Source organism: Blennius ocellaris (genome assembly GCF_963422515.1).
Source record: "Blennius ocellaris genome assembly, chromosome: 17".
In the NCBI taxonomy this organism is placed as follows: Eukaryota; Metazoa; Chordata; class Actinopteri; order Blenniiformes; family Blenniidae; genus Blennius; species Blennius ocellaris.
The window spans coordinates 20,222,826-20,280,308 of record NC_137666.1 but is presented as its reverse complement, the minus strand read 5'-3'; the positions used below and the strand labels follow the sequence as shown (position 1 = coordinate 20,280,308).

Genomic DNA, 57,483 nt, shown 5'->3' with positions numbered 1-57,483 from the left:
AATTAGCTCCTGGTATGTTGTTTTTCCTGGACCGACCCCTCCATAACTCCCAGCCGGAGCCAGGGTCACAGAGAGACCTCAGACTGCAGCCAGGCACTAATTATGCACTGAGGCGGCTCAACGGTTCCATTTCCCATTTGATTCTAATTACATATAATTATAACCCCTCATCAGCCAACATTATGGTCATTATGGTTTTTAAACCACGTGTTCTAAGCTAATACACAGAAGATGTGGAAGAATTTTTGGCCCATTTAAGAGTTAATCTGGTCAAAAGCTGTGAAATATAATGTAACCTTGGTCAGTTTTAGGCAGCGTCTCAATTCTCCCCCTTAGCCCTTCATCTTACCCCTAACGGGTAACGACAATATGGACTGGGAGTTATGACACCACGGGGGAAACGTTGTTGTGATTGGCTCTACTGAGCATGTGCAGAAGTGTTCTTCCCTGCGGTCGGAGTGTTTGACCAGCAGCATCACCTCCACCGTCTGCAGGGACACAGAGGCCAGAGCGTTTTCAGAGTTTCCTCCGTTTCCATGGCGACAGATTCGAAGCATTTGCATGAAATTCCACCTCGAGAGCCGTTTCGAAAAAGTCTTGTTTTCGAGAAAGTTTTATGTTTTTCCCTTTCACTAAGTCAGGAAGATCTAAATATTAAGCGGCTTTAAACTCTTCATGACGGCTCCTGGAACAAAACCTAAAGTGGTTTGAGGAAAACAAAAGGGGAGTGGTGACGTCACATGATTCCACAGTGACAGGAAGTCAAACAGCAGAGCTGTTTCTCCACATGCAGATGATGCTGTAGTAAATCGTCACCCTAACCTGAACGCACTGCCAAAATTATAATACCATTTAGTTACATGTTTAGTCAATTCTATTTTACACAGAATTAAAAAAAACAACCCAATCAAATGTTTGAATAAAATATTTTAATTGATATTTTTACATATATATATATATATATATATATATATATATATAAAATGATCTCCACTAATAGTTTGCAGTTTTGCATCATTATCCAATATTTAAAATGAAATAACACTGAAATAAGTGGCCTTTTATTTTATTTTGTAGTAAGCTAGGTCAGACACTAAAGTGAGACGACAGCGTTGAAGTTGATTTTATATTTTTATTTATATGGCAATGTCTTGAAAACGATGTCCGTTTACATAGCAACAGCAGAAACGTTGACTCAAGATCATTCATCACTGCCTTGCTGAAGGGCACTGTGACAGGGAATCGAACCCCCGGCCGCTGCTCTACCAAACGAGCCACAACCACCCCGTATCAATGCCGTGGCTGACGGGTGTGCAGACGACATGTCGCTTCAGGTTTTAACGGGTTAAAATAGTTTTCTGTCAAGCAGAGGTTCGATTATGTGACGAAGCGACTTCAGCTTTTTAAATAATTAACGATCCTGTGGGGTGAAGGATTTCTATACGACGCAGCGAGACAAAGCCAGAAAAATCTGGTTCCATGGTTTTTCACATGATGATGAGGATGACGAGGAAGACGAAGATGATGGCGATGATGATGATGATGATGATGGCGGGAAGCAGCTGCCAGTGCGCTGCATGCCTGCACATGGACACAAGATTCAATCCAATTTTCCACCAATTAATGATGAATGGTGGTTAATTAAAGGCAGAGCAGAAGCTATTAGCCACGTTAGCGGCGTGGCGGCGTGGAGATGAGACACATGCGTGAAGCAGGCGTGTGTTCGGCTGTACGGGAAGGTTCGTCATGTGACGAGCACATGACGAGTGTCCACTGGGAGGCTGCAGGTACTTCACTGGACACGTGTCGCAAACGTCCAAAGGGAATCTTACGACACCAAAAATACAAAGTTGTTTTTTTTTTTTTTTTTTTTCTTTTCATTCATCGGATTGTTTTTTTTACATCGTCTTCAGCCTCAGTTTGTGTTTCTTAAGAATTTGACATGATTTTTACCATTTCAGTTTGCTTGATAATGTGGAAACTACCGGAGTTAGTGGAGGAAGATGCTCTATAATCTGGTGTTAGAGAAGGAAGATGCTCTATAATCTGGTGTTAGTGGAGAAAGATGCTCTATATTCTGGATGTTAGAGGAGGAAGAAACTCTATAATCTGAGGTTAGAGGAGGAAGATGCTCTATAATCTGATGTTAGAGGAGGAAGATGCTCTATATTCTGGATGTTAGAGGAGGAAGAAACTCTATAATCTGAGGTTAGAGGAGGAAGATGCTCTATAATCTATAAATTGCTGCTGTCTAACCCATTAGACAAGCAATGCTAATGGCGTTCACAGCTGTTAATGCTAATCCCAGCTGTTGTGGATACATCCTGATGCTTATGCTACTTTTCCACTCCTGTCAGGACGACTGAGTGACTTCAAGATGAATGAAGAGCTCCTCCTCTTGTAAACAGTTTTGTCAAATAATAACAAAGCTGATTTTCTTTGGATAATGTTAATGCTAATAGTTGATTCAATGAGAGAGAGAGAGAGAGAGAGAGAGAGAGAGAGAGAGAGAGAGAGAGAGAGAGAGAGAGAGAGAGAGAGAGAGAGAGAGAGATGATCCCTGTACATTCAAAGCTTCACAGTGAAACTATAGAGGGATAGTTTAGATACAAGTCATACTGATCAGATTTTATCTATGATTTAATCCCGCGTTCACAATAAATACCACCTCCATACATCATGTGAGAAAATGTTCTGTAGAAGAATTTATTCATTATTTTATAGAACGGAAAAGCTGTCTGATCACGTTGCCACTTTATTCTCACCATGTCTCCTGTCATGCCTGATGAGAATGAAACATGAAGTATGCATGAAGATGTAATTCATTTCCTCCACTGCCCGGTGGAAAGTACGACGACGATCTGTCCTGTACAGTCAGAACCGTCTGACATGCCTCCACAAGACGATCTGACCTCAGCAGGAACTTCAAATTGAGCTTCAATTTCGTTCAGTTCGTCCCCAGCAGTTAATCCACGATGAACTCTTACTGCACTGTCACTATTTTACTGAACTCCTATTTACTGTGGGACGAGCTTCATTGCTCATAAAGGGATTTAGTTTTCCCGTCAGCCACACTAAAGACTTTAAATAGCATTGTCATTAGTCTATTTAGTTTACTGTCATTAACATTTGCGTGCATGTTGGGAGAAATTTGGCGAAGATAATTAACTACCAATAAAATCCCCTAAAACTGTGAAATATTTTTCAATACAAAGCAGATGACAGAGGTTCTTCTTCTGCTTCTGCTTCTTCTTTTGGTTGAATGGCAGTTGGTATCTGTAAGGTTGCACTACTGTCCAGTGTTGCCAGATTGGGGCCAATTCTGCCCAATTGGGCTATTTTTATTTACGTCATGCTGGAAAAAAATTACATTGGGCTGGGTCACGGTACGTGGAACTTTGTGGTTTGGGCTGGTTTTTATTGGAATGGACGGGTTTTAAGATATGATTGGGGTGGAAACTGTAAAGCTGCTCTGGCAACACTGCTACTGCCTCCTGCTGGTTCCAGCTCATGCACACCATTCTCACTGCTCAAAGAAAGAAAGAAAGAAAGAAAGAAAGAAAGAAAGAAAGAAAGAAAGAAAGAGATCAGCATCTGTTGCCATGGAGACGCTCCCTGCTCAGCGTTTCACACAGTGGTGTAGCTACTGGACCTCGCCAGTGAGCATTGATATGAGCTAACGGCTAACGATGCTAACTCAGTTCCGCAAACAAATGTGTCTGCGCTCTACCGAGTGTAGCTCTAGTCTCCAATGTCTTGTCACTGTTTCTTCTCATGGTCATTAGTTCAAAAGTCAGTTAACATCCACATTATAGAGAATCTTCCTCCTACCAATATCAACACTTGTTTTAAAACGAAACTATTGTGAACCTTGCAGTTTGTTCTGTGGCACTGCTGTTGTCATACAGTCTCGATAACAATCCTGTTTGGACGTGACATCACTGATGTCTGGAAGCAGCTTGTCGAAGAAACATGAGGAGCTGAAGAGCTTCCTGACGGTCACCAGTTTGATTTAGCTGCTTGATTCACTTATGGAACTGATGAAGAAGAATGTGCAGTTTGGCCTGAAGTCAACCTCTGTGTGTGTGTGTGTGTGTATGTGTCTGTCTGTCAGTGTGTGTGTGTGTGTGTGATCTGCAGGACATGAAGACCTGAGTGTGTGTGATTCTTTAAAGCCGGTGTGACCCGGCGCAGCGTATCGATCACTTACAGTTCATCTGTGAACATTCCTGCAGCCCGAGAGCAAACATCAGCGTGAAAACACACAGTAAGAAGTCTGAGGAGTCATAAATGTTTCCTGTGTGTGTGTGTGTGTGTGTGTGTGTGTCATAAATATTTCCTATGTGTGTGTGTGTGTGTGTGTGCCATGTGATGCCGGCCGGTCTGTGGGATCATCAGGTTTGTGTTTCACACCCCGTTTGTGGAACTGAACGCTCATCAGGTTGCGTTTCTCTGGGAAATAAAATGCACTTCTACTTTTTGCAAAGTTGCATCAACTCCCAAACTTTTTCACGACGTCTTGACAGCGACGACCTGCTGCCACGGATCAAACAACGACCACGTTGGGCTGTTTCCTGCTTCGACGTCCACGTATATCTAAAGATCACTAAACTTCACCAATGTGTGAGTTAAAGTGTGAATGTACAGTAAAAACTTTGTTACCGAGCCGTTTGCATCATGTGGGGAAAAGGACATTTAATGAAATCTTAAGAAGCGACAATAACTGAGCGACAAACACTTTGCATGCATGTTAGATTTTTTATTTTCATTTGCAATATTAAATAGAGCTTGTTATTGCTTTGATGTTGATTTCTGCAACTTTTTTTCACGACACAATGTAACTTGAATGATTGGACGTCGTGTTACTTAACATGTCGACAGAAACAATACTCACATTCTTTACTTCAGTGAAAGTAAACGTACTCATTAATGTTCTGATCAGCCACTTTGATTTTTTTCACAGTGAGTCTGAGGTCGCGGAAATGGGGGAAAAACTGGGGAAACGCTACTGGTCACGCAAAAACAAACAACAGCCCCCACTAGAGGCCTGGCATGCTAATTACATTGTTTTCAGCTTTTCTGTTGTTTCCATGGCAACCTGCAAGAAATGATGGCTGCTGATGTTTTACCCACAGACACTGTGATCCCGCCTGGTCGGAGATGCTTCCACTTTGTCTGCGCTTGATGGAAAATTAATGGAAGACGTCGAGTTTGCTGAGCGTGCAAAAATTCTTACTGGGGTCTGATTATTTCCTTTTTGGGCCTCTATGGGATTTCACTTACCGAGCTTAGCTTTAGAGGCCCCCAAAGTGCTTCACACCATTAGTAACAAACACACCAGCTTCAGTTTTTAGCTTAAAGACACTTTCACATGGGGCATTGAACCTGCAACCTTGCAATTGAAAGAACTGTTTCTTCTTTGATGGGTTAAAATCGTCTCGCTCTTCTCTTCCTTGTCTCTCACGTCGTTCTGACTCCCGCCTCACTGTATTTAGAGATGATCTGATTAGATACATCAATGACTGGATAAACAAAATGATTAAAAAATGAATAGAGTTTAACCACGGCGTCTCTCTGATGAATTCAGCTGTGAAGAAAGTGAAATATGCTGCTGATCAGCTTGTGGCGAACATGTTTTTCTTCTTCCTCGCAGCCAGAAATTGATTTTTTTTGGGGGGGGTGGGGGGTTGAAAAATGCTTTTTGGAGTTGATCCAAAACTAAATGCTGTGTCATTTCAGCCGCTTGAAGCCAAGAAGGGGGGGAAAGAAGAGAAATGCAAAGAGATTATCTCATCCGTCTGGACTCGCCCCGACTTGAATGCAGATCGGTGAATAATCTCTCTTACATCATGAGACGCAGAGACGGTCTGAAGAAGCAACGAAGCTGAAACGTGAAACCTTCAGCGCAGAAACGATCCCCTTTTGAATGATTGTTCATTTTGCTGCATGTGACTGAAGAGCAGAGTAACAGGAGGGAGCAGTTTGGGACTAAAAATATCCGTACTGATGCCAGATGAGGGTATTTTTAGCCTGGTGGAGGACACACACACACACACACACACACACACACACACACACACACACACACACACACACACACACACACACACACACACACACACACACACACACACACACACACACACACACACACAGAGTATCTGCGACCTGACACCTGCACCGCCCGTCGCAGTAACGCTGCCTTGTGTTTCCGCTGCATCGATCCCAGTGCTTGTCGGCTAATGCGCCGTCCACTCGCTCCGGCTGACACTGAGTGCTGACGGTCAAACGCAGGAGCACCTGGGGAGGAGGGGAGGAGGGGAGGAGGGCGGCCATCAGCCCCTCAGACCTGCAGCTCACCGGCCAGCAGGTCGCCGTGCTCAGATAAGCTCAATAAAAGACAGAGACCGATCCTGATGAGTCTGGTTCAGGATTTCGAGACCAGCAGATAAGAAAGATGGAGGTTTTCACCGTGTGAGCAGAGGAACGACGGCACAAAACGAGTCTGGATCCAAATCTGAATTTGACTCGATGTAGCGACGATCAGTTCAAGATCAAAACGTTCTTCTACCACTCAGCTGTTCACCAGGACCGAGAGGGCGTCATGTTGATATGGTGACCGACTGACCCACCGACCGACCAACTGACCAACCGACCGACTGACCGATCGACTAACCGACCAACCAACCAACCGACCAACCAACTAACAGACTGACTGACCAACCGACCGACTGACCGATCGACTAACCGACCAACCAACTAACAGACCGACTGACCAACTAACAGACTGACCGACCAACTAACCAACCAACCACCTAACAGACCGACTGCCAACTAACTGACCGACCGACCCACCGACCAACTAACCGACTGACTGACCGACCTACCGACCAACCAACTGACCAACCAACCAACCAACCAACCAACCAACCTACCGACCAACCTACCGACCAACCAACCAAAACAATCCACAAACCAACTGACCGACTGATGGACCGAGTGACCAACCTCTATAGCAGGGACGTCCAAACTTGGTCCTGGAGGGACAGTGTCCTGCATATTGAGTTCTCTCCCTGCTTCAGCACACCTGACTGTAACGATGATGTCATCACCAAGATTGTGAAAAAGCCCAATAACGAGTCCTTCATTGCAGGTGTGCTGAACTGGGAGGAGCTAAACCACATGTGTTGAACTCCGGTCCTGGAGGGCTGCAGCCCTGCATGTTTTCCACGTCTCCCTGCTTCAACACAGCTGACTGCAACGAGCAGCTCGTCATCTGGCTTTGTGCAGAAGGTGGTGATGAACCATCAGGACCTTCAGTGGAGGGAATCATGGAAAACCTGCAGAGCTTTGGCCCTCGAGCATCTGAGTTTGACCCCCCTGAACAGTACTGAACAAAAACCAAGAAGTGTCCTGGAAATCAGTTGCATTCTTTAGGTTTAGATCTTTCTGTATCATTGTATCTTAATGTTTAAAAGTTTGCAATTTGATTTTTGCATTTGTTTTTTCCCCCTGCAGGACCCCGTCCCTCGAGTACCGAGGTGGGAGACCCCTGCTCTATAGTAGATTGCATATTTTTCAGGGTGTATTTCTTTCTGCTTTTTAAAATTCAATTTTAAAATCTGTTTTTCTGGGCTACATTCTCGACTTTCTTATGTTTATTCTACTTCGGGGGGGTCTATGTCAACACTAACGGAGGGCAAGCGATGGATTCCTGTGTGTGTCTTGTGTGGAACAGTTGAACTGGAAATAAAGTTCACTTTCACGTTAACCTTTCATTTTGTAAGGGAGAAATAAGTTCCATGTGTTTTTCTGCAGCCAGACTCACGCACCAAAAGACAACGGCTGCCGTGTGAGATGTTCGCCTCCCCCCCGACGGGGAGATGTTGGGTTTCAGGCTCTTGTTCACAGGTATCGGGATTTGAACCGTCAACCTCTTGATCAGCCTGAGGAGGACGTGAGACTGGGTTCCAGCCTCAGAGGAGATGATGAGTCTGGTGAAACCGGACTCCTCCGACTGCTTGTCTGCTTGTCGTGACCTGAGAGTTTGCGAGGCTGCCGCCACAGCGGCTCGTTACCGAGTCGTCTCACTTCCAACGCCGCCTCGACTTTGAAACTTTTAATCCGACTGAGTTACGGTCGGATGCGTCGGGCATCACCGCCAAGTGACGGGGCGATCGTCCCTGTCAGATTAGGATGAAACTGACCAGAGACGAGGAGGAGAAGCGAGGGATGAGGCTGTCTTTGTTGTGAGGGAGGAGGAGGAGGAGGAGGGGGGGGTGGGTGGGGGGGGGCAGCTCCTCCCATAATGAAGTTAGTGAGCGGTGCTGGAGGTCCGTGTTTACAGGGCAGGCGAGGGAGTTTCCTTCAGTCGGACAGTCGGACGGCTTGCGAGCACAGAGGACGGCTGCACACCTCTCTCTCTCTCTCTCTCTCTCTCTCTCTCTCTCTCTCTGACTGTTTCTGAGGCTCATCCAGCTGATCTGCACACGGGCTGAACCGGGACGAGGCGGCGTGGACCGGGGTACCCTCCACCACCTCCTCCTCCTCCACCACCTCCTCCTCCTCCTCCTCCATCCCCTCGGCCTGACGCTCCGGGACCTCCGCCACCGCTGCCATCATGTGTGACTGTTTCCACCTGGCGTTCCCCAACTGGCACGCAGCCTCGTCAGGGACGGGTGGGCATCGCTCTGTTTACTCTCCCCGCTCTGGCAGTGTGTGTGTGTGTGTGTGTGTGTGTGTGTGTGTGTGTGTGTGTGTGTGTGTGTGAGAGGTGTGTGTTTGGATGCGTGAGGCGGCCGGGTGCTGATGCTGAGTCCTGCAGTGAGCGCTGGGTGTGTCTGCAGAGGAGTGCTGTCATCATGGAGGATGTTGAACTGCTCTGCACTGCTCCTCTCTTCCTCACCTCCTCCTCCTCCTCCTCCTCCTCCTCCTCTCTCCTTCCTCCTGCTGTGTGTTTGAAGCCTAAAAGGGGAACTCAGTCTGTGTCGCGGCTCCTGGCTTTTCAAACAGGTGACGAATGAAAATCCCCCCGAAATAAAACCCAGAATGATGGAAAGTTTGACGCTTCAGGCTACAAAAAAGTAAACAACTACAACCTGCAACAGGCGTTTTCTTTACTGTAACATCGACAAGGCTAAAATAAACCTTCTTCTATTGATCACTTTTTAAATGATTGCAGTTCAAAGAGCTCCACTGTGATACTGAGATCGAAATAAGAATAAAATTAGTAAATTATAAAAGTAAAACTGTGAAAAAAAAAACTAAAACATGATGATTAAAATTCCTTGAAAATGATCAAATCATTAAACAAACAAATAAACAACTGAATAAATGAATAACTAAATGCAGTGAAATAATTTGATACCAAAGAAAACAAAGTTACAGAAAGACCAGAGTAAACTGAAGTTAAGTTACAAATATGAAACAAACTAGATGGAACATAATAACAATAAAGACAAGACAAAATAATTAATTCTCATGAGAAAAACATGAAACAAGAGTAAATCAATTTTAAATTAGTTTTTTAAAATAAATCTAATAAAAAAAATCTATGAAAAGATCATTAAATTTCATGAAAATGTCATTAAATTATCAATTTACAAAGACAAGATGAAATATTACAAACCTGAAAGAGAAAACTACTGAAAACTAAATTGAAACTTGATGAAACTGGACGAAAGGAATAAAGGAAATACAACAAGATAAAAAAAACCTAAATCTAATGAAGAGCACCAAGTCAATTTAAATGATAATTACATATTTTTTTTTTATTAAAAGTAAATCCTTTTGATATCATTTTGAAAAATAACTTTAGAAATACATGTTGGTAAAACATAATAGAAAATAAGATGAGAAGAAACTGGAGTATCAAAACACGACATAAAATTTAATAATAATAATAATTTATGATCAATGAAAAAGCCAAAATATATATTTTCTGCCATATTGACAGCCACAAACTCAGTTTTAACGTCAGCTATAACAAACTCCTCTGTGACATTGTCTATTATTCCCATTGCCTCATGAAGGAGATCTGATGGAAGAATTCTGACACTTTGACGTTTCTATTCTGATCGTTTTCACCTTTTTCTACGTTTTCTAAATGTGTCATAAGTCCATTTTATTTCATATTGAATAACATGAAGCGCTTCAAGGGGTCAGATATGATTCATATTAGCTGTTTAAACAACATTAGTGAAGCTTCGTGCAGCGGAAATGAACCGTATCTCATCACGTATGTCGGCCTGGACCATAAAACATGCTGAATCATGGGAAACGGATTTCAAACAAACTGCATCTGGAACAAGCTCGACTGTTCGGAAAACAAAAACAAGACATGCAAATATGTAAAGTATATACTGCAGGATTATAATTATATTTAGAATCTTCAGCTGAAAAGTGAATCTTTAAATAAGTATATACAGACAATATCAAGGGTTTGTTTGTTTTCTTAGTACAGATCTTTTTCTCTCTTGTCCCTTTGAGCCTGGAACACAAGCACATTTCAAGTTGTTCACTTTAATTGAATTCACGGTGTTTACCTCGTCCTTTTTGAAGTCGCACTGTTTAGCACTTTGGATTCACTCTGCTGTTCTTGTTCCTCTTGAGAATGAGACTATGTGTGTCACTGAGGCCAGCAGGGACGAGGGTTATTCAATAATACGGTCTGGACTTTTTATGTGAAGTTTCCACATTGAACCAGTTGGAGCAATGGCTGCAAGTAAACCTGAGACTGAGGAAACTTCATGACTCTAACGCCTCGTTTACAAGGGATCGTTTTCAAGCGATAACGCAAAACTGTTGTTGTGTTTTTGGGTGTCGGTTTAGACGACAACCGTGCTCGGAGTCACTGAAGTCTCGATGTCGACAGCGGAAACTCTGCGACTGCTCCTGGTCTCCGTAGTAACTAGTGGTTCTGCACATGCTCAGTAGAGACAATCAGAACAAGGTTTCCTCCGTGGTGTCAGGAGCCCCTAGTGCTTTTAATTTGACCGTCACCGTAATAACAATCCAACTTGGTGGTTTCATTTTGACAGTCACCGTAATAACAATCCAACTTGGTGGTTTCATTTTGACAGTCACCGTAATAACAATCCAGCTTGGTGGTTTTATTTTGACAGTCACCGTAAAAACAATCCAGCTTGGTGGTTTCATTTTGACAGTCGCCGTAATAACAATCCAGCTTGGTGGTTTTATTTTGACAGTCGCCGTAATAACAATCCAGCTTGGTGGTTTTATTTTGACAGTCACCATAATAACAATCCAGCTTGGTAGTTTTATTTTGACAGTCACCGTAATAACAATCCAGCTTGGTAGTTTTATTTTGACAGTCACCGTAATAACAATCCAGCTTGGTGGTCTGTCCACTAGAATGTTCTCCCAATGTTAATCTTTAGAGCTCATTATTCTCTGCTGTGTGTGTGTGTGTGTGTGTGTGTGTGCGTGCGTGTGTGTGGTTTCAGTACAAAAACAAACAACAGCACACACTAGTGGCCCAACATGCTTACTACATCGTTCTCAGTGTTTCTGCCATTACCAAACAAACGGACGTCATTGTCAGAACGCTGCTGAGCAAAACGTTAAACCTTTCTGAGCTGAAAATACAAAAAAACGACGTTTTCACTTGAAAACGTTGTGTAAAGTGAAGGTGTGTTTGACTTTGTGTGTAATTAACTTGTGATCCGTCCAAGTGTAACCTGCCTTCATCCAGTTGGCTCAGATCGGCTAAAACACATATCATATTTTAATTGTAATTTTAATTGAAAACTTTCAAAAATAACAAAATACAAATTTAATTAAAATGCATGAAAATTAAAAAAATATATATTTTTTTTCATTTGTTTGTTTCCCAAAAAAATCTCCAGAAGTTCAATATTAAAGTTAATATAACCTTTTTTAAACCTTTTATTTATTTTATATTCTTTGTTTATACAGACTGATGTAGTTTTTTGTTTTTTTTTGCTTGAGTTTGTTGTTAAAAAGCTGCAATTTCATTATTAATAATTTTCATTTTTCTATTAAAGATGAACAAAAATAGAATTCACTGAAAGAGATGAAACGAGGGTTTTGTTTTCCGCTGGTTATGTAGATTTCTGTGGATTAGAGGAACGTCAGGTCGAGTCTGGACGTTCGGTGTGAAGAGACTCTGGTTGTAATGAGTTACTGTGGTGAGTAAGTGAATTATTGCTCGGTGGTTCCGAGACATAAGCGTCGTCACCGGCGGTGAAACTGATATCAGGATGAACTGAAGTGAACTGAGGAATCTGCTGCGTCACTCGCACCGGAGACAGGCCTTTTTTTTTGTGTGTGTTTTTAATACGCTGGATGTTCTTAAGGAAATGACAGCGCTTTATGAGGACATGTCATTGACGGTAATGAAATGGCTCTGGTTTACCGTTTGAGGAAAAATAAAAGCTTTTTATTGTAATCTTAATAAGTGTGTCATAAAGCTGAATCAAACAAACCGCTGCATCACTGATAAGACCACGCAGGATGAAAGAGAAGAGTTCGTGTTTTAAGTCGTACTTTTAGTTGATGTGAGGCAGACTTTAAAATGTTTTACCAGTAAATTCACCTTTTTCGTGATGAGGAACAAGCTTTCTGGTGGGAGGTGACAGATGATGCAACAGGAAGAGAGAAGTGGTCATATTGAGGGTCAAACAACGTCTCCTTTACCATAAGTTTGTAAAAGTGGCTCTAGAAAGCTGCTATAAATGGGCTTAAAATGACGTTTATCATATTTCTGGACAATGCGATGATGGACCACAGCATGTGAGGGCAGACCTGATGGGGCCACAGGCCTCGTTCATGTTAATGAAATTATAAAAGAGTCGCATTTTTTGGAAGTGACTGCTGCAAAATGACTGTTTTTAATGGATCCAGGTTAGATAGATATGGTAGATAGATAAAGCTTCATTATCATTCATACAAACAAACCATACAAGAACTATTTTACTGCAAAAGCCTCAAGTTAGGCTTTTAAAAGTGTCTAAAAAACCCCCCCAAGAGTAATAAAAGTATGAAACCGCACAGTAAAAGATATAAAAACGCACTTAAAACAGTGATGATGAGCAACAATGCGTCACAAAACCCATTCAGTTGCACTGAGTAATGATTGCACTTGATCTGTTGTTAGTTATCGCACTGGCTTCATGATGCATTTCATAGATCACTTCACTGAGTTACTGCATCAGGCTCCAGACCTGACAGCAGACTTATGTGAGCTTCTACAGTCTGGTGGCCTGAGGACTGGAGCTGCTGCAGAACCTGGTTGCTTGAGGCCGGCGGAGGCAGAGTGTCAGCGCTCGCGGGCGGTTGCTGCAAAACAAAGGAAGAAGCCCCATCGTCAGGACGCGGCGGAGGCAGATTCCAGAGCTGTGATGAAACTGGCAGTGAGGTTGCAGATTGATAAGATTGAAAACATGCGGCTCTGCAGTCTCGTGTCCATATGATCGGTGGAGAAAATCTAATTCGGCCTTTTTTTTTTTTTTCCCTCCCCTTCTTTTTTCACTCAAATCTTATTATAATTTGGATCCCAGCGAACCGCCTCAGTGAAAGAAGCTTGTGTCTGAGCAGAATCCAGATCCCACATCAGCTGTAATGATCTGTGGTGGTGGAGGAGTGGAGGAGGGGGTGGGGGGGTGGGGGGCAGTGGAGTGGAGCAGGAGGAGTTAGTGTCAGAGAGGAGCCGAGGACAAGCAGCTCACACCGTCCAGCTTGATTTATTCTGCCAGGATCCTGGTTTTATGATGAGAAGATATGAACGGAGGAGCCACACCCAGATCTAGAGCGACACGCACACTAACACACACACACACACACACACACACACACACACACACACACACACACACACACACACACACACACACACACACACACGAATCCTGCACCACCTCAGCATCCTCCAACCTGCCACAGAACATTTAACCTTCTTGCCACACGGGAAAGTTGCTATTGAGGTGTTCTGCAGCGCCCACATGACAAATATTTGGAAAAGGAGTGTGTGTGTGTGCGTGTGTGTGTGTGTGTGTGTGTGTGTGGTTCCAGACATCCGCCTGCATGTAGAAGTGAACAAAATGAGAGAATTCATCATCCCGTCAGTCCGGGCCGAGCCTGAATCCCTCGTCAAGCTGGCAGCACACACCGCCGCCATCGTTCATCGCCGCTCACAGAGACACGTCACATGACACTTCTCAGCCTACGGCTTAATTCCATGACTATGGCTAATTTTGTGCAGGTTAACTTTACTATCTTTTTTTTTTTACGTCGTTCATCCGGAAGTTGATGAGCTTTTATTAATGGCATTTACGTTAATGATACTTGCGGGGCAGATTATTATTAGGGACCTCGGGAAAGCCCGGCCAATGGCAGGTCCCTTTTGTAATTCGTACGCCACCGACAGTCAGTGATCCGGTCACTCTCATGTCCGCACTGACCACTCAGAGTGGCCGCGCCCTCGCAAAAATGGCATATTGTTTTTGTAATGTTTTTTTATTATTATTTTTTGGTACGTTTTTTGCACTTTAAAATTCGTCTACTGGCTCAAATTTGACCCCCTAAACATGCTCAAGAACTCACCAAATTTGGCACGATCGTAGAGACTGGCGAAAAATTTATTAAAATGTAAAAACCTACCCCCACTATACAAAATTGGCTCTCTAGCGCCACCTAGAAAAACTAAATCGCCCACCACGGTCCGTAGGAATGTCGTACACATATGCAATGAACACGAAATTTGTTCGTCTCGTCGAGACCTACAACTCACACACTCTAACTTTTGACCTAACTCCAATAGGAAGTCTGCTATTTGCCTTTCAAAGTAAGATTTTTGCCCAAACGGAAAATCTAACTAGTTATTACTATTATTATTATTGATGCTTTACTGCCGCCTGGCACACAAAAGACATTACAGACACTACAAAAATGATACATTAACCCTTTATTATGAACCCTCATTAACCCTTTAAACTCATTTGACTTTTACTGTGTAATTTGATCTCGAGCGAGCCAGACCGCTAAACACTAGCTCTGTGATCTATAAATAACTCCACCTCTAAATCTCTGTCTTGTTTTAGTTCAACAAACAATGTTATTAAGAAGTTCACATCTAAATAAATCTCGTTTTAGAACACATTTCACACCTATAATTTGAATAGAACCACAGACATTTCAACATTATCATGCCTCAGTTCACCAGTTACACACGCGCTTTACAACATACAGGTCAGAAGAGACTTTTATTGAACTATTTCCATCTTCACAGGCAGAAAACATTGAGTCACACACAGCTGGAACTCAAAGGAACTCCTCAAAATCTAGAAAGGATCACTGATGTAGACACATTCCTACATAATCCTGATCATCCGAACTGATTTACCATATAATATAGACTAAAGTCTGGTGGTCAGATTCATCGATTGCAGCAACCGTTGGTTTGACACCTCTGCCCTAAACTACCTCTGGTAAATTGATGAGAGCGCGTAATTCAAGAAAGCGGTCAATTGCTGCTAATTGTATAGGAGAATATATTTTAAGACGATATAGTATAAGAGAGTAGCGGAAGAGAACAAATTTACTACAATAACTTAATAAAAAGTTACAGCAACATTTAGTTTGAGATTGTTTTTCTTTACTTTACACTTACTTTTAGGAAAATTATTCAGAATTATATACCACAGACTTGAAGATAAAATATTTTGCTATTAGACGAACGACAACGAGACACAAAAACATGTGAAGCTCCAAGAACGAACATTTTATTAATACGTAGGAAAACATTCATTGCGTGTCTCAACTGTAATTTGAATATCACAGTTTTGCATTGTGTCAATAAAGATTATATAAAGAGATTTGACACAGCTTTTCCCTTCAGCGGGTGTTAAAGGGTTAAACCAGATTGCAGTTATTTTAAAGAAGCATGTGAGGCGCTAAATGTTCCATGGGAGTCACACCAGCATCTCTTTAAAAACACTTAACTGTGTTAGGGAGACAGTTTGAGCTCTCAGGTTGGTCGGAGGCTTGACGACACGTCCCGCCTCTTCTCTTCTCTTCGGTCCAACCGAAGCTGAAAACAAACGTCTGCAGACGCTCGAGGAGTCGCAGACAAAAGGCACTTTGGATGTCTGAGTAACACCCGGGTTTGGTTCCAGGAGTTGAACAAGCAGCAGCAGGTAGGTGAAGGCCGAGACTCCCGGAGTCCACCGCCGCTAAGACCTGCTGGCCGTCTGAGAGACCAGCTGAGAATCATGAAATAGGAACTTTGATTTTTGAAGGTAATTTTGAAGGTAAATAAGTAAAAAAAACAAACAAAAACCCAAAACAAAGCAAAGAGAACAAGTCAAAGTGTTTGAAGAGGTTTGATAAGAGGTAAGAGTCACTTTAATGATTAAAAACTGGTGTGTTCACTGACGGTGGTGTGTTCACTGATGGTGGTTTGTTCACTGACGGTGGTGTGTTCACTGATGGTGGTTTGTTCACTGACGGTGGTGTGTTCACTGATGGTGGTTTGTTCACTGACGGTGGTGTGTTCACTGACGGTGGTTTGTTCACTGACGGTGGTGTGTTCACTGACGGTGGTTTGTTCACTGATGGTGGTGTGTTCAATGACGGTGGTTTGTTCACTGATGGTGGTTTGTTCACTGACAGTGGTGTGTTCACTGATGGTGGTTTGTTCACTGACGGTGGTGTGTTCACTGACGGTGGTTTGTTCACTGATGGTGGTGTGTTCACTGACGGTGGTTTGTTCACTGATGGTGGTGTGTTCAATGACGGTGGTTTGTTCACTGATGGTGGTGTGTTCACTGATGGTGGTTTGTTCACTGATGGTGGTGTGTTCACTGACGGTGGTGTGTTCACTGACCGCAGTGTGTTCACTGATGGTGGTTTGTTCACTGACGGTGGTGTGTTCACTGATGGTGGTGTGTTCACTGATGGTGGTTTGTTCACTGACTGCAGTTTGTTCACTGATGGTGGTTTGTTCACTGACGGTGGTGTGTTCACTGACGGTGGTGTGTTCACTGATGGTGGTGTGTTCGCTGACTGCAGTTTGTTCACTGATGGTGGTGTGTTCACTGATGGTGGTTTGTTCACTGACTGCAGTTTGTTCACTGATGGTGGTGTGTTCACTGATGGTGGTTTGTTCACTGATGGTGGTGTGTTCACTGACGGTGGTTTGTTCACTGATGGTGGTGTGTTCACTGACGGTGGTTTGTTCACTGATGGTGGTGTGTTCACTGATGGTGGTTTGTTCACTGATGGTGGTGTGTTCACTGACGGTGGTGTGTTCACTGACCGCAGTGTGTTCACTGATGGTGGTTTGTTCACTGACGGTGGTGTGTTCACTGATGGTGGTGTGTTCACTGATGGTGGTGTGTTCACTGATGGTGGTTTGTTCACTGACTGCAGTTTGTTCACTGATGGTGGTTTGTTCACTGACGGTGGTGTGTTCACTGACGGTGGTGTGTTCACTGATGGTGGTGTGTTCACTGACGGTGGTTTGTTCACTGATGGTGGTGTGTTCACTGACGGTGGTGTGTTCACTGACGGTGGTGTGTTCACTGATGGTGGTTTGTTCACTGACTGCAGTGTGTTCACTGATGGTGGTGTGTTCACTGATGGTGGTGTGTTCACTGACGGTGGTGTGTTCACTGATGGTGGTGTGTTCACTGACTGCAGTTTGTTCACTGATGGTGGTTTGTTCACTGACGGTGGTGTGTTCACTGACGGTGGTGTGTTCACTGACGGTGGTGTGTTCACTGATGGTGGTGTGTTCACTGACGGTGGTGTGTTCACTGATGGTGGTGTGTTTACTGATGGTGGTTTGTTCACTGGTGGTGGTGTGTTCACTGACGGTGGTGTGTTCACTGACAGTGAGGTGTTCACTGACGGTGGTTTGTTCACTGACGGTGGTTTGTTCGCTGGCGGTGGTGAGTTGTTCTTAGTGAACTAAGACTCTGGTTCGATGTCGATGACGCAGGTTTTCCTTCACTGTGATTCTTAAACGGTTTTGATGTCTGTATTTGGAGGCGTCGGCTCTGCAGGAGTTTTCTAATGTACTTCACCTCCAGCTCTTATGGCTCCCGCATGACTTCTATTACTGTAAAGAAGAGTGTGTGTGTGTGTGTGTGTGTGCGTGTGTGTGTGTGTGGCAGAAGTGCTCCTGGTCCTGGTCTCCGCGGCTGCAGTAACTTGGAGTTCTGCACATGCTCAGTAGAGACAATCAGAACAAAGTTTCCTCCAGTGACTCTCAGTCCATTTTCTCCTGGACTTGGTACTTTTATAGTTGACAGTTACTGTAATCATATATATATATATATATATATATATATATATATATATATATATATATATATATATATATATATATATATATATATATATATATATATATATATATATATATATATATATATATATATATATATATATATGTCCACTGGAAGGTCCGTGTTCTCCCATTGTTAATGTTTAGAGCACATTGTTTTTTCATAATGAAAACAAACAACAGCACACACTAGTGACCAAACATTTCATTATTTTGCCACATAAATGTGATACTTTTCTGAAAGAAACACGGAAAAACAAAGCTTTTTCACTTAAAACGATGTGGAAATGGGGCTAAAGATGGAATTAAATTGAAGAAATGTTAGGTGAATGAATGAATGAATAATAATAATAATAATAATAACCAGGACATATTTTCAGAGCTTTCGGGTCGCGGTGAAGCTTTGAGAGGCTCTGAGAAGCTGCAGAGGAGAATCTGTGGATCGATGTGGTGGATCACTTAACAGACGAAGAGGCAGCGAGTCTCCGGAGGAATCACTGCCAGGAAGAACTCTAAATAGTCTCCTCAGTGGCTCCACCGGCTCCAGCAGCAAGGCCAACGCAGACAAACAGCAGGATTAACGTCTCAGTGTGTTGGAGCTCAAACGGACTCACGTGTCTGATAACGGCACGACAACTGTGGGTCGTTGTGAGGCGTGAAGGGATTTAAAATACAAACAAGAGCAGATAACCCAGTCATTTGCATCAGAGCAATTCTGCTTCTAATTGAAAAGAGCAAGTTCCAGATTCTCCTCCGAGGGGAAATCCTTACTATCTAGTAAACTTTATCCTTATTTCCTACTGTAAACATTCATATTGAACTTTTTCTAACAGAATCCTAAACAGCTTCTTTGATCTGCAACAACAGTGGAACTATTTGATCCTGGTTCGTTGTCATATTATAAAGTCAACAATGTTAAGCAATGACTTACAAATCACAAAACTCTTCTGGTAAAAATCTCAAACCTCGACATCCTTTATTCCATAAACTCAATCATTTTACATGAATTATGAGCTTAATCATGCATAATGATGAGGAAAAATGTAAATTAGAACAGATTGCTCTGATAGTGCCGACCAGCTTGAGCGTCCATGAGCTTGTAGGTTGAACGTTTATATATCTTGAGCTTAAAAACCAGAAAAATACTGAAGAAACACCAGATATTGGAAGTTTAAGTCACATTTAGGAAAAAAGGGGTAGAAACACCTGCACATTTGTGAGAATTGTAGAGCCATAAAATCAAGATAAATGTGATCTGAAAGCAGATGATATGAAAGATGAAGCTCAGACTTTGATGTCAATTCTTCGCTTGCCACGGCGTCAATGCGAGGTAATCTCAATCATTTATTTCATGCATACAGTTCACATCAGAGGTTGAAAAATGCTTTAAGATAAAACATGAAAAAAGAAAACCTGATGTCCCCTCACACAGTATAGTTTTAATGCAATTTGCTGCAATTCGATCAAGTCATTCTAAAACTAATGCTGCAGAATGCATCTTGTTTACAGTGTTTGTGAATGTGTGTAAGAGCGATTATCTGTCAGGTGCCTTTCTCATCAGTTACATGTTACGTTACACAAACTGCAGCTTTACAGTCACAGTGAGGCGTCTTTGTCCGGCTCCCTGAAACTTCACAACTTAACGCAATTTTCCACTTAAGTATCGACATGCAAAAATATTCCAGAGATAATCTGATTTCCTCGGCCGTGCAGAGTGGAGGAATGAAGCTGGGGAATTTACTAAAGCGCACGCGCACACGCACGCGCACACGCACACGCACTGCATCTCATGTTCAGGTGGGTTTGATGGATCTTTCTTCTCCTGCTCTGAACAGGAGGACGGCGGCTGCGAGGACCAGAGGCCGCCACAGAGGACGACTCCGTCAGCGACTCAGTGAGTGATGTGAGCACCAAATCAATGTTTCATTTGGAAACTTTCCACTTCACGAGTCCCTGGAGATTTTTGACTTTAAGTTTAACATCAATTCAGAAATGATTTCGCTTCTCTTTTGAAGAGAAGTGACGCAAACATCGTGAAGATCATCACAGGATTTCACTTTTCCATTATTTCTTGATTCCTACATGTCTTATTTATCTATTATTAGTATTATTACTAACTGCTGCTCTCTAAAAATAAAAAAATACAAACAAACAAAGTAAATCCCCACCACTGATGGAATAACCATTAAAATCCAAACATCTAATCCGAGCTGCTTTTGGCTCCTTCAGGACTTTTCAATCTTTTTAATCTGATTTTATTTGAACCTTTTCACTGGAGCTGAATTCCAGAAGAATTAAGATCAGAGTGAAATGTTGATGGATACTTTTAATGATGCTTCAGAGACAAAATAAAGTCTTTGATTGATTGATTCAAAAATGTAGAAGTGCCACAGTAAAGAAATATAGTTCTTCACTGTAGTGGTTCTACAGTTGTGTGACAGCAGTGTGTTGTTTGTGATGCTTGTTAAGTTGGTTCTGTTGCTTGATGTGTGTGTGTGTGTGTGTATGTGTGTGTGTGTGTGTGTGTGTGTGTGTGTGTGTGTGTGTGTGTGTGTGTGTGTGTGAGTGATGTGTGTGATGTGTGTGTGACATGTGTGATGTGTGTGTGACAGGTGTGTGATGTGTGTGTGTGATGTGTGTGACGTGTGTGTGATGTGTGTGTGTGTGTTGTGTGTGTGATGTGTGTGATAAGTGACGTGTGACGTATGTGTGATGTGTGTGTGTGACGTGTGTGTGACGTATGTGTGATGTGTGTGTGATGCGTGTGTGATGTGTGACGTGTGTGTGACGTGTGTGATGTGTGACATGTGTGTGATGTGGGTGTGATGTGTGTGTGATCTGTGTGAAGCGTGTGTGATGTGTGACGTGTGTGTGATGTGTGTGATGTGTGTGATGTGTATGATGCATGTGTGATGTGTGACGTGTGTGTGATGTGTGTGTGATGTGTGTTTTGTGTGTGATAACGTCTATGATGTTGATGAAGTGTGTGTGACGTGCGTGTGATGTGTGTGTGACGTGTGCGATGTGTGTGACGTGTGTGTGATGTATGTGTGACGTGTGTGTGATGTGCGTGATGTGTGTGATGTGTATGATGCATGTGTGATGTGTGACGTGTGTGATGTGTGTGTGATGTGTGTTTTGTGTGTGATAACGTCTATGATGTTGATGAAGTGTGTGTGACGTGCGTGTGATGTGTGTGTGATGTGTGCGATGTGTGTGACGTGTGTGTGATGTATGTGTGATGTGTGTGTGATGTGTTTGATAGTGTTTATGATGTTGATGAAGTGTGTGTGACTTGTGTGTGATGTGTGTGATGTGTGTGACATGTGTGTGATGTGTGTGTGACATATGTGTGTGACATGTGTGTGACGTGCGTATGGTGTGCGTGTGACAGGTGTGTGATGTGTGTGACGTGTGTGTGTGACGTATGTGATGTGTGTGACGTGTGTGTGATGTGTGTGTGTGATGTGTGTGACATGTGTGTGATGTGTGTGACATGTGTGTGATGTGTGTGTGACGTGTGTGTGATGTGTGTGTGTGATGTGTGTGACGTGTGTGTGATGTGTGTGACATGTGTGTGATGTGTGTGTGACGTGTGTGTGATGTGTGTGTGTGATGTGTGTGACGTGTGTGTGATGTGTGTGACGTGTGTGTGATGTGTGTGTGTGTGATATGTGTGTGATGTGTGTGACGTGTGTGACTTGTGTGTGATGTGTGATAACATTCATGATGTTGATGAAGTGTGTGTGGACTGACCTGACGTCCTCTCAGACATGTGACGAGCCGGCTCGGTTCACGGAGGGCGAGAGACCGCGGCCGCAGGGATCGTCTCCCGTCGAGGAGTTCCCCGAAACTGAAAAATACACCGACAGCGACAAAGAGGTAAAGACCAGTGACGCTCACTCCCTAATGTCTTCTTGAATAACCCCCCCCCCCCCCCCCACACACACACACACACACACACACCCTCCCCCCCAATCATATCAGCAGTTCTCACCTGCAGTTTCTGGGTTTCTATTAATGTCTCAATAACTTTTAAACTGCATGTAAACACAGTTATTCAATCTTCGCTCCATAAAACAAACAAAAAAACCCCAACAAGATTTCTTTTTCTCATTTGATGTAACCAGAAGATTGACACACGTAGTAAATCACTTGTAGTGCTTGTCAGTACTTTTGGAAATCTTAAAACAAAGTGCAAATATTTGCATTTTAAGTGCAGAATCAAGCAACCACGGCTTATCAGGATTTATGGTTCTTTGTATCATAAAAAAGGGATTTGTTTGTACTTTCAATGCTGTTATTTCTCTCCTGATTTGATTAAGTTGTCACATTTCAACTTTGTTTTCCTTCTATGTTATGTCAGTGTGAAGGAGAGCATGACCCACGCAACAAAACTGGGAGTGGAAAGAAAACCAAAAAGTCTGGCCTCGGGTCCATGTTTGAGAAGCGTTCGACTCCAAAGATGAGCAAACTGAAGGTGAGACATTCTCACCGTCTGTCTCGTGTCCTCTGAGAGGACTGAGTCCCAACTGAAGAGAGGATAACTGCTGTCTGCCCTATGAACCGTCTGCTCTCTGAACCGTCTGCTCTCTGAACCGTCTGCTCTATGAACCATCTGCTCTCTGAACCGTCTGCTCTCTGAACCGTCTGCCCTATGAACCGTCTGCTCTCTGAACGTCTGCTCTCTGAACCGTCTGCTCTATGAACTGTCTGCCCTATGAACCGTCTGCTCTCTGAACTGTCTGCTCTCTGAACGTCTGCTCTCTGAACCGTCTGCTCTCTGAACGTCTGCTCTCTGAACCGTCTGCCCTATGAACCGTCTGCTCTCTGAACGTCTGCTCTCTGAACCGTCTGCTCTATGAACCGTCTGCTCTCTGAACAGTCTGCTCTCTGAACCGTCTGCTCTCTGAACGTCTGCTCTCTGAACGTCTGCTCTATGAACCGTCTGCTCTATGAACCGTCTGCTCTCTGAACCGTCTGCTCTCTGAACCGTCTGCTCTCTGAACCGTCTGCAGGAACTTCCCAGCCCCGAGTCCGGGGTGATCGTGAAAACAGCCAAAGACGGATGTGCAGAGGGGCTGGTTTATGGAGGAGGAGGAAGAGACGGCATCTTCATTAAGGGAGTGGTGCCAGAATCACCCGCCTCCAAAAGTCTGAAGCTGAAGGAAGGTATGGAACCTTGCAGGTGGAAAGAAAGCAAGCGGACGTTTGTTTTGATTTAATCTTACAAAGAAAAAGCCTAATTGATCTGAAGAAAGACTTTGGGATGACACTCAATGTAAATGGAAACAGAATATCAATGATGTATGAAACAACAAATCTCATTAAGTACAATTATTATGCTGACCTGATAGTCAAATCGTTTTTGTATCAAATTGCAATTTGGTTAATTAATGCAGTTTGTGGCCAATGTTTCCCCGGTCCTTGATGAAAACACAAAAAGGAGGGATGGTTTAACATCCCATTTCTCAAGAATGCTGTTGTATTTTTCATTCCACTTTCAGAAAGGACCTTTTACCACCTGTCAGTGCAACACACAGATGTTTTGAACTCCAAAATATACTGTTGTATATAAATATACTATACTATTTCTACAAATATACAATATCGTCCAGGACTGACAATCCCAGATACACTGGAGGAAGCAAGTGAAGGCTCATAAAATTCTGTGAAAAACACTGAACCTACATTAATAAAAAAAAAAAAAAAACAACTACACGGTAATGGTAAATTTGCACATGATGAATATAAAAGCGGTCTCCATGGGAAGAGACTGGACCAGCCACACAGTGAGCAGTCAGACCCAGCTCTTTCCCCCTGAACCTAAAAAAAGGACAAAAGAAGAAACTCAGGCTGTCACCTGTATGATGACAATAAAACCGATTTGATGGTTTTCTTTTCTATTATCTTGTCTTGTCCGTGCAGGCGATCAGGTCCTGAGTGCCACGGTCTACTTTGACAACGTGTCGTACGAGGACGCCATCCAGATACTGGAGCACGCTCAGGCGTACAAAATGAAGCTCTGCTTGAAACGCAAACCAGACATCTCGCAGACCGACGCACCCGACCAATCGGACGTGATCCCTGTAACCATATTCAAGCTGACTCCTTCAAGTCTTTGTGTCTGTGAGTTTTGAGCATAAAACTGAACTTTATTTCTGTCGCTTCTCAGGAGGACGACGTCTACGCTCCGGAGATGAGGGAACAAGGAAAGACCAAAAGGCGTGGGGATGCCCGCATCTCCTGGCCAAAGTTTCCCTCCTTTGGGAAAGGACGTAAAGCCCATTTCAAGAGGTCCCACAGCTCCTCGGAGGCTGACGAGCAGAGGAAACTTGAGCTGAGCCCAACAACCAGTGACACAGAGTCGCCAATCAAATCTCAGGATGCTCTCAAAGGCAGGAAAAAGAATAAAATGAAGCTCTCTGCCCTGACAAAACGGGGTCGCATCAGTTCATCTGAAGACCAGGACACGATCACCACCGGCCAGATCAGCAGCGACGTCCAGCAAACACAAGAATCGGACATGCTTTCACCTGAGTGCCTTGAAAGCCCCTCCGGAGACGCCCCACAGGTCTACGTGAGCAAGGATGAGAAGTCAGGACGAGACTTCAGACTGGAACAAGACAATCAAACACTGACTGAAGGTGGAAGTCCTCAACACAAGGCTGAACTCATCAGTGTCGACAGCACTTTGAAAACAACCGATCTCACTGTGGCTTTGGCCAATCAAGACAGCCAGACTGCCGTCAAGTCCCCGGAGGGGAAGAAGAAGAAGAAGAAAGAAAAGTCAGAGTTAAAACTGAAAATTTTGGGGAAAGACAAATCGCACAAGAAAGCAAAGTCTTCACCAAAAAGGTTAAAAACAATGGGCGCAAGTCTTGAAGTATCAGACCAGATTGACGAAAGAAGATCCGATGTCGCTCAGATTGAATCCACACAAACTGATCCGAGCAAACCAAAGGTGGAGCTTGATTCATCTGATGTTGAGTCTAAACAGAAAGGTAAAGAAAAAACACAGAAGAGCAAGCAAAAGCAAGAAGCGAAGCCAGGAGCGACAATCAAATGTGTGAATGTTGAAGAATACAAACCTAAAACTGAGCTGCTCACAGCTGCAGGTGCAGAAGTCAAAGGTCATTCTTACGATCAATTGTTAAAAGACAGAATTTCAAGTACACAACTTCCAAAACGTGAAGACATTGACATTCCAGGGATGGAGGACAAATCTGCAAAGACCAAAGTCAAAGGAGTGAAGGACTCTAAAAGACATCATGAAGAAACTGTGCAAATGTCAATTGATGTTGACAGTGTGAAAGAGGCCATTTCAAAACTGCCCGGATACAAGCTGCCGAAGGTCGATACATCCGGTATGCTGATTCCTGAGGAAATCACTGTGATCGATGCAAATGCACAAAGAATATCAGTAAAAACACCCACTAAAGTCGTGGATACCAAAACCAGACATGAGATGCATTTCACAAAGTTTGATGCAACAGCCAGACAAGATTCCTCAAAGACCACAATCAAACTACCAAAGATGAGAGCCGCTGATTTGACAACACAGGAACTTTTATTTGAGACCAGACTGGATGCTAAAAAACCTCAAAAACAACACAAAGAGATTAAAACCGGAGCCTATGAAAGAGAAGACATTATAATACCAGGAAGAGAAAGTACATATTCCTTTGACCGAACATCTGATGGGATAAAAGGAGAAAAGACGATTTATCTACAAGACATAAAGAGCTCAGAAACTGAAACAATGACAGACAAGAGATGGATTGGAGGATTTGTAAGTGATGTTAAAATACCAGACATCGATGGCATTGAATTCATTGACTCAACAGAAGGTTCACCAGCCAAAGTGGATGCGAGCGTCGGGCTCTCGAGTTTTGATGTTAATCTGGATGCAAATCTAAAATCTGACGTCAGCGTTAACGTGCCTGGTGGAGACATAAACATTGATAGATCTGAAATCAAAAGACTTGATAGCGAGGGAAAGGGAGGCAAGTTTAAAATGCCAAGCTTTGGCATCTCCTTCTCCAAAGTGAAAGAACCCAAAAGTGACTTGAGCCCATCAAAGAAAGATGCGACTGTCATATTACCAGAGGCTCAAGCTGAGGTCAACTGTCCCCGGGAGATTAATGCTGCTCTTGGAAGTGTTACGGTTTCTCTTCCAGAGCAAAAGAGCGACGCAGAAAAACCTGAACTGGATATGAAACAACCACATATTGAAGGTGAACTTGATGCACAAGGCAACAAGTTCAAAATGCCAAAGTTTGGAATCAAAATGCCAAAACTTGAAAGCCCTACTCTTGACATAAACGTGTCAAAGACAGATGGTCATGTAAAAGTGGAAGATACTGAAGCCAAGGTCAAACTCCCAAAAGCCCCTGAAGTTGACCTCAAAGTAGAAAAAACTGTAATGGAAACTAAACCTTTGAAAATTGAAGGTGAACTCGATCCTGAAGGAACCAAATTCAAATTACCAAAACTTGGGATCGTAATGTCAAAAGCCAAAGGACCTGAAGTTAATTCAAGTGCATCAAAGAAAGGGGTGGATGTGACGCTGCCAGTCACCGAGGGTAAGATCCGTGCGCCTGAGGCAGAACTGAAGGCTAAAGTGGAAATCACAGCTCCTGAAATTAAAGTTGCAAAAAAGGATGCAAAAGGGTCCCCATTAAAATTTAAGATGCCTTCATTTAAACTTTCAAAATCGGAAGTTGGTGCTCCAAGTATCTCTGCAGAAAAGCCTGACGTCAACATTGAAGGAGCTGACAGTAAAATCCCAAAAGAGGGGTCAGAGGTCAACATCGCAGCTCCCAGCATTGATGCTGTTGGTCCTTCAATCGATATAAAAGGAAATGAACTCGAGGGAAAAGGCAGCAAATTTAAAATACCAAGTCTTGGTTTCGCTAAGCCAAAGGTAAAAGGACCTAAAGTTGACTTTAGTCTATCAAAGAAAGAGGTCGACGTTGCACTGCCTAAGACGGATCAGGGTGAAAGAGACGTTTCACTTCCAGACGTGAAAATGAAAATACCAGACGCTGAAGTCAAACTTCCCGAAATGAATTTGGAGGTGAAAGCATCAGAGTTTGCAGCAGAAAGTGACGGGCATGAGGGGAAGTTTAAAAAACCAAAGTTTGGTATTAAACTACCCGAGGTAAAAGGTCCTGAATTTGACTTCAGTTTGTCCAAAGGCGAGGTAGACGTCAAAATACCCGAAACCCAAGTCAAACTTCCCGAGGTTGATCCTGGAACAATTAATGTTTCGCTACTAGACTCTACGATAGAGGTGAAAAAACCTGAACTGGAAATGCAGCCACTGGAGATAGAAGGTCAACAAGGAGACAAGTTTAAAATTCCAAACTTCGGCATAAAAATGCCAAAAATCGACTTGAGTTTATCAAAGAAAGATGCAGGAGTCAAAACTCCACAAATTGATGTCACTGTGGGAAAAGTTGAGCTTGAGGAAGAAGAAAGCAAGTTGAAAATGCCCAAATTTGGAGTTTCAACGCCAAAGGTAAAAGGACCTGAAATCCATCTGGGACTCTCTCGGAAAGATGGAGAAGTCACAGCACCAGAAGTCAAAGCAGATGTTAAACTTGAAGCACCGTCTGCAAAATTAGAAATGAAAGCTCCTCAGATCGAAGTCGCAGCTCATGACACTGTCGCATCATCTTCACAGTTTACAATGCCCGATATGAGTTTCTCAATGCCGAAAATCAAAGGGCCGGATGTACATTTCACGTTACCGAAGACAAATGCTGAGGTCAAATTACCAGAAGTGAAAGCTGAGGTCAAACTTCCAGAGGCGCCTGATATTGATGGGAAAGTCAGAGGTATTGATGTCTCTCTCCCAGATGCAGAGATGAAATTAGAAAAACCTGAGCTGGATTTTAAAATGACGGGAGTTGAAGGTGAGGGAAAGGAAAGCAAGTTCAAAGTTCCAAAATTTGGAATATCATTGCCAAAAGTTCAAGGACCCGAGATTGACTTCAACTTATCAAAAAGAGATGTGAAGTTACCAGAAGCTAAAGTTGATGTTAAACTTCCAAAAGCCCCCGGAGTTGAGATTGATCTTGGAAATGTGGATGTTTCAATTCCAGAAACAAAGTTAGAGGTCAAACAACCTGAGCTGGAAATCAAACCTCTGGAAGTCGAAGGTGAACTTGATGGAAGCAAGTTCAAGGTGCCGAAGTTTGGAATCAAAATGCCAGAAATCAAAGGCCCTAAATTTGATGTCAGCATGTCAAAGAAAGAAGTGAAATTACCCGAAGCTGAGGTCAAACTCCCAGAAGCACCTGAGATCGATGTGAGACTTGGAAGCGTTGACGTTTCTCTCCCGGGAGCAAAGCTGAAATTAGAAAAACCTGAACTGGAAATCAAATCTCTGAAGACTGAAGCTGAACTTGATGGACAAGGAACCAAGTTCAAAATGCCGAAGTTCGGTGTCACAATGCCAAAAGAAAAAGGGCCTGATGTTGATGTGACACTGCCAGAGGTCAAAGGTGAGTTCAAACTCCCCGATGTTGAAGTGAAGAAACCTTCTGCTGAGGTGGAAATCAAAGCTCCGGAAATCAAAGTTGGTTCGAAGGACAGAAAAGCATCCCCACTAAAACTTAAGATGCCTTCTTTTAAATTACCAAAGTTTGGAGTTGTTGTCCCAGCTGTTTCTGCAGAAGGACCTGATGTGAACAAAGATATCGAGATAAAAGGACCCGACATCAAGACTCCTGAGAAAGTTCTCACAGTTAACATTGAAGCACCAAAAATTGATGTAAAAGCTCCATCAATCGATATAAAAACTACAGAAACGAAACATGAAGGTAAAAGTGGCATGTTTAAAGTGCCAAGTCTAGGATTCAAAGGACCTGAAGTTGATATAAATTTACAAAAGACAGATGTAGCATTGCCAGAAGTCAAAGCTGAGGTCACACTCCCTGATGTTGAAGTGAAAAAACCATCATGTGAAGTCGAAGTCAAATCTCCTGAGCTCAAAATGACCACAAAGGATAAAAAAGGATCTCCATCCAAATTTAAGATGCCATCTTTCAAAATGCCAAAACTTGGATTTGGCACATCGAGTGTTTTTGTAGAAGCGCCTGATGTGGATGTTAACATTCCTGAGGAGATCCTGACCGTCAACATCGAAGCACCAAGCATTGAGGCAGAAGCTCCAACAATTGATATAAAAAGTAAAGAAATAGAACTTGAAGGAAAAGGAGGCAAGTTTAAAGCACCAAGTCTTTCATTCAAAGGTCCTGATATTGAGATTTCAAAGAAAGACGTGAAAATTCCAGATGTCAAAGCTGAAGTTGAGCTCCCAGGTGTTGCTGTGGATGTGAAAGCACCAAACGCTGAAGAGACGGGAGGCAAATTCAAAATGACAGAGTTTGGAATCACAGCGCCAAAAATCAAAGGACCTGATTTTAACTTTGGAAAGAAAGATGTGACTCTTCAAGGAGCCAAAGCTGAAGTCGACCTTCCTCATGTGGAACTCAAAGGCCCATCTGCTGAAGTGGAAGGATCAAAGTTCAACCTGCCCACAATTACATTACCTAAACTGGGAGCTGCTGCAAAGGTTGAGGGAGGCACCCTGACAATGCCTACTGGAAAAGCTACAGTAAATGTTGAAGCACCAAATATTGATCTGGAGGCTCAGTCTCTTGATGTTAAGATAACAGGGATTGAAGGTGAGGGAAAGGAAAGCAAGTTCAAAGTGCCAAAATTTGGAATATCATTGCCAAAAGTTCAAGGACCCGAGATTGACTTCAACTTATCAAAAAGAGATGTGAAGTTACCAGAAGCTAAAGGTGACGTTAAACTTCCAAAAGCCCCCGGAGTTGAGATTGATCTTGGAAATGTGGATGTTTCAATTCCAGAAACAAAGTTAGAGGTCAAACAACCTGAGCTGGAAATCAAACCTCTGGAAGTCGAAGGTGAACTTGATGGAAGCAAGTTCAAGGTGCCGAAGTTTGGAATCAAAATGCCAGAAATCAAAGGCCCTAAATTTGATGTCAGCATGTCAAAGAAAGAAGTGAAATTACCCGAAGCTGAGGTCAAACTCCCAGAAGCACCTGAGATCGATGTGAGACTTGGAAGCATTGACGTTTCTCTCCCGGAAGCAAAGCTGAAATTAGAAAAACCTGAACTGGAAATCAAATCTCTGAAGACTGAAGCTGAACTTGATGGACAAGGAACCAAGTTCAAAATGCCGAAGTTCGGTGTCACAATGCCAAAAGTAAAAGGGCCTGATGTTGATTTTAAACTTCCAAAGAAGGATACAGAGGTGACCTTACCAGAAGCAGAAGTCAGTCTCCCAGCTGTCGGCGTGGCTTCAGCTAAAGTTGAAATCAAAGGTGCCAACATTGAAGCTCAGTCCGGCACTCTGAAAGGCTCGCCATCGAAATTTAAACTGCCAACCTTCAAATTCCCGAAGATCGGTGTCACCACACCCAACGTTAGTGCTGAAAAACCTGATGTCGACAAAGAAATCAAAATGGATGCTGCTGACATGCATGTCACTGTGCCTCAAACAGACATCCACATACCAGAAGTGAAAGGAGAGATTCGTTTACCTGATGTTGAAGTAAAACCGACTGGGACTGTGACTGGGCCTGGTGTTGAAGTTGATGCAAAACAGAAAAAAACAAGGTTCTCACTTCCCAGGCTTTCTTTTTCCAAACCAAGTATCAAGGTCCCAGAAGTTGATGTCAACTTACAGGATGTCAACGTTGCAATTCCAGAAGGAAAAGTGGAAGTAAAAGGAGGAAAAATAGAAGCAAAAGCACCAGAGAGTGAAGCTGAACTCGATGGGCAGGGAAGTAAATTTAAAATGCCCAAGCTAGGGATCACAGTACCAAAGGTGTCCGGGCCTGATATTGATGTTAGTTTAAAAAAGAAAGACCTGGATGTGACACTACCAGAGGTGAAAGCTGAGGCTGAGTTGAAAATGCCTTCAGCTGAAGTTGATATCAAAGCTCAGAGGATCAAAATGGACACAGATGGATCTCCATCCAAATTCAAGATGCCAACATTGAAAATGCCCAAGTTTGGAGGTGGTGCCCCGACTGTGTCTGCAGAAGTACCAGATATGGATGTGAAGATAGACGGGGCCAACGTCGAGATTCCTGAGGAAATTCTGACAGTTCACATTGAAGCACCAAGCATTGAGACAAAAGCTCCAACAATAGACATTAAAACTAAAGGAACAGAAGATGACGGAAAAATAATAAAGCTTAAAATGCCAAGTTTTGGATTCCAAGCACCTGAGATCGATTTAGATGCATCAAAAGATATTAATGTGACACTACCAGAGGTCAAAGCTGAGGTCAAACTCCCTACTGTTGAAGTGAAAAAACCTTCAGCTGAGGTACAAATTAAAGGCCCTGGGGCTGATATAAAAACCAGTGATATTGAGGGATCACCATCAAAATTCAAAATGCCAACGTTCAAATTCCCCAAATTCGGAATTGCTACTCCAGCTGTTAGTGTGGAAGGACCGGACATGGACAAAGACATGAAGCTTGAAGGAGCAGACCTGAAGATAAAAGGACCTAAAGTTGAGGTCAAGTTACCTGATGTTGAAGTTAAAGAGCCTGCAGGCTCCATTTCAATCCCACAGGCTCCGGAGGTAGACGCTGATCCTAAATCAAGAAAGACGAGCTGGACAATGCCAAGATTTTCATTCTCAAAGCCGAGTGTGAAGGTACCTGAAGCTGATGTCAATCTCCCAAAAGTTGAAGTTTCTCTTCAAGAAGGGACTGTGGAGGTCAAACAACCCGACATTGAGTTCAAACAACCAGAAGGTGACGTGCAGTTAGATGGTCAGAAAGGCAAGTTTAAGTTTCCAAGTCTTGGATTCAAAGGACCTGAAATTGATTTAAGTGTTTCAAAGAAAGATGTTGAAGTGAATCTACCAGAAGTGAAGGCTGAGGTCAAACTACCAGATGTTGAAGTGAAGAAACCTTCTGCTGAGGTGGAAATTAAATCTCCTGAGTTCAAACTTGAAACAAAGGATACAGATGGCTCTCCATCCAAATTCAAGATGCCAACTTTCAGGATGCCAAAGTTTGGAGGTGGCAGCCCAAGTGTCTCAGTGGACGTTCCTGATGTAGACAAAGGCATTAAGCTGGAGGGAGCTGACATTAAGATTCCTGAAGAGGTTCTGACAGTTAATATTGAAGCACCGAACATTAAAACACAAGGTCCAACCTTTGACATAAAAATGACAGAAAGTGAACCTGAAAAAAGAGGAAGCAAGTTTAAGTTTCCAAGTCTTGGATTCAAAGGACCTGAAATCGATTTAAGTGTTTCAAAGAAAGATGTTGAAGTGAAACTACCAGAAGTGAAGGCTGAGGTCAAACTACCAGATGTTGAAGTGAAGAAACCTTCTGCTGAGGTGGAAATTAAATCTCCTGAGTTCAAACTTGAAACAAAGGATACAGATGGCTCTCCATCCAAATTCAAGATGCCAACTTTCAGGATGCCAAAGTTTGGAGGTGGCAGCCAAAGTGTCTCGGTGGACGTTCCTGATGTAGACAAAGACATTAAGCTGGAGGGAGCTGACATTAAGATTCCTGAAGAGGTTCTCACACTGGAAGTTGTAGCACCAAGCATTGAAACAAAAGGTCTCTCAATAGATATTAAGACAAAAGAACCTGAACAAGAGCGAAAAGGAAGCAAGTTTAAGTTTCCAAGTCTTGGATTTAAGGGGCCGGAGGTTGACATATCAAAGAAGGACATTGAGGTCACGCATCCAGAGGTGAAAGCTGAGGTTCAACTACCAGATTTTAAAGTGAAGAAACCGTCTGCTGAGGTGGAAATTAAATCTCCTGGAATTGATTTAAAAACAAGTGATGTTGAAGGATCACCATCCAAAATAAAACTGCCAACATTCAAATTCCCCAAATTTGGAGTTGGAAGTCAACAGGTTAGTGTGGAAGGACCCGACATGGACAAAGACATGACGCTTCAGGGAGCAGACCTGAAGATAAAAGGACCTAAAGTTGAGGTCAAGCTACCTGATGTTGAAGTTAAAGAGCCTGCAGGCTCCATTTCAATCCCACAGGGCCCAGAGGTAGACGCTGATGCAAAATCAAGAAAGACGAGCTGGACAATGCCAAGATTTTCATTCTCAAAGCCGAGTGTGAAGGTACCTGAAGCTGAAATCAACCTTGAGGCCCCAAAACTTGATGTTTCTATTCCTGAAGGAACCGTGGAAGTCAAACAACCAGAAGGTGACGTGCAGTTAGATGGTCAGAAAGGAAAGTTTAAGTTTCCAAGTCTTGGATTCAAAGGACCTGAAATTGATTTAAGTGTTTCAAAGAAAGATGTTGAAGTGAAACTACCAGAAGTGAAGGCTGAGGTCAAACTACCAGATGTTGAAGTGAAGAAACCTTCTGCTGAGGTGGAAATTAAATCTCCTGAGTTCAAACTTGAAACAAAGGATAAAGATGGATCTCCATCCAAATTCAAGATGCCAACATTCAAGATGCCAAAGTTTGGAGGTGGCAGCCCAAGTGTCTCGGTGGACGTTCCTGATGTAGACAAAGACGTCAAGCTGGAGGGAGCTGACATTAAGATTCCTGAAGAGGTTCTGACAGTTAATATTGAAGCACCGAACATTAAAACACAAGGTCCAACCTTTGACATAAAAATGACAGAAAGTGAACCTGAAAAAAGAGGAAGCAAGTTTAAGTTTCCAAGTCTTGGATTCAAAGGACCTGAAATTGATTTAAGTGTATCAAAGAAAGATGTTGATGTGAAACTACCAGAGGTGAAGGCTGAGGTCAAACTACCAGATGTTGAAGTGAAGAAACCTTCTGCTGAGGTGGAAATTAAATCTCCTGGAATTGATTTAAAAACAAGTGATGTTGAAGGATCACCATCTAAAATAAAACTGCCAACATTCAAATTCCCCAAATTTGGAGCTGGAGGTCCACAGGTTAGTGTGGAAGGACCCGACATGGACAAAGACATGAAGCTTGAAGGAGCAGACCTGAAGATAAAAGGACCTAAAGTTGAGGTCAAGTTACCTGATGTTGAAGTTAAAGAGCCTGCAGGCTCCATTTCAATCCCACAGGCTCCGGAGGTAGACGCTGATCCTAAATCAAGAAAGACGAGCTGGACAATGCCAAGATTTTCATTCTCAAAGCCGAGTGTGAAGGCACCTGAAGCTGATGTCAATCTCCCAAAAGTTGAAGTTTCTCTTCAAGAAGGGACTGTGGAGGTCAAACAACCCGACATTGAGTTCAAACAACCAGAAGGTGACGTGCAGTTAGATGGTCAGAAAGGAAAGTTTAAGTTTCCAAGTCTTGGATTCAAAGGACCTGAAATTGATTTAAGTGTTTCAAAGAAAGATGTTGAAGTGAAACTACCAGAAGTGAAGGCTGAGGTCAAATTACCAGATGTTGAAGTGAAGAAACCTTCTGCTGAGGTGGAAATTAAATCTCCTGAGTTCAAACTTGAAACAAAGGATACAGATGGCTCTCCATCCAAATTCAAGATGCCAACTTTCAGGATGCCAAAGTTTGGAGGTGGTAGCCCAAGTGTCTCAGTGGACGTTCCTGATGTAGACAAAGACATTAAGCTGGAGGGAGCTGACATTAAGATTCCTGAAGAGGTTCTCACACTGGAAGTTGTAGCACCGAGCATTGAAACAAAGGGTCTCTCAATAGATATTAAGACAAAAGAACCTGAACAAGAGAGAAAAGGAAGCAAGTTTAAGTTTCCAAGTCTTGGATTTAAAGGGCCTGAGGTTGACACATCAAAGAAGGACATTGAGGTCACGCATCCAGAGGTGAAAGCTGAGGTTCAACTACCAGATGTTAAAGTGAAGAAACCTTCTGCTGAGGTGGAAATTAAATCTCCTGGAATTGATTTAAAAACAAGTGATGTTGAAGGATCACCATCCAAAATAAAACTGCCAACATTCAAATTCCCCAAATTTGGAGTTGGAAGTCAACAGGTTAGTGTGGAAGGACCCGACATGGACAAAGACATGACACTTCAGGGAGCAGACCTGAAGATAAAAGGACCTAAAGTTGAGGTCAAGCTACCTGATGTTGAAGTTAAAGAGCCTGCAGGCTCCATTTCAATCCCACAGGGCCCAGAGGTAGACGCTGATGCAAAATCAAGAAAGACGAGCTGGACAATGCCAAGATTTTCATTCTCAAAGCCGAGTGTGAAGGTACCTGAAGCTGAAATCAACCTTGAGGCCCCAAAACTTGATGTTTCTATTCCTGAAGGAACCGTGGAAGTCAAACAACCAGAAGGTGACGTGCAGTTAGATGGTCAGAAAGGAAAGTTTAAGTTTCCAAGTCTTGGATTCAAAGGACCTGAAATTGATTTGAGTGTTTCAAAGAAAGATGTTGAAGTGAAACTACCAGAAGTGAAGGCTGAGGTCAAACTACCAGATGTTGAAGTGAAGAAACCTTCTGCTGAGGTGGAAATTAAATCTCCTGAGTTCAAACTTGAAACAAAGGATAAAGATGGATCTCCATCCAAATTCAAGATGCCAACATTCAAGATGCCAAAGTTTGGAGGTGGCAGCCCAAGTGTCTTGGTGGAGATTCCTGATGTAGACAAAGACGTTAAGCTGGAGGGAGCTGACATTAAGATTCCTGAAGAGGTTCTGACAGTTAATATTGAAGCACCGAACATTAAAACACAAGGTCCAACCTTTGACATAAAAATGACAGAAAGTGAACCTGAAAAAAGAGGAAGCAAGTTTAAGTTTCCAAGTCTTGGATTCAAAGGACCTGAAATTGATTTAAGTGTATCAAAGAAAGATGTTGAAGTGAAACTACCAGAGGTGAAGGCTGAGGTCAAACTACCAGATGTTGAAGTGAAGAAACCTTCTGCTGAGGTGGAAATTAAATCTCCTGGAATTGATTTAAAAACAAGTGATGTTGAAGGATCACCATCTAAAATAAAACTGCCAACGTTCAAATTCCCCAAATTTGGAGCTGGAGGTCCACAGGTTAGTGTGGAAGGACCCGACATGGACAAAGACATGAAGCTTGAAGGAGCAGACCTGAAGATAAAAGGACCTAAAGTTGAGGTCAAGTTACCTGATGTTGAAGTTAAAGAGCCTGCAGGCTCCATTTCAATCCCACAGGCTCCGGAGGTAGACGCTGATCCTAAATCAAGAAAGACGAGCTGGACAATGCCAAGATTTTCATTCTCAAAGCCGAGTGTGAAGGCACCTGAAGCTGATGTCAATCTCCCAAAAGTTGAAGTTTCTCTTCAAGAAGGGACTGTGGAGGTCAAACAACCCGACATTGAGTTCAAACAACCAGAAGGTGACGTGCAGTTAGATGGTCAGAAAGGAAAGTTTAAGTTTCCAAGTCTTGGATTCAAAGGACCTGAAATTGATTTAAGTGTTTCAAAGAAAGATGTTGAAGTGAAACTACCAGAAGTGAAGGCTGAGGTCAAACTACCAGATGTTGAAGTGAAGAAACCTTCTGCTGAGGTGGAAATTAAATCTCCTGAGTTCAAACTTGAAACAAAGGATAAAGATGGATCTCCATCCAAATTCAAGATGCCAACTTTCAAGATGCCAAAGTTTGGAGGTGGTAGCCCAAGTGTCTCGGTGGAAGTTCCTGATGTAGACAAAGATATGAAGATAGAAGTTCCCGAGGAGGTTCTAACAGTTAGCATGAAAGCTCCAAGCATAAAGACAAACGATCCATCAATAGATATAAAAGCCAAAGGAACTGAACATGAAGGAAAAGAAAGCAAGTTTAAACTTCCAAGTCTTGGATTTAAAGGGCCTGAGGTTGACATATCAAAGAAAAAAGTGGATGTGACACTACCAGAGGTCAAAGCTGAGGCTCAATTACCAGACGTGAAAATTCAGGAACCATTGGCCAAAGTCAAAGTTAAAGCTCCCGGGTTCAAAGCTGAAGCACATGAAGACATATCTGTAGATGTGAAAGGTCAAGGGGGCGAAACTGTGAGTTCTGGAGGCAAGTTCAAACTACCAAGCTTTGGTATTTCAGCGCCCAAAGTGAAAGGACCCGAAATTGATTTGAGTTTATCCAAGAAAGACGTCACATTGCCAGAAGTTAGTGTTGAAGTCCAATTGCCTGATGTTGAGGTCAAAGACATTGAGGCTGCTGATTCAGAGGCCAAAGCTGGACGGCCGAGCTGGACATTTCCAAAACGTTCATTTTCAAAATCAAGTGGAAAAGTTCCTGATGCAGATTTCAACCTTGAAACTCCCAAAGTTAATATTGCAGAATCAGAGGCCAAAGCAGAAGTCTTTCTACCAGATGTTGAAGTCAAACAATCGGCAATGAAAGTAGAAGTAAAACCCCCCGAAATTAAAAACAAATCTGCCGAGATTGGCATTGAAAAACCCAAAATATCACAGAAAGACATGAACATCACTCTGCCAGAACTCAAACTCTCTGAAGGCGAGGTCAAAGACCTTGAAGCCAAGTCAAAAGATGTTGGAGGATCGCCGTTGAAATTTAAAATGCCAACAATGAAAATGCTGAAGCTTGGAGGTGCAACTCAAGACAGTACCACAGAAACACCCGGTGCAGAACAAGTGGCTCACATCGAGGACATCAAACTTCAGCAAGACATAACGGTAACCCTCAAAGGTCCAAGCGTTGACATTAAAACAGATGCTTCCAAAGCAGCAACTTCAGGTTCAGAAACACCAAAGGACGAGCCGGACAGCATTGGGCCGGGATCTCCAAGTAAATTCAAATTACCATCCTTCAAAATGCCGAGGCTAAGCTTCTCAAGAACGAAATCTGAGGAGGAGAATATTCCTGCCGACACCGAACACAGAGAACATGAACAGGAAGTGAAAGCTGAGACAGCAGAAGTGATCAAATCACCAAAACTGTCATCATTTGGTAAAATCCTCAAAACTTTTGATGTTGAATTTGATGTTCCAAATGCAGAAAAACTCGAGGATAAAGTTGAAACTTCAAAAGAAGCTAAAAAACAGGATGAAGCACCTGGACAACAGGTGGATCAAGAAGTGACCAAAAGTCCAGAGAGGACGGGATGGTTCAGTTTCAGGTTCGGTCTGTCTTCGCCTTCAGAAGCACCGAAGGCCTCGCAGAAAGATTCGCAGAAAATTGAGAGGAGCCCAGCGGGGGACACAGGGGATGAAGACGTGAGCCCGTCCTGCTCTGTCCAATCATCAGACGCTTTCGCTGACGTCAGCTCTGCAGTCACAAGTGAGCTCGCCGGCCCGTCCATATCTTCCCCAACCAAGGTAACGGTCAAATACTCCGGTCCCGACTCGGCCGTCGGACCTGGAGAGATTCAGAGCAACATCATCACCTCCATGGCGAGGACCGAGCTGATCTCAGACGTACCCGACTTACCCGAGAAAATCACAATCCTGTCATCAGGCGTCTCATCGTCATCGGAGGACACGCTCCGGCTTGAATCAGGAAAAATACACGTCTTTTCATCTAATATACAAGCAACGCCAGAATCTCAGCACGCCAGGCTCCTGACGGCGGTCCAGGTCCAGCCGTCTGCCAGCGTTTCTCTGACATCCGAGGCTAGAGAAGCTTCATCCTGGACCATGCAGGACACTCAGGACGGCGTGAAGACTGTGTTCGAGAGGCGCCTGGTGAAGGAGACGTCAAGTGAAAGGAGCGAGAGCACGGAGACAATCGTTATAACTAAACAGATCAGTCATGTGTTTGAATCTTCTGAGCCGATCTCAGGGGAGACGGCGTCATCCATCCAGCGGCTCAGAGACACCGTGCACTCCGAGAAAATGAGGTTCTTCGACGAGGCTGAAAAGTGAAAACACATCCCCCCCTCGTCAGCCACAGTTAGCGGATGTCCGGCTCACGATGTCCGTCTTCACAAGGACTTGACAGGAAAGTGAGAATGATGAGATATTAGCAGTTGGAAAATGTCGAGGCAAATTCAATTTATTAATCTAATGAGTGAATTTGTCAGAGTTGATGATGGGAGAGATCTTGGACTGCATGTTGTTGACTGATGGGGGTAAAAAAAAAAAAACCACACTGACGATGTGATGAAGATGTTAAGCTGTTTAAACGAGTGTCTTTACTGCAATTTAAAGCTCCTGTCTCACTGGGCTATGACAACATGCAGATAGACTTGTTATTGGAGGATCCATCCATCCATCCATCCATCCTGGTCAGGGTTGAAGGGTGTTAGAGTGTCCAATATCTCAAGACATTTGACGGGGTTTGTAAGTGTTGCGTTGCACGCCCTCTCTGGCGTTGGTTCAGGTCAAGTCTTCACGGGTGAACGCAGGTTTCAATCCTGAATGAGGCAATAACATTAAAAAAACTGGTGAAATCCACGACGCAAGCTGCAGTGACTCCTGTGAAAAGGATGGGCTGAAGGGACACAGACTCGACCATCGACTCGACTGAAGGACAATTCACACAAAAACCATTTCAAGTTAAGACGCAACACTTTTGTTGCAATTTGTGAGTCTGTTTACACGACAACGGTGCTCCTGAAAACACAACTTGTTGTGTTGACGGGGGAAAACGCAGGTTTTGTAAAACACTCGGGCTCCAACTCCTTGTAAATGCGGCACCGCAGCAGTTGTATCTAATAGTTCTGCACATGCTCACTAGAGACAATCAGAACAAAGTTTCCTCCAGTGTCACGACTATTCTCCTGGGATTTGGTACTTTTATTTTGACAGTCACCATAATAACAATCCAACCTGGTTGTCTGTCTGTTTTAGAGCCGATTGTTCTCTGCTGCATGTGTGTGTGTGTTTTCACTACAGAAACAAACCACAGCACCCACTAGTGGCCCAACATCAATACTACATCATCTTCAGCGTTTCTGTCGTTTCCGTGGAAACGGACATTGTTTTCAAAACGTTGCCATGAAAACGTGGTATTTTTCAGAAATCAAAATGCAAAAATTATGTGTTTTCACTTGAAACGCTGTCGTGTAAATGGAGCCCAAATTTAGTTCTCGCTGATTAGAACGTCAAGAATAAAGCGGGGGGTAATTATTGTGGAGCTTCACGCAGTATCTTTGCTTCCAGTGCAACACTTCCTGTTCCTGCTTACCAAATTGCTCATTTTGTAGTTTTTAATAGTAAAGATACTGATCCAGTAACTTGTGCTCGTCCTGTCTGAGCTCGTAATCATGTTAAGAAAATAAATAAATAAATCAATAAAAAAAAAACAACTGCTGCATAAAGATTGAAAAATGTTACTGACATTCCAAAATATGTTTACAGTATAAAGCTGGAAGTAGAGTGCACCGATAATACAGTAACAGCATATGACTGATAGACATGTATATTTCCATGTATCACAGATATTCTTACTGCTGTAGTTAAAATGTAAAGAGATACTAGCAATGCAAAGCTGAAATGCAAGTGTACTGCTGCAACTCTATTTTTTAATAATACTTTGCTACTTAGAACCTAATTTGCTACGATAGTAACCTGTGGAGAGCGAGCACTCTTTAAATATCTCTGTAAAATGGGAATATTGAAGTTGCCGTGTAAATAGCTTTTAACGACCTTTGGAGTTTTATTTGGTTACCGCTCCTGTTTGTATTCTGATCGGCTTCAACTCAACATGTTTGCAAAGGTATACATAATAAATAAAGACTATAATACATAGTTGTGTGTGTGTGACTGATCATTTCAGGTCATTAAAGTTCAATAAACACATTTTCTTTTCACTCTTCTGTCTTTCAGTTCAGCGGCTGCTCAGTCTGAGCTTAATGGGGGGAAAGACGGAAAACTACAGCATAATTACCATTAAAAATAACCTTTATCTGTATAAATCCTTAAAAATAATGACAAATCCAATGGTCTCAAATCTTTTAGTGCAAAGAAATAAAGACAGATGGTATAAAATGTTCACATTGATGAAATGAAGTACAAAAATCTCTAAATGTATTGCTAAAACTAAATGCAATGGGAAGCTAACATCCAGTTTATAGAGCATCTTCCTCCAATAACCGATGCAACCTATTGAGTGAATCAGTCATCAACGACTTCTAAAACTTACACACAAAGTCACATGTAGTTGGACACATTATTTGTTTACCAGCCTGAACAATATTACATTAGTCATTTTCAGAAACAACATTAATTTAAAGCTCATTGTAAAGCTTACATACACTCTGATATTTGTCTTTCAAACACATTAGGAGAAATTACTGAATTTCCTGGTGTATCCAATAAATTAAAATTGATTTAAAAAACAAACAAACAACTAATCTTGTTTCCAGAGAAAATAGTAGCATAGCGGTATTTGCACACTAGAGGGAGACACAGCTCATAGTAATAACTGCCCCATCCCTTCTGTCTTGAGATTTAAGAAACACAAATCTATAATTGAAAAAGGTAAAATAAAAAAGAGAGAGAGACAAGTCTAAATACCATGCATGGAGATATTTCTGTGTTTTTTTAATTTAGCATTTTCCAGTTTTCTGTTTTTGTGTTTCTTTCACTTGGAGTCATGGATATTGTTCAAAATCGCTGATAAAACAATACATTCTCAAAGAGACAACATTTGCTCGTCTTTGAGCCAAAGTTTAGCTGTATTTATCAGAAAAACTTACCGGAAAAACAGAAAAACAACTGAAAAGTTTCCCAATTAAAAAAGAAGCAGCCGCTCCAAACGTGGTCTTGTGCTGCGTTCAAGTGCACCTCGAAACTTTCCCTTTTATGCTAGATTTAAGGCACAAACTGAAGCTTTTGATTTAGTTTCTGTGTTCAATAGAGGGAATAATGTGTTCATGGCATAACAGTTATGATCAACCAAAATTATTTCACTTGGAATGTTCTACTAAACTGTAACTTAAGTATCATTTAGGTCAAACGTTTAGACAAACTCAGTTGCTGCAGAGCATCATCTAATCATTCCAATCTCACTTTTCTCACAGGCTAACAAAGTAAAACCTCTAAATTCAAAACCGGTAATTCTCCAAGTTCCCCGGCGGTTGTTCGATAACTCCGCTGATGTGAATAATAAACGTGTTGCTTCCATCCCTGGCCCAAGTGACTATCAAAACATCGGCCGTGCCTGTTGGGTTGGGATTTTGTGATTTCCCACGGTCCTTGGAGGCAGCACTCGTCTGGTCGTACTGCGCAGACTCAGAACACTTTTCACGGCAACTTCACCGGAGAGCCGCGCGCGCCCCTCCGCCTGTCGCCCACAACAGCCCGCATCATCATCATCATCATCATCATCATCATCATCATCATCATCATCATCATCATCATCATCATCATCATCAGCAGCCTCTTCATCCTCACCCTCCTCATCCTCAGCAGCAGCAGCAGCAGCATCAGTGTGATGAGGAGGAGGACGGAGACCTGAGACACTGGATCAGCCCGCAGACAGGTACGGAGCTTTGCGCGCTTCTTCTTTTTCTTTTTCTTAAACTAAAACACTCTAACATTCTTCATTTAGCACACTGCAACCTATTTTCTTTTTATATTTCCCCCTTTTTTTTGCAATAGACTAATTGAATTATAGATCCTAGTAGATGATGTTATGAGATGTTAGATAGTTTTTTATTTGTATTTTTATATGTAGTTTTTTTTTTTTTTTGCCACACCGGACGGACCGTGGGCAGAAACGCGCAGATGAGTCTGTACAGATGCACATTGAGTGTAGGTGTAGCAGAGAAACCGGGCTTTATTATACCGGCGTTTAAATCTATTAATAGTCTCTCCACTTCCTACCTGTTGAGAGCTGCGCAGGTAAAGCCTTCAAACCCCGCACGGCGCGCACTTCTCCGGAATTATGCGCATATTTGCAGTGCGTAAAAATAAGTTTGCACGTCGATAAAGCAGCAGTGAAGTGAGAAAATAGAACACGAAATATGAATGTGGGGCAACAAACACAAAAGGAACCACAGTGAACTTGAGCAATGGAGCCGCATAAAAATTCAAAATAAGAACATCACTATTTCTGGCTGGATTGGAGTTTTGTTTTTTCTTTACTTCGTGTCCCTGGGCTGCGAACAACTCGCTGGTTTTAACAGAGGAACCTGTATTTGTGGAGGCGGTGCTGTTTCTGGCTCTGATTTAGAAGCACAAATGGAGAAGGAAAAAAAAAAAGTGTTTGAAGTGGAAGCAATGAGAGCAGAGCGGTCACTCCTGTTACATCCTCTCTGAATTCTCTGTTTCTGCAAGAAGAAAGAAGTGGATTTAAACGGTGAGGGCTGAGCAGACCTACAGGAGGCCGGTTTGGACTTCCTCCACCGTGACGAATCTCCTGACGATGGTCAGAAAGAGAGAGGAGGAATTTTAATCTATGTGAGGTCACAACAGATGTACAGATTTCATCCAACTGCAAGAACGAGAGAGGAGGCGGAGGATGCTGGATGGACCATTTCTCTATATTTGGGAGAACACCCACATTTAAATTTTTAATTTTTACAAATATCTGGATTAACACATCAAGAGTGTGTCCTCTTTTGGGATTTTGGCCTTTTACAGCTGATTCCCAGGCTGCAACAAACAAACATTTAAAGTTTTAGTTGATCTGAAAATAGACGAAGTTGTTCAAACTTTCAATATATTATATGTGTGTTATTGCATGTAAAACAAAGACAGAGTGTAAAACTGGGTCATTTGTGTAATTCCCAGGCTTTAATCATGTCTGTTGGTACTGAAAGATTTTTGCAACAAAAGAAAAAAAAAGCCCAAGACACGAGATTTTTGTTTTGTAAAATCAAAGGATTAAAAAAAAAAAAAATGTCATCGATTTCAAGTTTTTGACTCTCAAAGTGTGGAGGAGGCTTCCTGTAGGGGGCGCCAGAGAGCTTTAGGGATAAGAGGAGTTGTCAGAATGGGAACTCGAGGGTTCAGGGTGATGCTGTGTCCCAGCAAGGTTGTTTTTTTCCCTTTTGTTTTTGAATACAACTCATGATGAAGAAAGACTTATTTTCAGGGTAAAACTAACCTGCCTCAGCTCACCTGCTCTATTAGTGGGTGATCAATCCAACGCCTGGTGAATTCTGCTTCACAACGGCAGTAAGGAGTAAAACTCTCCTTATATGTAAACGTTTTTGTTTCAGAAAAGTTTTGTGCAACACTGTCCGTTTCCATGAAAACGGCATTAACCCTGAAAAACGATGTAAATTTCATGCTGGGCCACTCGTGGGTGCTGTTGTTTGTTTTTCTAATGAAACCACACAACGGGAGAACACGGACATTCTAGTGGACAGACCACCAAGGTGGATTGTGGACAAACAGGCTCCCTGAGCATGACCCTTGACCCCCACCAGCTCCCCAGAGCGCCATAACGACAATAACCCATGGGTCAATATGGAAAAAAAAAAGGAATTTCACCCAGAGGGATTAATAACGTATGATTGGTTTATCTTTACTCCCGATCAGCGGCGGTCAGGATCGATGGAAGGCGACTTGCTGTCAGCAAACATTGATGACTCGCGCTCATTGATGGAGGTCAGACGTGAAGAACGACACGTTTGCTTCGATTCAATCCGCGAGCAGAAGTCGGTGCTGGTTCTGTCAGAAAACACATTGCGGGGCAGTTTGTTGCTCACGGTGCTGCAGGAAGTCCCTGCTGACCTCTGACCCCTGTCCACCACCAGAGCTTTGTTCTGACAAAGGCTTTTCCACCAGAAAGAACCAGGTTCTAGTTCTGGTCCAGGACCAGATTTAGCACCAGTTCTTTGTCTTTCCACCACCAAAGCCCCGGCCAATCAGGAGCTAAACTGGTGCTAAGCCGGCCCTACATCTTTGTTGGGCCAGAGCGAGGGTCTGATGTGTCATCAGCTGGGGGCGGAGTTATCGCTGGAGTTATTGTTTACCTACGAGGTGGGAGAGATGCGAACCGGTTTTCTGAAAACTACAGCGAACGCGACCCCCCGGAGTGGTTATAGAGAAAATAATAAAAACAACGCGTGGGAACGATATAATAAGTCGTTCCCTCAAGTGGATAATATGACGGAATGAGATCATTTAATCCGTGATCGCGGCACCATGGCTCTGGAGATGCTGCAGCACTCCGGCGCTAACTTCACTTCCACGTCGTTTGGCGTTGTGACCGCAGGCTGAGGTCTGCATGAGGCTGCGTTGCTCTGCTTATTATTCTCTAACCCACGGAACTTCTTTATAATGATGCAATACTTTAAACCGGCGATCCGTTCGGCTGGGAAACTTTGGCTCCTCCCCTCCACGTGGGTGTTAAGGTTCCCACAAAGTGGCCGCCGGGGTGGTGAAAGCCTTCACACTGTTCACAACCGTGCGAGACGATCTTAAATAATCGCTTTTGCAGACTGTATGAGCAGAATCTGCGATGTCGGTCGACGTGGCCACGCAAGAATGAAACGTCACAAGCGTGTTTCCATCCATTCAGGAAAAATAAAGGCACTAAACCTGGACAGAAAGCCGGCCCTGGTGGTGTTTTCATTATTGGAGACAAATTCCAACAAGTCAATAAGCAATTCTTCTTTGGTGTCCCACACTGTTCTAATTCTGTTCGCCGGTCAGCGTGGGTCTGAGCGTGTACCCAGTGCTTTTCCAGGGCTGCGTGGATAACTGCATCATGTCATACCGCATTTCTATTCGTTTGTTGTAAGATGACGTATTCGGATTTGCCACTACGACTCCTCAAATGTCAAAACTCAATGTGTTAATGGTCGTGGGCTCCTGACCGATCTCCGGCGTGGCTGCGGATATTTTCACGATTCTCGCACTATCCGATCTTTCATCTCAGACTGTCTCAGACGGCAGAGAATCGCGCAGTTTGTCGGAGACTTTAGACTGACAGCACTTATCTGAGCTCAGTCGCAGATTATTTACACCATTTATGGAAGTGGTGTGGTCTGACGACATCCTTCAGTGGTGAAATGCCTCCTGATACAAACTGGTTGACGAGAAAACCACAGGTTTAAGCATTTAGCTGATCTTCAAACTCTCCATGTCTCACTGAAGTCAAGCATCTGTGGGATGTGCTGGACACACGAGGGGACTCTATAGAGGAAACCTCCAGGACTGAAAGGAGACGTGACGCCACGTCGGTGCAGATCAAACAGCACTGATTCAGAGGTCTGCTGGAGTCGATACTCCGTCCAGCCGGGAGACGTGGGAGCTCCACAACACCAGGCATGTGGTCATAATGTTATGGCGGCGACAGTGAATAGCGACTTCATTGAAATTCAGTCACGACTCCAAACTCCGACCGCCTCGTCTTGACCCAGCTCCAGATGTAAATAGAAAAGTCTCATCTCATTTGGAGCCTCGGCTGAGGCAGAAGTGACGAGTCTTCCTGTAAGCAGACAGACTTGAACACATGGATAACCCCCGTCCACACCTCACGCCTCAAACAAGAAACCATTACTGGACTGCTGAGGGAGAAGAAGAAGAAGACTGAAGAAGAAGAAGACCATGTTTAAGAAGACTATGTTTAAATTCCTGCGTCTGTGCTGCTTCGCGTCTTCGGAGAACCCGGATCAGACTGAAGTCATGTGCAGACCTCCAAACGCAAAACCTCTGAACCAGTGAACGGAGTGAAGCGACGCTGGCCTCTGAAGAGGAATAGAGGCCGCATTGTCTGATCTGCTGCGGCCGGCCTCCCAAGTTTCACAAACAAAGTCTTGCGGCAGCTCGTTCAAATGTCCAGCGCCGACGAAACCCCCCCGAATCAGCCGCAGGCCTCGTGCGCTTGGCAAAGTGCAACTCTCAGACAATCAGGGGCATGAAATCTCAATCTCTCATCTCCATGGAAACAGCAACGGCTGGTCTGATTGTATTGAAAGTGGTGGTTTTTTCTTTTTGATAACTCAGTTTAACTAAAGTTTCTTAGCTCATTTAAAAAAAAATTTTTTTGTGCTGAATAAGTTTCTTAACTAATTGATTGTAACTGGCATTTGTGGGATTACGTTTGTGGTTCCACACATGAACCTGGTTTGTCTGGATTGGTTCAGGATCAGATAGCGCCACACAAACCTAATATCATAACCGTCTTCGTAACATCGTAACTGTAAACCCTGAAACACACTGGGAAAAGCACAAACAATGTCAAACTATGGAAAACTCCTTCTGCTTGAATACTTGACGTCAGTGGTTCTCGGCTGGTTTGGTTTTTGGAGCCTCTATTACCCTCAACAACTATTTAACTTTTAAAATTTACTGAATTAAAACAGGATGAAGTTTAAAAATACAATATTTGTTTGAAACATTACAGTATGTCAACCAAAAATACAAGTTTATGACTCCTTTACACTGAAAGGTTTCAAGTGAAAAGGCATCATTTTAAGTGCTTAGTTTCAGAAAAGTTTCCCATTTCTACGGCAACATTTTTAAAATGATATCCATTTCCATGGCAACGCAGGAAAACTGAAAACAATGCAGTGAGCATGCCAGGCCAGGGGGTGGTGCTGCTGGTTGTTCTTGTAACAAGTTCTGCATAATTCTGCTGCGTTTTAACCAAACTATTCAATGTTAATTGATGAATTATGTGATTTTATTGGTTCATGTGTATCTTCACTCCAGTCCCAGTCAAACAGCTCTACTCTAGTAATAAATGTTCCCATAATCTTTTGCCGTTTGTAACACATTTTATACACCGGCGGTTCTCAGCCTGGGCTCTGGAGGATCGGCTCCATTCGAAGTTGTGAGAATTCAATTTGCAGACATCAGTGAAAAGCAGAAATGGGACTTTCTGGTGAAAACCACCAGCGTTTTGGTGAATCAGAGATTCTGGGGGGCTGCAGACGTTTTTAGGTGCAAAATGTCTGTGTGAGTTTGAGAGCGACAAAAATCACTCAACATTATTGGAGTCTATATTTTGAAGCTGATGACAAAGAACTAAGAATTCCTCGGTGAGATTTTGGTGTCAGTATAAATACTGACACGTCACAGAATCTGACAGGTGAATTTTTAAGAGACGTCTGAGTACTTGTTAAAAAATCCACTGTGACAAACTCCTCACAGACGACGGTGCTCATCACTACTCCACAGTGAAGCTCAGATCCAAACTATTTTCATCTCTTTTTTGGAGTTTGAAGCATTATTATTATTATTATTATTATTATTATTATTATTATTATTATTATTATTATTATTATTATTATTATTATTATTATTATTATTATTATTGTCATTATTATCATTATTGCCACAGCACATCATTACATGACTCATTTTCAGGGAGCAGGAGTTAAAAAAAAAAAAAATCATAATGTCTTTTCAGTGACAATTCCTGCCTAAAATATCCGATAAATCTCATTGTGGTTCAAGAGAAAAGCTTTTTTGTGGACAATCAAAATTGAAAACCCGCACGTATAAGTCGATACACGCTAATTATTAAACATTAGAAGTGCTGGCAGGAGCCACGATCAGGAGCTCACGTTACCTGTTAGTGGGTTGATTATTTTTTAGCAAGTGAACATTTTGTCCTCAAATTTGATGTGACAAGCAGAGAAACTGCCAAGTTTGAGGATTTGAGGGAGTTTGACAACGACTGAGTCACAGTGTCTCCAGACCGGCAGCTCCTGTGGGACGTGATGGGATGTTCCTGGTCTGCTGCAGGCTATCGGAAAATATGTGAACCGGTCATTTAGGTCTTGAGGTCATGGACTCATTGATGCATTTGGACCAGGAGGAAAGAATCACAAGATCAAAACTCAAAAAAAGGCAACCTAACAATGCAAATGGCCCGACCGACTGGCAGGGAGCTTAAATACACACTTAGAGGAAGGGACTGACAGGACACAGGTGGAAAAACATAGGCCCTGTTTATTCAGCAATATTTTTAGGTGTCTTATGGGGGTCTGTTTACAACACAACTGAAAACCAACATTTTCTAATCTCATCTCTATGGAAACTGGGGGAAAAGCATATTTTTAAAACGCGTGTAGATGAATGAAACGGAAACGCTGCCACTGTGCTTGCCGACCACATTGGTAGTGACTAGTAGTTGTGCACATGCTCAGTCGCTGCACAATCACAACAATGTTTCCCTCCGTCATGTCATGACTCCAGGTTCTCCTGGAACTCGTTAGTTTTATCATTGACAGTCGTCGTAAAAACAATCCAACTTGGCCGTCTATCCAGTAGAAGGTCCATATCCATGCAAGTGTGAACCATTTCGGAAACAAAAGCTCAAAAACGATGTTTTTTCACTTGAATCATTGTCGTGTAAACCGATCATACTCTGAAAGAAAGTCACATTTCAGTTTAGACATTGTTACTAAACTCGTTTTCTACATTTGTGGCTCTCGAGAAGAAACCACATCTGTAGAGGTTATCGGGCTCCTGATGTGGCTGATTGCAGTTGTTGCTGCGTGAACTGATTGACCTCCGCCTGCTGTTCTTTAGCCGTGTGATTTGGCTCGTCGACTGTAATTGTCCATTGTTGTTGGCAAATACGGAGTCGGCCATGATGAGAAACAAGACTGACTGGTCCAGTAAATACTGGCTCCAGGGTGAGTGACAAACAGTGTGAATGATAACCAGCTCTGCAGGCGACCAGGGAAATCAGCCTGTGCACTTTTTGTTATCCGGCGTTTCACATCACACCGGAGTGTTGACGGCTTATTGATCGGTGGCCATTTCTCCCGCAGGATGACCGAGGTGATGAACTCTCTGGAGCCGGGGACGGAGGACTTCAGCGGGGCCGGAGCCGGGGGAGACCAGGACGCAGTATCCTTCCCCAATGCTCGCGTGCGCGTTTCCCCCGATTTCAATGCGGCTTTTGTTTTATTGGAGCAGAAAGCTCACGACGGTGAGTCAGACCAGCGATGAGCAAGAGATGTGGGCTGACGCGACTCAGGTCATTAGCTGGACTCGGTCCTGCTGTGAGTAAATGGTAAACGTCTCATCCAGCTGAGCCGAAGGGACAAGCGAGTTATCTTCTACTACCCTGCAATTTGCTTCGCCGACACAGCGTATCATCGTCGGCTGCAAAGAGGCCACTTATGCTCCCTCTAATAGCCGCTGTGGGCTCCACGCTGGCCGCGCTGCAAGCGTCGGCACGTTCCCCTCCCCAAATCATCAACAATTTAGACGACTGCAAATACTTCAAGTTGATACTTATTGAGATGAATTACCAAATGTTCTTCTCCCGTAGATGTCTGTTTTATACTTCTGTATCCAATTAAGATATTTGATTGATTTCTTTAAGCCACGCCCCCTTCCCCACGCGTCCTCAGCAGGTGGAGCTGAGCTATTAGACACTGGAAATGTCAATCAAACTCAAAACACACCCACCAAATCTTATCGGCAATTATTGGAAAATAAATATCACTTTGGTTTAGAGTATATACTTGTCAGACATTTAAATTTTCTGTATTTATAGCACATATTTTATATATTTCAACATCATGACACACCGTTCCCCCCAATAAAACACCGTTTAGTGAAATTAGTAACAGTTGAAACCAGTGTCAGATAATGCTAAAGCGAACACGAGAATGTGGTTTCATTACAAAACAAACAACAGCGCCCACTACTGGCCAAACTGGAAAACAACACCGTTTTCAGCATTTCTGCCATTTCCATGAAAATGGACATCCTTTTTAAAATGTTGCCGTGTAAACACGGAACTTTTCCGAAATGAAAACACAAATGCACCAGTTATTTGAGAACACTGTTCTCGTCTCTATTAAAAGGCGGACGGCACCAAAGCCAACATGTCGTTTGTTCGTTATTCCAGCAACTTACATAATAAAGACTGAAGCACAGTTTCGGCATCTTTACTTTGGGGGTCTCACAGTGAAGAGAAAAGGCGAACGATTTCTGATTCCTGGTGCAAACCGAGGCTGATGGAGCCATTAAGGCCACTTAGAAAGCGATGTGTTGTTTGACAGTCTGTCCTTTATGTGGGGACACCAACGCTGCTGTCAGACATCTTTCCAGAATGCCATTTACTGCGAGCGTTTACTGGCAGCTCCACCACCTCTCCTCTGTTAACACACATGGATTTCTGCTGCAGCCTTGGTTATGAACTGTCTTAAAGCACAGTTTAGATTCAACAGAGAAACAGACGAGGGCAGTAATCCTCACATGTACGTCTGGGACTTTTGATCTCGCGCACATATTTCTCCTAATCCAATTTTCACCGCATTGCTGTTCGTCTACATGTGGAATGAGTTCTGGTATTTTCCTCCCCCCCCGGATATCCTGACCTTACATAAGCTCTCACCAGATCTTTCCGGAGACCCATGAAAGGTATCCCAAGCTGTCCAAGAGGCTCCCCTCCATCGTGGTGGAGCCCACCGACGCCAGCGAGGTGGAGAGCGGCGAGCTGCGCTGGCCGCCGGACGATCCCGGCTCACCGGACGCCAAAGCCGACAGGAAGGTCCCTGGAGAACAGACCACAGGTGACGGCGAGGCCCAACCTCTACATCCCGTACACGTTCACTCTACGTGGATTATTAATGCAACCACACATCAGCGGCAGGGTAAAACTTAACCTGTCACCTTCCCTGTTAGTTGGTGAATGATCCACCGCCTGGTGAATTCTGCTTCACAATGACAAGGAAGAGCGACACGGCCAAGGATCAAAAAGCCACGTGGCTATGAACGCTTGGCCGCCACGGGCCAGTTCTCCCTCTGGTAACTTTTCCTGACGCCTCCTGCCAGGGCTGCTTGGTTATTAAAAAAAATCATAATCCCGATTATTTACTGAAATCACAGTTAATTACACAATTATCTCTTTGAATTTGGAACAGCATTTATTGAACATGTTTTAAAAAAATAAGAGTCTCCTGTTAAATATACGAAATATCTTGTAATGTGAGAAATAAACTGTTGTACTGCACTCAATCTTTTGAAAACAAGAAATAAATAAAATACAATAAGAGATAGATATACTTCAACATAAAAACTTTGATAAATTGTTTCAAAATAAAATGTTGGAGGTGTCGAGCCGATGAACGGGAGTCGAACTTTATCCTCCATTCCAACACACTTCTCACAAACGCTTTTCTTTTCTCTCTTTCTTTCTCTCGTCTCCCCAACGGAGCTTCACACACGCTGGAACAACAAAACTACTTCCTCTCTACAAAATAAAGTTCCCCACCACCCCACAGTAACTGGGTGAATCATGACCTTAACTGATCACCACAGTGGTGGAACTTTATTTTGTAGAGAGGTTGGGTTTCCGGTCGGTAGTATTCTGGTGTACCAGCGTGTGGCGCTGCGCTCTCATGTTGGAGAGAGAGAGAGAGAAGAAGAGTTACTGAGAAGTGTGGGTTTATGGAGGATAAAGTTTGGAGTTCCTTGCTGAACACGTCGCCTCCGACTCTACAACATCGTCCTTTTTCCTCCTGCAGACGAATTCTGAGATCGTCTAACCGTTTCCTCGGCTCGGCTCACGGTCAGGACGGTTTCACTGCTTCATAACACTGTCTCTGGTGCCATTTTAACCCTTCATAACAAAACAAAACTCCTATCGTTTCACGTTTCCATGACAACATCCTGAAAACAATGTCTGTTTCCACGGAGCACCGTTGTCGTATAAACGGACTCTCGAAACGCAACTGAAGCTTTTCATTTTCACTTGAACCCTTTCGGGATTACTTCAGGTGTGATGAGGCTTTCCCCAGTAAACAGGAGTTCAGCTTAACGGTAACGTGACAGTGAGACATACATTTTTTTTTTCCAGTTAATTAAAAAAAAAGATTTCTCTGATGTTCCACAGAAACATGCAAATACATTCCAAGTACTTCACATTGTGTGTCAAAATCCTTCCTGTTGTTTCCTCTAAAAAAAACCTGATAAACTCCATGGAGCTCACGTTCATGTCAGTTCATTTGCATTTTTCCGTCAGGAATTAGCATACGTCTGTATGAATGTGGCGTCCTGTCGTCTCTCCTCGATACTAATGAAGCACGCGCCATCGAATGAGGTGAACTAAACAATGTAAACAGTCTGGAGCAGACGGGCGGCGGTGACACGCCGAGGCACCAATTTGCGATTACGTGCACCACTGAGTTGAAAAATGAACGTCAATATCGAGTCCATCTGATCGCCCCGCTGCAGAACGTCTCGTCGCCGGAGTCACATGACTCCGGGGGAAACAGAGAGATGACTGACAGCTCACATCTCCTACTGGTTGGAGTCACGGCGGCTCGATTTGTGGGCTTCATCAGCTTTTAGCAATGACAGAGTAAAGCTGGAAGTGAGTGTTTCCACCTGGAGCGTCAGGCTGTGCCGCTGCAGACGTCTGAAATCCAACGTAGACCGAGGAGCACTTTGTGTGTCGCCGTATTGAGGCTTTCTGCTGATCTTCCGCTTTTTATCAGCTGAAATTACAGGTTGCCCTGTTGTACCAGTTATTCTCAACTTGGGGTCTCGCCAGATGATTTTAGAGTCACCAGATGATTTTAGAGTCACATGATTTTAGAGTCACATGATTTTAAAGTAACATGATTTTAGACAGTTGCCAGAGGATTTTAGAGTCACCAGATGATTTTAGAGTCACATGATTTTAGAGGGCTGCCAGATGATTGTTGAAGAAATACAATTTTACAAAATAAATATTAATATGTTATTGGTTATAATTGTGTTATTGTTTATTATTATGTTTTTGGTTGTTATTACATTATAGTTTATTATGTTATTGTTTTTTTCTTATGTTTTTGTTTGTTACTATGTTATATGTTATTTCATTATTGGTTATAATTCATTTTGTTATCGGAAGTTATTAAGTTTTGGGTTGTGAAAGACCTTATTGATCGTTATCTTTGATTATTCATTGTTATTATGTCATTGGGTGATATTGCATCATTGTTAGATTCCTTAAATAGAAGTACGCGGAGCTGAGTGTCCTTTTGTGTGACATGTGACCGACCGTGAGCCGTGCGACCCCGCGTCCACCTCCAGTTGGTTGACCTCTGAGTCTCCATGTTCTTCCAGGCGCCGAGGCGTCGAGCGTGGGCGAAGACGAGGCCTCCGGGGTGGACATGCAGGACTCCAACTGAGCGTCTCCTGTGAAACACACTGTTTCTGTGAGTGTGTCCGGACCCGGAGGAGAGACAGCGAGTTCAGAGAGGAGAGCACAACGCCAGGATAGAGAGAGAGAGAGAGAGAGAGAGAGAGAGAGAGAGAGAGAGAGAGAGAGAGAGAGAGAGGGAGACAGGAGGAGACGAAGAAGAGGAGAGTAAGATAGAACACAACAGATTCCCAAACCCCAGCTCTCGGGCTTGGAGCCAGAGTTTTCCAGAAAAACTCACATGGTGGATTCTCTTTTTATTTTGAAGGTGAGGAAGCTTGTTCTGACTCATGTTAAGTAATAACTGTAACTGAACACGGACCAAAGCTGCTATTGTTTCCTCAATCTTCTTTTAAATCTCGCCTTTAAAAAAAACAAACATTTACATGTCGAGTCAACCTGCCTGGAAAATAACCAGAATATACAATAACTGTTGGCGGCAGACGGGTTTTAAATGTCAAATTTCCCCCTCAGGATACGACTGTCAACACGTTTCCAGCTTTGTAAATACTGATTTTTAATCGCGATGATTAATTTACTCTCTGGCTCCAAGCCCTCGCCGTCCAGATGCCCATGGCTTCATCTGCACATCACATCAGGACAGATGTTTCCAAATGCTGTATGAAGTATTTAGCTCATGTGTGCCATACTACTACTACTATACTACTACTACTACTATTACTCTAACTAATGGTAGCGACTGTATTTTGTGCACATTGACTTTAGATGTAAATGAGATCTGTGTGTGTGTCGAGTGCTGACTGCTGTAGTTTGGTGATCTTGATCTGACTATTCACTTTGTAACCGTAGCTACGAGTATTTGATTAAGAACAAATCCATCACTTTATTCGATGTTAGTACATTCTTTGACATATTGAAGTAGGTATACGTCGTCTTCTTAGGGTAGGTGTTTTAAAGGGAATGTAACTGTGTTTTATCTTCAGATATAGGAGCAATATGCTGACAGGAATGTAAAGGCCGACCATTTTGCTACAGACTACAGAAGCTAAAAGAAACAGAACCAGTATATTTTAGATGTGTGTCGCTCGTCAGACATATTTTTTAACATACTGGAAAGCCCAAAATATTGCACAAGTAATAAACCTTTTGAAAATTCTTACAATGATGACTTGTGTTTATTGCCTCTGTGGGTTCAGAGGTTAAGTGTCACTGTGATTGATGGACTTTGAGTCTGTGGTGAATGAAAGCTTCCTCTTTGTTCTGCTTCCTGGAAGATCAACGACACTACGGGGGTCACGCTGACTTTCCTTATCCTGAAAGAGCAATTAATGAGAGTGCAAAGCAACAACTCATCCACAATATATCAACAGCTGTGAGCTAAAGTTACATCAGTTAATGGAGGAAGATGCTCTATAATCTGATGTTCGAGGAGGAAGATGCTCTATAATCTGATGTTAGAGGAGGAAGATGCTCTGTAATCTGATGTTAGAGGAGGAAGATGCTCTGTAATCTAGATGTTAGATGAGGAAGATGCTCTATAATCTGATGTTCGAGGAGGAAGATGCTCTATAATCTGATGTTAGAGGAGGAAGATGCTCTATAATCTGATGTTAGAGGAGGAATATGCTCTATAATCTGATGTTAGAGGGGGAAGATGCTCTATAATTTTATGTTAAAGGGGGAAGATGCTCTATAATCTGATGTCAGAGGGGGAAGATGCTCTATAATCTGATGTTAGAGGGGGAAGATGCTCTATAATTTTATGTTAAAGGGGGATAATGCTCTATAATCTGATGTTCGAGGGGGAAGATGCTCTATAATCTTATGTTAAAGGGGGAATATGCTCTATAATCTGATGTTAGAGGAGGAAGATGCTCTATAATCTTATGTTAAAGGGGGAAGATGCTCTATAATCTGATGTTAGAGGAGGAAGATGCTCTATAATCTTATGTTTAAGGGGAAGATGCTCTATAATCTGATGTCAGAGGGGGAAGATGCTCTATAATCTGATGTTATAGGAGGAAGATGCTCTATAATCTGATGCTAGATGGGGAAGATGCTCTATAATCTGATGTTAGAGGAGGAAGATGCTCTATAATCTGATGCTAGATGAGGAAGATGCTCTATAATCTGATGTTAGAGGAGGAAGAAGCTCTATAATGTGGATGTTAACTAATATATTTTAAGCCTTTAAATTCTTTGAACACCAATGTAAATAAAAGCTTCTCAGTGAGCGCCACTCAGGTGTTGTCTCCTCCTCCTCGTCCTCCTCCTCTTCATCCTCCTCCTCGTCCTTCTCCTGGAGGAGCTGGAGGCTGCACGGTGAATCCAAACACTGCTCTCATTTTTTTCTCTTGATTTATGTTTCTAGCCTCTTAGTTATTCGAGGAAAGTGAACACAACATCTGCTTCAGCTGCTTCATCATCGAAGAAGGACGGGAAGCAACAACGTGTATTTTACTCTCTGCAGTCCCGAGAACACAACAAGTTCATCATCGTTTTACAAGAAATTACTTCATTTCAACATGTCAGCCTGGAAAAATATATTGTCCGTCTTCATCTGAGAGGATGTGAAAGCAGCCTGACTTTTACTTTTATTAAACTCACAATAGAGTTCAACTTTCTGCCCTTTTTTTATTTTTAAATTTTGTAGTCATGATATATTTGATCAAAATAAACAATCACCATCAGACTGTGCAAAAACAACTCTTAGTTTAGGTCATTCCAATCATAATTTAGAGTATTGATGTTAATAAAGTCATCAACTTTATCCTGTACATGCTTCTATTTGACTTAATGAAGGTTTATAATAGTCTGACTTTGTGAATTTAGTCACTAAAAAAAGGATGTCTGCCTTTTTCAAGTTAGAAATAATCGAGAAAAAAATATCACAATATTAATGTTCAGTTTAAACAATCATTCTGATGCATTCAGACATGATTTGCAGCTTTACAGTCTCATGTGTTGATATTGGCTTTGTTTCAGTTTCCTCAACGTGAGATTTGTCTGCCTTTTTAATTGATGAAGTCAATCAACATCTATTGACATAAACATATTGATTGACAGTGAACATTAACACTTTACTCCCAAAATTTCTGCCACAATGTTTGTTTTTTTTTAAATTGTCTTAAAAAAAATGGATATTTAATTGGTGGAACATGCTTATATTTGTTATTTTATAAAACTAAATTATATTTTTCTGCATTTAGGTAATGCATGGAGGTAAAATAATTGAAGCCTGTAAATAATCTACACATACAGTATGTC

At 42.8% G+C, this 57,483-nt stretch overlaps 2 protein-coding genes across 2 annotated transcripts; both read left to right on the top strand.

Moving 5' to 3' along the window:
• Positions 1 to 8,620: 8,620 nt before the first annotated feature.
• On the top strand, positions 8,621 to 39,119 carry LOC308142585 (uncharacterized protein; the record flags this gene model as incomplete). Its single annotated transcript, XM_080513083.1, has 11 exons — positions 8,621 to 8,678; positions 20,164 to 20,222; positions 22,100 to 22,210; positions 22,695 to 22,808; positions 23,347 to 23,500; positions 24,257 to 24,417; positions 24,504 to 25,332; positions 29,632 to 34,424; positions 34,531 to 34,609; positions 35,581 to 36,461; positions 37,710 to 39,119. The coding sequence occupies 11 exons, from the start codon at positions 8,621 to 8,623 to the stop codon at positions 39,117 to 39,119; spliced, it is 8,649 nt and encodes a 2,882-aa protein (XP_080369209.1).
• A 3,497-nt stretch (positions 39,120 to 42,616) lies between these two features.
• Positions 42,617 to 54,244, top strand: LOC308142584 (protein LBH-like; the record flags this gene model as incomplete). The annotated part of the gene is made up of 4 exons (XM_080513082.1): positions 42,617 to 42,681; positions 49,883 to 49,961; positions 51,466 to 51,640; positions 54,180 to 54,244. Exons 2-4 carry the CDS (start codon positions 49,884 to 49,886, stop codon positions 54,242 to 54,244), a joined length of 318 nt encoding a protein of 105 aa, XP_080369208.1. The 5' UTR covers positions 42,617 to 42,681; position 49,883.
• Positions 54,245 to 57,483: the final 3,239 nt, after the last annotated feature.